The following is a 72,089-nucleotide window of genomic DNA, read 5'->3' as shown; positions in this document are numbered from 1 at the left end:
CAGAATAATAAAAAAAAACATTTAAATCATATGGATCATGGAATGCATCACATCACATCTAATCACATCAAGGATGAATTTGTCACCAATAGCCCTCTACATGGTCCAACTGTGCCAGAACGTAGAATGGGTCCTGGTCTTTCCCTTACATATCATAACATAACAGTGTCCAACTGTGCCAGAACGTAGAATGGGTCCTGGTCTTTCCCTTACATAGTGCCAGCGAACGTAGAATGGGTCCCACTGGTCTTACATTCCATACCGTACATATCACATCGTCATATCATAGATCGAGGGCTATGGATCATCCAACATTCATCCACATCAACATTTAACATATGCAATGCAATATATTCGTGAATTCTAATGCAAGCAACCTAATTCATCACATGGCATTCATGATGCATGAAACATGCTAAAAAGTACATTATTTGCTTTAAAACATAATAGGTTATTCCACTCACCTCTGGATAGCTCTGACCAAACACTGGGGCAACAGACTCACTGCGGGGGTCCTCGGTTCCTCTGGTCCGAACCTACACAGGTGGACTCAAATGAGGGACCAAACATACACGAACATAACTCTAAACTATTCCCTGAAAACCCCCTAAAACATCATGGAATAATCATAGAAAAACATGCAAGAAAGGGCTGGACAGGGCACTTTCGGCGGCAGGTTCGGCGGCCGAAAGTCCCTCCAGAGCCAAAAGTCAGGCAGGTTCGGCGGCACCTTCGGCGGCCGAAACTCCCAGACAGAGATGAAACTCATGCATGTTCGGCGGCCGAAAGTCCCAGACAGAGACGAAAGTCTCTTTTCGGGGGCGACTTCGGTAGCCGAAGGCTGCCTCCACAAGCACGTTAGGCGGCCGAAAGTTCCTTCGGCTGCCGAACCTGGTTTCTCCCAGAATGGCAGAAACTCAGCTCCCTTATGCATTTGTGCCTCCAAATTCATCCAAACATGCATAAACCTATTCTACAACATTCCCAAACATACACAAGCAAACATACAAGTTCCTAGGGGCATCAAACCATCAAAAACCCCAACTACAACACACAAGCAACTCACATTGTTCAAAAATCACACCAAAAACCCATAAACATAACTATGACCTAAACATGCATTCTACCCCCATGAACTTCATAAAACTTACTTAAAACATAACATAAGCTAGAGATCGACTCTTACCTCTTGAAGATCGAGAGTAGAGGCGACCAAACTTGGAGTTGGAAGAGATTCGAGTTCTTGAACCTCAAAGCTCCAAAACTTTGCTCAAAAGCTCAAATCTTCAAAACAAAGTTAAAACAAGTGAAAAACTTGAAAGATCTAGAGGAAAAACATCAAAGATCGGTGAGGGGCGGCGAAAAGCTCACCTTGGCCAAAAATGGGGAAAAGCTCGCCCGTTTTCGGCTAAGGGACCCTTTTATAGTGGCTGGCCAGGCCACGTTCGGGGGCCGAATGTGCCTCCGCATGCATGCCATGTTCGGCGGCCGAACTTGAGGTTCGGCGGCCGAACCTGGACTTCCCTCACTTGTGCTTTCGGGGGCCTAAAGGTGCTCCCGAAGGCATGCATGTTCGGCGGCCGAACTTGAGGTTCGGCGGCCGAACCTGAGTTTTCCTCCAAGGTTGTTTTAATGCAAAAACTCATTTCCATTTTACTTAAAACCATGAAATACCTTAAAATATTTTATGAAAACATGTTTCTACCCTACTAGAGGCTTCCGACATCCGAGATTCCACCAGACGGTAGGAATTCCGATACCGGAGTCTAGCCGGGTATTACATTCTCCCCCCCTTAAGAACATTCGTCCCCGAATGTACCTCAACTAGCACACAGCAAGGCATAAAACATAACATACATACATAGCACATAAACACATAGAGATCTAACCTCAAAAGAGATGAGGGTACTGCTGGAGCATAGACTCCCGTGTTTCCCAAGTGCATTCCTCCAAATTGTGGTGGTTCCATAGGACTTTCACCATCGGGATTTCCTTGTTTCTTAGCTTTCTGATCTGGGTGTCTATGATCCGTACTGGCTGTTCAACATAGGTGAGATCCTCTTGGACCTCCACATCAGGTTCACTAAGAACCTTGCTCGAATCTGACACAAATTTCCTCAACATTGAAACATGGAAAACCAGATGGATCCTTTCCATTGAAGCAGGTAAATCCAGCTTGTACGACACATTCCCAATCTTTTGTAAGATTTCAAAGGGTCCGATGTATCGTGGGGCTAGTTTACCTTTCTTCCCGAAGCGAACCACTCCCTTCATAGGAGACAACTTGAGCAATACCAGATCCCCCTCCTGAAACTCTAACTGTCTTCTGCGGACGTCTGCATAACTCTTCTGCCTGCTTGCAGCAGTCTTGATTCTTTCTCTGATTATGGGTACTACCCTGCTGGTAATCTCTACAAGCTCAGGCCCTACCAAGGCCTTTTCTCCAACCTCTTCCCAGCAAACAGGTGATCTGCACTTCCTTCCATATAAAGCTTCATATGGAGCCATCCCGATGCTAGCATGATGGCTGTTATTGTAGGCAAACTCCACCAAAGGTAGATGCTGCCTCCAAGAACCGCCAAAGTCCAGCACACACATTCTGAGCATATCCTCTATGGTCTGGATGGTCCTTTCTGACTGTCCGTCCGTCTGTGGATGGAAAGCAGTGCTAAAATCCAACCTGGTACCCATGGCGTTCTGCAGACTCCGCCAAAATCTGGAGGTGAACTGGGGCCCTCTATCTGACACTATCGAAACAGGAACCCCATGCAGCCTGACGATCTCATCTACATACACCTGCGCTAACTTGTCCACAGAATAGCCACTACTGACAGGAATGAAGTGAGCAGATTTGGTGAGTCTGTCCACAATCACCCATATGGAGTCCACTCTGTTGGACACCGCCGGTAACCCCACTACGAAGTCCATAGCTATATTTTCCCATTTCCATTCTGGAATAGGTAGCGGGTTAAGCATTCCAGCCGGCTTCTGATGTTCCAGCTTCACCCTCTGACACACTTCGCAGGCTGACACGAACTGTGCCACTTCTTTCTTCATAGCTGGCCACCAATAAACCTTCTTTAGATCTTGATACATCTTGGTGGCTCCGGGGTGAATGTTGTATCTTGCATTATGAGCCTCCCTCATAATGTCTCCTTTTAGCCCTATGTCATCTGGTACACATAGTCTGCTCCCATAGCGGAGGATCCCCTTGCTGTCGAATCTGAACTCACTATCATTGCCAAACTGAACAGTCCTGGCAATCTTCACTAACTCCAGGTCCTCATGCTGTTTCTAAGCCACCTGCTCTAGAAACACGGGTGCCACTCTCATCTGGGCTACCAAAGCACCTGTACCAGACAACTCCAGCTGTAGACTTTCCTCAATGAGCTTGTAAAACTCCTTCACCACTGGCCTCCTCTCTGCCGATATGTGGGATAAACTGCCGAGTGATTTCCGGCTTAAGGCGTCCGCCACAACATTCGCCTTACCCGGATGGTACTGAATCTTGCAATCATAGTCACTCAGCAGCTCCACCCATCTTCTCTGTCTCAAGTTCAAATCTCTTTGACTCAGGATGTACTGCAGGCTTTTATGATCTGTAAAGATCTCACATTTAACCCCATAGAGGTAGTGCCTCCACATCTTGAGTGCAAAGATTACTGCTGCCATCTTCAGGTCATGTGTGGGGTAATTCAACTCATGTTTCTTCAGCTGCCTAGAAGCATAAGCGATCACCCTCTCATTCTGCATTAGTACACAACCCAGTCCCACACGGGACACATCACAAAAGACTGTAAAGTCCTCATCACTAGATGGCAGAGCTAAAACTGGTGCTGAAGTCAACCTCTTCTTAAGCTCTTCAAAACTCTCCTCGCACTGGTCGGTCCATAGAAACTTCTGATTCTTCCTAGTTAGTCTGGTCAGAGGAGCTGCTATCTTTGAGAAGTCCTGAACGAACCTCCTGTAGTAACCTGCCAAACCCAAGAAACTCTTGATCTCCGTCACTGAAGTGGGTCTAGGCCAGTTAGCCACAGTTTCTGTCTTCTTGGGGTCTACCTCTATACCATTCTCTGACACTACATGCCCCAAGAACGAAATGCTCCTCAGCCAGAATTCACACTTAGAGAACTTGGCATACAAGCCATGTTCCCTCAAAGTCTGCAGAACCAACCTCAGATGATGGGCATGCTCCTCTGCGTTCCTAGAATACACTAAGATATCATCTATGAAGACAATAACAAACTGATCCAGGTATTGGCTAAATACTCTGTTCATGAGATCCATGAATGCTGCAGGGGCGTTGGTTAACCCGAACGGCATCACAAGGAACTCAAAATGCCCATATCTGGTCCTGAAAGCTGTCTTCGGCACATCTTCATCCCTTATCCTTAGCTGATGGTACCCCGATCTTAGATCTATTTTGGAGAAACAACCCGCTCCTGCTAGCTGGTCGAATAGATCATCGATCCTTGGCAGAGGGTACCTATTTTTGGTAGTGACTTTGTTCAACTGCCTGTAGTCGATACAAAGTCTAAGGGATCCATCCTTCTTCCTCACAAACAAGACCGGAGCACCTCAAGGTGAGGTACTCTGTCGGATGAAGCCCTTCTCTACCAGCTCTTGCAACTGTTCTTTCAACTCCTTCAACTCGGCTGGGGCCATCCTGTAGGGAGGGATAGAGATCGGTCTAGTTCCAGGCACCAACTCTATCTCGAACTCTATCTCCCTAGCAGGTGGTAAACCTGGAAGCTCATCAGGAAAGACATCCTGAAACTCTCTTACAACTAGCACTGAGGCTGGCTCCCTGACCTGACTGACTAGTTCTCTCACATGAGCCAAATACCCCTGACATCCCTTCCTAAGCAACCTACGAGCCTGAAGGGCTGATATCAGACCTCTAGGTGTACCCCTCTTGTCTCCTCTGAAGACGATCTCTGACCCGTTCTGATCTCTGAACTTGACTACCTTGTCTCTGCAGTCCAAGGTAGCACCATGGGTAGATAGCCAATCCATCCCTAGAATAACGTCAAAGTCTGTCAAATCTAGAACCACAAGGTCGGCGGAGAGGCATCTTCCCTCAACAAAAACTGGACTGAACTGGCAGACTGACACTGCCACTGACGGGTCACACTTGGGTCCACTGACCCATAGGGGACACCCTAACCCAGAGACTATCAGACCCAACCTCTCAACGGCTCTCGAAGCAATAAATGAATGAGATGCACCCGGGTCCATTAAAGCATACACATCAGAACACCCAATGACGAGATTACCTGACACCACGGTGTTGGATGTGTTAGCCTCCTGCTGAGTCATGGTGAAGATCCTGGCTGGAGCTGATGGACCTTCACCTCGGGAACCAGAAGAAGAGGCTGCCCCTCTCCCTCTACCTCTGCCACTGCCCTGAGTTGTGGCTGGAGCTGCTGGCTGTGCCACACTACCAGAAGCTGTCTGCTGGGGCTGACCCATAAAAGGTGCTCTAGGACACTCCCGAGCTATGTGTCCCTCCTATCCACATCTGAAACATGTATTAGTCCCAGCTCGACACACTCCCCTGTGCGGCCTTCCACATCTCTGACATTCTGTACCATCTGAGCCTGAGCTCGAGTCACCGCCAAATCTCAGACCGGATTTCAACTTGTTCCAAAACTTATTCTTCTTCGGCTTCTTGATGGTGTTATCCCACCTCTTCTTACTTGAGCTCTGAGAAGAGAAACCTGGTCCTCCTCTGCCTGGGGTCTTAACCCCTGATGACTGGGTCATTGACTGCTTCACTGACCCCTCAACTATAGCACTCGCCTCCATCCTTCGAGCCATATCCACCACAGTGTGGAAACTTTCTCTCTCAGCTGACTGAATCAACGAGGAGTACCTAGAATGCAGCTTCATAACATATCTCTTGGCTTTCTTCGTATCTGTATCTAGAGCTTGCCCTGAAAAAGGCAATAGCTCCAAGAATTTATCCGTGAACTCCTCTACACCCATGTGCTCTGACTGCCTCAGTTGCTCAAACTCAATCATTTTCAGTTCTCTGGAACTGTCTGGAAAAGCCCATCCCGCGAACTCATTCGCGAATTCCTCCCATGTCATGCCGTCTAGTCTCGGGTCCACATAACACTTGAACCACTCTCGTGCCTTCTTGCACTTTAAGGTGAACCCTGCCATCTGAATGGCCCTGCTATCATTCGCCCCTAGCTCATCAGTTATTGTCTTTACCACTCTCAGGTACTCAAAGGGGTCATCCCCTGACTTGTATTTGGGAGCATCCAGCTTAAGGTAATCTGTCATCTTTACTTTGCTCCCACCGGCTGAGCTAGGTCTGGGAGGTTGAGTAACTGGGGCTGCTGGTTCTATAGGTGGTGGAGGTGGGGGTGCAGCATTCCCCGAGGTGGGGTTCGCCGGGTTAGGATAGAAAGGTGAGGGTGGATAAGTTGGGTACTGTGTGTAAGGTGGATAGAAAGGTGGATAAGGCATGTAGGTAGGGTAGGGGTTAAAGCTGGAATAATCCGACGTGCCTCCCATCGAATACCCTGAACCCTGTGGGAAGGGTGGATAGTGGGGTGGAAAACCATACCCCGAGGCCTGAACGCCTCCCTGAGACTCCCCTGTCCCTTCTTCCTCTATGCTCACATCCAGGTTCCCATCCCTCCTCTGATCCTCTTCCATAACCTCCCTCACATCTGAAGAACTTCCTCCTCTATCAGTCCCCCTTCTGCTAGCATCAAAAGACCTTCTAGGGTCCCTTGACACTCTTTCTCTGTTGGCTCTACAAGACATTGCCCTAGGCAATGTAGGAGGACGGGCGCTCGTGCCCTCATCCTCAGGTGGTACTCCGGTCAATCTTGCCGATCGACGAGTTCCTCTCATCCTGTTTTCTGAAAAACAGTACACATCATACAAACATTAGCATCATATGGTTCATGTGGGCACACATGAACCCTCATCACATATACATCATTCATCTCATAACATCAATGCACATGTATATAATCATGGCATTACACATCATCATACAAGACAGGACTCCACATCCTATCCTAGTGGACATGATCTTTCCTATTGTGCTTGACCTTCTAGAACATCTATGAGCCCGACACTCTAGGTCCGATCCTATGAACCTAGGGCTCTGATACCATTCTGTAACGACCCAAAAATCGGACCGCTACCGGCGCTAGGATCCAGATCGGCTTAAGGCCACCGGGAACCGTAGCAAGCCTGACATATAACTTGTAAACCTGTATAATCCCATACATGATCAACAACATGCATAAAAATTTAAAACTTTTCCTTCAAACATCCAACTCAACCTGAACATACATGTACATAGTCATAATCATAATCGTAATCCCTCTGTGGGATCTCATCAATGCCCCAACGGGCGATACAACATGAGATGAGTTGGCTTTCATGAACATTATAAAACTTTTTTTTTTTGATCATGTAATAAAAGGGATACCTCATACACAATGTCAAGCACAATATCTAATCCTCAATATCATTACATGACTGAAACTGTACTTTTACATAACGTTAATACATTTATCATGTCCACACTATCTATTACATAAATCAGACTTCATTACTCTTGTAAACCTCCTGGTCTACCCTGTACCTGTAATCTTGGGGAAATGGGAGAGGGGTGAGCTACTAGAGCCCAGTGAGCAGAATAATAAAAAAAAAACATTTAAATCATATGGATCATGGAATGCATCACATCACATCTAATCACATCAAGGATGAATTTGTCACCAATAGCCCTCTACATGGTCCAACTGTGCCAGAACGTAGAATGGGTCCTGGTCTTTCCCTTACATATCATAACATAATAGTGTCCAACTGTGCCAGAACGTAGAATGGGTCCTGGTCTTTCCCTTACATAGTGCCAGCGAACGTAGAATGGGTCCCACTGGTCTTACATTCCATACCGTACATATCACATCGTCATATCATAGATCGAGGGCTATGGATCATCCAACATTCATCCACATCAACATTTAACATATGCAATGCAACATATTCGTGAATTCTAATGCAAGCAACCTAATTCATCACATGGCATTCATGATGCATGAAGCATGCTAAAAAGTACATTATTTGCTTTAAAACATAATAGGTTATTCCACTCACCTCTGGATAGCTCTGACCAAACACTGGGGCAACAGACTCACTGCAGGGGTCCTCGGTTCCTCTGGTCCGAACCTACACAGGTGGACTCAAATGAGGGACCAAACATACACGAACATAACTCTAAACTATTCCCCAAAAACCCCCTAAAACATCATGGAATAATCATAGAAAAACATGCAAGAAAGGGCTGGACAGGGCACTTTCGGCGGCAGGTTCGGTGGCCGAAAGTCCCTCCAGAGCCGAAAGTCAGGCAGGTTCGGCGGCACCTTCGGCGGCCGAAACTCCCAGACAGAGACGAAACTCATGCATGTTCGGCGGCACCTTCGGCGGCTGAAAGTCCCAGACAGAGACGAAAGTCTCTTTTCGGGGGCGACTTCGGCAGTCGAAGGCTGCCTCCACAAGCACGTTCGGCGGCCGAAAGTTCCTTCGGCTGCCGAATCTGGTTTCTCCCAGAATGCCAGAAACTCAGCTCCCTTATGCATTTGTGCCTCCAAATTCATCCAAACATGCATAAACCTATTCTATAACATTCCCAAACATACACAAGCAAACATACAAGTTCCTAGGGGCATCAAACCATCAAAAACCCCAACTACAACACACAAGCAACTCACATTGTTCAAAAATCACACCAAAAACCCATAAACATAACTATGACCTAAACATGCATTCTACCCCCATGAACTTCATAAAACTTACTTAAAACATAACATAAGCTAGAGATCGACTCTTACCTCTTGAAGATCGAGAGTAGAGGCGACCAAACTTGGAGTTGGAAGAGATTCGAGTTCTTGAACCTCAAAGCTCCAAAACTTTGCTCAAAAGCTCAAATCTTCAAAACGAAGTTAAAACAAGTGAAAAACTTGAAAGATCTAGAGGAAAAACATCAAAGATCGGTGAGGGGCGGCGGAAAGCTCACCTTGGCCAAAAATGGGGAAAAGCTCGCCCGTTTTCAGCTAAGGGACCCTTTTATAGTGGCTGGCCAGGCCACGTTCGGGGGCCGAATGTGCCTCCGCATGCATGCCATGTTCGGTGGCCGAACTTGAGGTTCGGCGGCCGAACCTGAACTTCCCTCACTTGTGCTTTCGGGGGCCTAAAGGTGCTCCCGAAGGCATGCATGTTCGGCGGCCGAACTTGAGGTTCGGCGGCCGAACCTGAGTTTTCCTCCAAGGTTGTTTTAATGCAAAAACTCATTTCCATTTTACTTAAAACCATGAAATACCTTAAAACATTTTATGAAAACATGTTTCTACCCTACTAGAGGCTTCCGACATCCGAGATTCCACCGGACGGTAGGAATTTCGATACCGGAGTCTAGCCGGGTATTACAACCAGGACCCCATGCTACGGCCTAGCACAGAGTTAGCTTCGACTAATTGGTGACAAGTTCACCCAACCCTTATGTGAATTGTCTGTGTTATGATGCATTTCATAGGAGCATGTTTGATAATACGTTTTATAGTTCTACTCACTGGGCTTTTAGCTCACCCCTCTCCCTTTACCCCCAGGCTTGCAGGTACAGAATAGAGCAGGAGTCCGGATAGAGTAATGAAGTTTTATTTATGTAATAGCTAGCAATGGACATGATCAAATTGTAATGTAATGTCTTAATCAGTATAGTTATGTAATGAGATAATGTTTATGGATGTTAGAAGTGTGCTTGACCATAGATTGTTGCTATCCCTTTAATACATGATCTTAGAGATTTTTATGATGTTTATGTAAACCAACTCAACATATGTTATATCACCCTTGGGGGCATTGATGAGATCCCACAGAGGGATCAATGTTATGTTAATGTTTATGCTCAGGTTGAGTTTGGTTGATGTATATGGAAAGAAGAGTTTTAAATTTTTATGTATGTTGTTGATCATGTATGGGATTATACAGGTTTACAGGTTATATGTCAGGCTTGCTACGGTTCTCGGCGGCCTTAAGCCGACCTGGATCCTAGCGCCGGTAGCGGTCCGATTTCCGGGTCGTTACATCTAGAACCACAAGGTCAGCTGGAAGGCATCTACCCTCTATGAACACTGGACTGAAACGACAGACTGACGCTGCCACTGATGGGTCACACTTAGGTCCACTGACCCAGAGAGGATACTCTAACTCAGAACTGATCAAACCCAATCTCTATATGGCTCTTGAAGCAATAAAGGAATGAGAAGCACCGGGGTCCATCAAAGCATACACATCTGAACACCCAATGATGAGATTACCTGACACCACTGTGTTCGACGTGGTCGCCTCCTCCTGTGTCACAGTGAAAATCCGTGCTGGGGCTACCGGATTTCCACCTCGAGAACCTGCTGCTAAAGTAGAGGCTGCCCCTCTCCCTCTACCTCTGCCACTACTCTGAGGCATGACTGGAGCTGCTGGTTGTACAACTGGCTGTACCACACTGCCTGAACTCATCTGCTGGGATGGTGCAAAAGTCACCTGAGGACAATCCCGAGCAATATGCCCTTCCTGTCCACATCTAAAACAAGCTGTAGATCCCAACCGACAAGCTCCTCCATGTGGTCTTCCGCATCTTCTGCATACTGGAGCTGTGCCAGAGCTTGAGCCACTACCTATTCCCAGACCAGACTTGACTTTACTCCAGAACTTACTCTTTGTTCCTTTTGCTCTATCCCATCTCTTACTGCCTAAAGTGCCTGAACTGGGGGCCTTAGAACCCGAAGCCTGTGCCCTTGCCTGTCTCTGACTATTGGCACTTGCTTCCATTTTCCTAGCTGCATCTACAATAGCGTGGAAACTTTCCTTTTCTGCTGGAAGAATCAAGGAAGAATACCTGGGATGCAGTCTCATAGTATATCTCTTTGCCTTCTTCTGATCATTATCATAGGCTTGACCCACATACTTAAGCAAATCCAGGAACTTATCTGTAAACTCATCAACACTCATCTCGTCTGTCTGTCTCAACTGCTCAAATTCTATGACTTTCATCTCCCTGGAGCTATCAGGAAAAGCCCACCCTGCAAACTCATTAGCGAACTCTCCCCATGACATGTTGTCGCTCCTGGATTCCACATAATTCTTGAACCATTCTCTAGCTTTCTTGCATTTAAGTGTAAACCCTGCCATCTCAATGGCTCTACTATCATCAGCTCCCAATTCACTGGTTATCATCCTAACTGATCTGAGGTATTCAAATGGATCGTCTCCCGTGTTGTATTTAAGAGCATCCAATTTCAAGTACTCCGTCATTTGCACTTTACCTTTAGATGAGCTAGGTTGATGTCTGTCAACAACAGGGGCTACTGGTTCTGGTGGTGGTGGTACTGGGTCATTTAGCTCTGGGTGTGCTGCACTTGGATGGGTAGGGGAGGGTGGATACATCGGATATGGTGGGTAATAAGGAGGATAAGGCATATATGGCATGTAAGGAGGATATGGGACAAAACTAGAGTACTCCGACATACCTCCCATCGGATACTCTGGGTCCTGCGGAAAGGCTGGATAGCCAAAATCTGAGGCCTGAACGCCTCCCTGCGACTCTCCCATACCTTCCTCAAATCTGCCTATACCCATGCTGTCATCTCTAGACTGATCACTCTCCATAGTCTCCCTCCTTTCTTCTGATCTTCCTCCCCTAGCTGTTCCCCTTCTGCTCTCGTCGACAGACCTTCTAGGGTCTATTGACGTACCTTCCCTGCTAGATCTCTGAGACCTTGCCCTTGATAATGCAGAAGGACGAGTAGTTGGTCTCTCACTATCTAGTGGGACTCCAGTCAATCGAGCTGATCGACGAGTTTCTCTCATCTTTACTCTCTGGAAAACAACACATAACACAACACTTTAGCACATAAACATCACATAGAAATAATGCACATGCATAACTCATGGCATTTCACAACATTAAACAGATAGGACTCAACACCCTATCCTAGTGGACATGATTTCCTATTGTGCTTGACCACCTCTAGCCTCTATGAGCCCGACACTCTCTCTATAGGTCCGACCATGTGAACCTAGGGCTCTGATACCAATCTGTAACGACCCCAAAATGGACCGTCACCGGCGCTAGGATTCAGGTCGGCTTAAGGCCGCCAGAACCCGTAGCGAGCCTACTATACTCTTTGTGTACCTGTAAATCTCATACATGATCATACATTTTCTGTGAAAATAAAAACTCTTTTCTGAACCAAGGCTTAACCTGTGCATGCACTATCTCTGTACTCTGTACTCTGTACTCTGTACTCTGTACTCTGTACTCTGTACTCTGTACCCCTGACTAGAGCTTGCTCTAGATGGGTTAACTCATACCTGTTAAGCCTGGTTTTTCACATACAGTAAAACATATATACATATACAGATCATGTACAGAACAAACATCACTAAGTCAAACACATTTCTATACTCTTTCTGTACTCTGTGGATCTCCTCTGTATACTGTACATTGAACCTGCAAAACTGGGGTTAAGGGAGTGGGATGAGCTCTATAGCCCAGTGAGTAGAACAGTAAAACATCTCATTAAAATATGATCTCATGGAATGCACCATATCACAGACAAACCACATCAAGGGTAAACCTGTCACCACATAGTCCCGGTAACTCTACCATGCCAGGGCGTAGAATCGAGCACCTGGTCTTCCTGTCATATATATATATGTGTATATAACACCTCTGTACTTACCATTGCCAGGGCGTAGTCAAAGGCTCCTGGACTTTACTATATACCTGCCAGGGCATAGTCAAAGGCTCATGGACTTCTCTATACCTGCCAGGGCGTAGTCAAAGGCTCCTGGACTTCTCTCAGAGACTATTGGATCATTCAGCATTCACCCACATCAACAAATACCTATGCAATGCAACATATTCGTGGATTCTAATGTAATCAACCTACTGGATAACCATGATGCATGATAAATGCTAAAAACATTCCATTTTTCAATTAAAAGAGTTAAGTTTAGTTCCACTCACCTCTGGCTATCTGGACTAACTCTGCAGGCTCTGAAAACTCTGGAGCAGTACTCACTGCTGCTCTCTCTAGTTTCTCTGGTCTGTGTAAGCACAGATAAACTCAAATGAGGGACCAAACTAGCTTATGAACAACTCTATGAAACTCCCCAAGAATCCCCTTCAACTCACTCTAACATCCATGCAAAGGAAAGCTGGACAGGACACTTTCAGCGGCAGGTTCGGCGGCCGAAAGTCCTCTCCAGAGACGAAACTCAAGCACCTTCGGCGGCCGAACTTCCACTTTCGGCTGCCGAACCCTTTCGGGGGCAAGTTTCGGAGGCCAAAAGGCACTCTAGAGACGAAAGTCTCAAACCTTCGGCGGCCGAACTTCCCTCTAGAGCCGAAAGTCCAAAAGCTCGAGGGCAAGCTTGGGCAGCCGAAGCTACCTCCTCATGGGTTCGGCGGCCGAGTGTACCTTCGACGGCCGAACCTGAGTTCATCCGCAAGGCAGAAACTTGCTCTGCCTCTCGCCAAAAGCACCAAAACTCTCTCAATCTCAACCACCTCAAGTCCTCAACTTGCATATACCCAAGTATATGCTCAAAGGGGTCAAAACCTACCTAACAACCCCAAACACACAACACAAACAACACAGAAACAAGCTCTACGCACAAAATCATCAAAACCTCACAAAGAACCCTATTCATGCAACTCTCCCCCAAAACCACATAAAACCTTCAGAAAACATAAAAACAAGCTCAGGATCTTCACTTACCTCTTGAAACCAAGAAGATGAATGATCCTAACGTGGAGTTTTGGAGCAACTCTCCTTCAAACTCTCCAAACTTCACAACTTTGAGTTTTTAGCTTAAAACCTTCAAAATAACATAAAAACTAATCAAATCTTTGCAAGATTGGATGAAAACATGAAAGAATACTCAAAAAGGACAGAGTCTCACCTCAGCAAGTGAAAGAAACGGCGAAGCTTATCCTTTCAACCGACTGAGGGCCGTTTTATAGGTGGCTGGCCAGACCACCTTCGGCGGCCACACGTGAAACCGATAGCCATGCATGTTCGGCGGCTGAACCTCAACTTCGGCGGCCGAACTTGGCTTTTCTGCCTTGGTTCATTTCACTCAAAAACTCATTTTCTTATGCTTTAAACCTATGAAACATACCAAAACATTTTAGGAAAACATAAATCTAACCCTTCTAGAGATTTCCGACATCCCGGACTCCACCAGAAGGTAGAATTCCGATGCCGGACTCCAGCCGGGTATTACAGTTGAAGTAAAATAAAAATAAAAAACAGCTAAATAACGGACGACTAAGATTCACCACAACAATCCTAGCTAAGAGAGAAAATAGAAGAGGAGTTGTTGTTAATCGCTTCTATCCTCCTTCATTGTGGCCATTACTCAGGCGAAATATATATCCAACTCCTGAATCCAACAAATACAAAATCCATTTAAGAGCATCAGGAAAGCAGAAAAGGAGACAAGCAAAAATAACACTCAACCCATCTCCTCCTTTGAAAATGCACCAAGTTTCAAAAACCAAATATGACGGTCTCACTAAAAAATCCCTTGCAGAGTGCATTTAAGCAAAAAAAGCTCAAACAATAAGGAAAATTACTTTTGAAAATATATATATATATATATATCCAAATATACAAAGTGAAATGACACAATAATTGCTCAATGTAGGCCATGAGCCGGCACTCGAACACAAACACAAGGCTACGTAGCAATAGTCTAATCAGATGATACTCGATCCCACCGGCAAAAAAGAAATCCCGTATGCTGTAGGTCTTAGCTCTTCGTCAAGACTCGCCCTCTTAACTACAGGGCGAGTGACAGGAGCGGTTGTCGAAGCCGGTCAAAAATAACCTTCTTGGTTACCTACAAATACAACTGTAGACAGTGGTGAAGGATCGTATCCACAGAGAATTGATTACCTATTTATTTATCTTAATCAAGACCAATCAAACCAATTGAAAGCACAAGTGAAAGCAAGTGATTGCAAATAGAACAAAAGTAAAGTGCAAGGAAAGTAAAAAGGGGGGTTTTGAGATGAATTTATTAACAACTAATGAAAGTAATTAAAACAGCAAGTAATAAAAATAAAAGAGGAAATTAATAAGAGAAAGGTCTAGTTGAAGATATGGATCCACTTTGGTTGTTTGGGTTGATCATTGAAACATGGTTACCTTGATTGATTCAATAGGTTGGTTATGGGGGTGGAAGACGCTTCTCACCACCATGTCTTTCCTTATGAACAAATTGATTAGGGAACGTCCTCTAACCAATTACTAATCAACAAATTGCCAAGGAATGTCCTTGGGCCATAGGCATCAAAACAATTGCCAATTGCATGAAGAACAATAAAGATCCAAACCCTAACTACTCAAATGTATGAGATGATGTTAGATCATGCAATTTCTTGGTTTTTACACCAAGTGTTCTTAGCTCAGAATATTTCCAGCAATTACGGACTAACAAATATCCTAATCAACAATCAATTAACTTTGCAATCAAGAATCAAGTGGCCAATTTGATCAAAACAACAAAGCAATCTTTATAATTAAGCACAATTGCATGAATATTGAATAAATCAAAAGCAAACACTTTATGTTCAGATCTCACAACCTTTTAAACAACCTTAGTTTCAACCAAACTTCAACTAGAATGAGGGTTTCAGCCACTCATGGCTGAACCAAAACAGAAAATAAAAGAAAAGAAGAAGAAAAGATGAAGAACTAAGGTGGAGGAGCCTTTGGAGAGCCTTGATCAATCCCTTGATGGAAGATGTTTATTCTTGGTCTTCTTGAGGCCTTTAAATAGATCTTGAGAGGCTGCCTTTTTCCTTTTTAGTATCCATGTATCTTTGAGTGATTGCCCCATAGTGCCCTTGAGTTTTCTTTGTGCATGTGTGGAGTTGCAAGCCCTTTTTGGTCTTTTGATTGATGTCCAAGGTGTGTCCAAGAAGAGTCATGCACTAAAGAGGAAGGTGGAGCCTTGATTTGAATTTTGAATGAGCATGGCACTATGTAGGAAACATGTGATCTTCAAGATTTGGCTCATTAAATAGGGAAGAGCATGTTCGGGGGCAAGTTCGGCCGCCTAAGTTAAGTTTCGGGGGCAGGACTTTCGTCTCTGGAGCCAAGGTTCGACGGCCGAAGGTGCCCCCGAAGGTGGGTGACTTTCGCCTCTAGACTGGACTTTAGGCCGCCGAAAGTGCCCCCGAAAGTGGGTGACTTTCGGCTTCCGAAAGTGCTTCCGAATGTGCCCCCGAAAGTGGTTGAGTTTTGGCTTCCGAAAGTACTTCCGAAGGTGCTTCCGAAAGTGGCTGTTTTTGGGCATTCTTTGGCACTTTTAAGAGCATTTTCTTCAAATTGTTTCTTCACACCTAATATTTGCAAAACATGATTAAAACCACAAAATTAGGTAGAATAGGTGCAAATAAACATCAATAAGATCATGAAAATATGGGCTAAAATATGCTCTATCAAATACCCCCACACTTAAGCTTTTGCTTGTTCTCAAGCAAACAAACATAGTCAAATAAGTTTTCTTTGCTCTAGATCCTTATTTCCACTTAAGCTCATACTCTAGACACTTATTTTGAAGCATTGCAGTGAAGAATATATGCATGAAGATTACTTACCTCTTTTCCTTGTTTCCCTTTGCTTACCATGGCTAGGATTTGTTTTCCTCAAGAGAGACATGCACATTAATTTGTTAAGACTTTTTCTAGCTTTTGGATTGACTTGCCCTTACCTTGAAGTACTTTATTCAGGCTTTTTGCACTTTGAGTTTGCTTGGAAAGATCACCAACCTATTTTTGATTTGGAGGTTTATATTTTTCAGTTGGTCACCTATCCAAGTGGCTACTTGCCTTGTTCATAGTCTTTTGACCATTGAGACAATTTTTAATTTGTGCTTTTGAGGTCTTTGCCTTTGCTGAATTTTCTTTCTCTCAATGATTTGGGCAAATCAACACCAATTGCTAAATCAAGTCATGTTAAGTTCATTCACACAATTTTGATTTTTCTCAATCGATTGAGGGTCATCAATATATTCTTCACCGTGGCAAACTCAAAGATTCAATTCAAAAGGCAATTCTCAAACATGAATATAACTCACTGCAATTGATTCAACATAAGTTTAAAGAGTTATCACATTAATGGGGTCATGGAAAGAAAAACTCATCCAACATAGTTCATTAGTTTGAGTAGAGCAAAACAAAAAGGAAGAAGAAGGTTGTGGTTGTGTGTGTTTTATTGAAAGCATAAAAATAATAAAAATGAAAAATTTTTGCCTAATGCAAGCAAACTAAAGATTAAAAAAATAAATAAATAAACTTAAAAGTAAAAATTCAGATATATGCACCCCCACACTTAAATCATGCATTGTCCTCAATGTATAAGAAACATAAAAGAACAAAGGAAACTGAGTACTCCCCTGGGTGTGGTGTGCATGGCGCGATCCTCTTGATCAAGTCTCAAGTAATTAGGGAAGGGAAAAGAGTCCCAATTGCATTGAGCAAAAAGTGTAGCGCTCCTTTTGATTTGGTCATGAACCATCCTACTTTCTCCATGTACTCATGAAGTAACATGATGAGCTTCTTTCCTTTCAGATGAGGTGTGCCTCTAGCCTTTATGTTTGCATTTTTGAGATGATTGGGAAGAACTTTGAACTCCAATTCATGTTTCTCTATGGCTAGCTGCAATTTAGTACTGAATTCAGGCAAAACAAACTCTACCTTATCCGGTGGTTTGGGAAGACATTGATCTGCATGCTCCTTTGGTTTTGGCTCTTGGAACGCCATTTGTTCCTTGTGAGCATGGGCTGTTTGCATTGGATGAATTGTGTAATTGGGTTCAGTATCCTCCTTTTGCATAGGACCTAACTGAAGTGGAAGACTGATCTGCGTTGGAAGCTGAAAGGACGCGCCTGAGAGGATTTCAGGTACTCCTTCTTGCGCAAGATTGATCTGCAATGGAAGAATGAAAGGAGTTTCATGCGATGGAAGCTGAAGAGGTGCAACTAGAAGAGTTGCAGGACTGTCCTGCGGTCCAAGCTAAGGTGGTTCAGTTGGAATTCCTTCTGACTGCGCAAGATTGATCTGAAGAGGTGTGATTGGCTCTCCTTTGTTCTGTGCGTGTTCGCAGTCTACCTGATGGATACAATAGTCAGTTTCTTTCAGTTCTGGCTCTTTTTGGCTTTCATCATCTTCTTGGCTAGCTTCCCTGCATGAATCATTGGTTAGAATATCATCTTTTATGTCAAGAATATCTTTGCTCAAACACTCAATGATATTTGAATTATCAACAGGCTCTGTTTGATCTGTTTGTTGGGACAAACAGTATTCTGGTTGAGTTTCTTCAGCAACTTGTTCTTGCACTTGCCAACTTTCATCATCATCCCATACATCTTGAAGCTCTTCCTCTCTTCTTAACATGGTTTCATTCAATGATTTGTTCAATTGATCCTGTTGCTGTTGGATACTCTGCAAAGTCTTCATAATCTCATCAAGATTGGAACTTTGAGGTTCTGGTTGGGCTTGATATCCTTGATAATCCTGGTAGTTGTTAGCCTCTGCATAACTGAAGTCTGGATAGTCTCTCCAACCTAGATTGTATGTGTTATAGTATGGATCATGTCTTGGCTGTTTATAGAATCCTTCAAATGCAAGTGCTTGTTGGGCTATTTGATCCACTTCGTGTTGGATATGTTGCAGAGCCTTTAATTTCTCATAAAGATCAGTCTTGAAACCTTGAGGTCTTGGTTGGGCTTGTTCAGCTTGGCCTATAACAAGAATTCTCACAGCAGAGATTAGTTTAGAAAGTTGAGAACAGCGAACATATGTACTTACCTCAGCCATAATTCAGATCTGCGATGGTGACTGTGCCTTTGGTGAATTTCTTTTTTTTTTTTTGTTCAGATCTGATCTTGAAAGAAAAACAAATGAGTTAAATCAATTCTCCGACAACGGCGCCAATTCTTGACAGGAGCGGTTGTCGAAGCCGGTCAAAAATAACCTTCTTGGTTACCTACAAATACAACTGTAGACAGTGGTGAAGGATCGTATCCACAGAGAATTGATTACCTATTTATTTATCTTAATCAAGACCAATCAAACCAATTGAAAGCACAAGTGAAAGCAAGTGATTGCAAATAGAACAAAAGTAAAGTGCAAGGAAAGTAAAAAGGGGGGTTTTGAGATGAATTGATTAATAACTAATGAAAGTAATTAAAACAGCAAGTAATAAAAATAAAAGAGGAAATTAATAAGAGAAAGGTCTAGTTGAAGATATGGATCCACTTTGGTTGTTTGGGTTGATCATTGAAACATGGTTACCTTGATTGATTCAATAGGTTGGTTATGGGGGTGGAAGACGCTTCTCACCACCATGTCTTTTCTTATGAACAAATTGATTAGGGAACGTCCTCTAACCAATTACTAATCAACAAATTGCCAAGGAACGTCCTTGGGCCATAGGCATCAAAACAATTGCCAATTGCATGAAGAACAAGAAAGATCCAAACCCTAACTACTCAAACGTATGAGATGATGTTAGATCATGCAATTTCTTGGTTTTTACACCAAGTGTTCTTAGATCAGAATATTTCCAGCAATTACAGACTAACAAATATCCTAATCAACAATCAATTAACTTTGCAATCAAGAATCAAGTGGCCAATTTGATCAAAACAACAAAGCAATCTTTATAATTAAGCACAATTGCATGAATATTGAATAAATCAAAAGCAAACACTTTATGTTCAGATTTCACAACCTTTTAAACAACCTTAGTTTCAACCAAACTTCAACTAGAATGAGGGTTTCAGCCACTCATGGCTGAACCAAAACAGAAAATAAAAGAAAAGAAGAAGAAAAGATGAAGAACTAAGGTGGAGGAGCCTTTGGAGAGCCTTGATCAATCCCTTGATGGAAGATGTTTATTCTTGGTCTTCTTGAGGCCTTTAAATAGATCTTGAGAGGCTGCCTTTTTCCTTTTTAGTATCCATGTATCTTTGAGTGATTGCCCCATAGTGCCCTTGAGTTTTCTTTGTGCATGTGTGGAGTTGCAAGCCCTTTTTGGTCTTTTGATTGATGTCCAAGGTGTGTCCAAGAAGATTCATGCACTAAAGAGGAAGGTGGAGCCTTGATTTGAATTTTGAATGAGCATGGCACTATGTAGGAAACATGTGATCTTCAAGATTTGGCTCATTAAATAGGGAAGAGCATGTTCGGGGGCAAGTTCGGCCGCCTAAGTTAAGTTTCGGGGGCAGGACTTTCGTCTCTGGAGCCAAGGTTCGGCGGCCGAAGGTGCCCCCGAAGGTGGGTGACTTTCGCCTCTGGACTGGACTTTAGGCCGCCGAAAGTGCCCCCGAAAGTGGGTGACTTTCGGCTTCCGAAAGTGCTTCCGAATGTGCCCCCGAAAGTGGTTGAGTTTTGCCTTCCGAAAGTGCTTCCGAAGGTGCTTCCGAAAGTGGCTGTTTTTGGGCATTCTTTGGCACTTTTAAGAGCATTTTCTTCAAATTGTTTCTTCACACCTAATATTTGCAAAACATGATTAAAACCACAAAATTAGGTAGAATAGGTGCAAATAAACACCAATAAGATCATGAAAATATGGGCTAAAATATGCTCTATCAGCGAGACTCCATGGGAAGTTACTGTTAGAGAACACAATCCATCAGATCTCCATTACACCCATAATTGTAGGATCCCTTATCTACTAGCCTGTGCTAGTCGAATTTCCAGTACATTTGACAATTAACTCCACCTTCTTACAATATAAAAGTTGATGAACACATAGATCAAGGTACACATTCTTACACAACTACTCTTCAGTTCAAAGTATCTCATTATATTTTCCCTTTTCTTCAATTGATTTGAGCGTCAGAGCGGCTACTATAGGCGCTAATCACCTTACTTTCTTTTTCTTGCAGATTGACTAATCGCAACACAGCCTCATTTTAGCCACATCATTTGGTTTCATTGTCAGGAATTTTCATTGGATTTGCTTTGTCCAATTAGAGAAGAAACCAGTCTTTCATTTATTTTCTCCTAAAAAGAAAATTTTTTCCTTTTCTATTCTCCAAAATAGTTGACAATTTACGAGCTGCTACTAAGATGCTACGAATAAGGGTATAATCATTTTCTTCACTCTTGGTAATGGACAAAACACACCATCAATGGTCAATGAAGCTGATCTGAGCAATCTAAATAATGAGCAGATGCTCCAGTACATAAAAAGGCTACAGGTCACTCTCGAGCAGTATAAAACTCGGGAGAAGGCCTCATTTATGGCTCCCAGGATAAGGGAGGAAGCTTCCATTGACACCCTAAGGAATTAGACAAAGGCAACCCAAACATAGTCCAATGGGAAGTCCAAGCTAGAGGAAGAGGCATCATCAGACGAGGCTCTAAAGGACATTGACTAAAAGTTGATATGATCGTACAAAAGTACCAAAAGGAGCAGGAGGAAGACTATAGGCTGGACGATGTCTCACCCTTGTCAGAAGAGATCTTAGTAGAGACTTTTCCTGCCAAGTTCAAACTCTCAAGTTTGGACAAATATGATGGAACAGTAGATCCCAAGAGTCACCTGGCGATCTTTAGAACAACAATGTAACTCTTACCAAGTATTTCTGTCAACACTCACAGGTTTGGCTCAGAAATGGTACCAACATCTGAGCCCATATTTAATTTAGAACTTTATACAATTCATTATATTATTTAAATCCAGATTTATTACTTATTTCTTCCTAAAAAACTCTTCTCTAACTTGCAGAAGATCCGCCAAGGAGAGGGCGAGACTTTAAGGAGCTTTATCTCATGGTTTAATGTAGAAACAATATAAGTGGAAGGATTAAATCATGAGATAGTATGTGAAGCGTTGAAAAAAGAAACACGCAATAATACGTTCATGGATTCTCTAATCAAGAATCCAGCCGCTACGTACCAACAGCTAATGCACAAAGCCCAGAAATACATCAGGCTGGATGATAAAGTCCAAGTGTTGAGAGAGGACAAAAGGATGAGTTAAAAGCAAAACCAAAAGCCAAAGAGCCGAGAATATGAAGGAGATCACAGAAGTTACCCAGTCTCCCAAAAAAAGGATGACTAAGGTAAGTATAAGAATTATACTCCACTGGACGTATACTTTAATGTGTCAAGAAAAATAATAAAGAGGTCAAATGGCCTCCTAAGCTCAACCCTGAGACAGCTGGAAGGCGATATAAGACCAAGTATTGTCACTTTCACGAAGACCGCAAATATACAATGGAGGAGTGCCAACAGCAAAAACGAGATCGAGAGGTTAATAAGGGACGATATACTTTGAAAGTTCGCCAGAAAGAGTAGAGAAGAGAGGAGGCCTGATTCCAAGGTAACAACTCTTGAAACTACCCCTGAAACTGAACCTGTAGGGGTTATGCATGTAATTACAGGAGGACCCAACGATGGTAAGGGAAAAAATAAGCGCGCATAAGACGTCCTGTCAGTTGAGTAGGAACTATGGGCCAAATAGAAAGTAAGGTTCGGACTAGTAGACAAGACAATAGATTTCTTTCAAAATGACCTGCTGGTTATTAGCATACATTTGAACAAGTATGAGGTGGGGTGAGTCTTGGTACATACAGGTAGTTCTGTTAACCTCCTCACCTTAGATGTCTTTAATAAGGTAGGCTTAGATAAAAATAATCTTGTTAAAGTCTCCTATCCGTTAGTGGGATTAGGAGACAAGACCATAGCAGTATTAGGCACCATCAACCTTCCGCTTGTGCTGGGTGATGAGAAGCATAAACGGGAGCTGTATGCAGAGTTAGCGGTGGTAGATATCCTGCTCGCATATAATGTGATATTATGTCACCCAGTCTTAAACTATCACGGTATAATTATTAACATGAGTGCTATGTGTTTTAAGCTACTAGGTCTAGGAGGATTGACAGCCGTTCGAGGCAACCAAGAGTCAGCCTAGGAATACTATAGACACTCCACAAAAAGCCTCAGGAAAGTGACAATGCCCATCGAATTGCTGGAGAAATCTTATTCTCACATAAAACTAGAACCAACGTACCCAATGGAAGAGGCCTAATTAAGTATAAACAAAAAGGTATGATTCGGGACTGCATTAAATGGTGAAATAAAAAATCATTTAATAGAATTACTAAAATCCAGAATGACCACTTTTGCTTGGTCTCTAGAAAATGTAATAGGTGTGGACTCGCCTCTTATCACCCATAAGTTGTCTATTGACAAAACAATAAAACTGATATAAAAGAAGAAAAGAAAATTTACACCGGAGAGACAACAAGTTAATAAATTGTTAAGTGCAGTTTAATAAAAGAGGTTGAGTATCTTACATGACTCGCCAATGTAGTATTGGTGAAGAAGGCAAACGGAAAATAGAGGATGTGTGGGACTTCACTGACCTGAAAAAGCGTGCCCAAAGGATCATTATCTACTCCTGTCTATTGAAAAGTTAGTAACTCTACCTCGAGTCATGTAGTAGTTTCTTTTCTGGATGCAATTTCAGGTTACTACCAGATTATAATGGACACAAAATATGCAGAGAAGACTGCATTTATCACTGATGTTAGAGTCTTCTATTATAAGGTAATGTTGTTTAGGCTAAAAAATACAGGGGCGACTTACCAAAGGCTAGTTTCAAACATCTTTAAAGATATGGTGGGGTCAACAGTTGAGGTATATGTGGATGATATGGTGATAAAGAGCCGGTCCTTAAAGGATCATACAGAGAACATCCAGAAGGTTTTTGACATACTGGATAATCAGTGCCATCTAGAAGTTGAATAAGCGGGTCATAGCTCTTGGTCGGTTTATATCATGCTCGGTCAGGAGGTGCCTCCAGTTTTTTAAAGCCTTAAAAGGCAAAAATAAGTTTGTTTAAGAGGAAGAGTACATAGAGACATTTGAAAATTTAAAAACCTTTTTATCATCTCCCCTTTTACTAAGCTCACGCGTCGAAGGTGATGTTTTGTTTCTGTACTTGTTTGTGACGTAGGAAAATGTAAGTTTGGTGCTCGTTCATGAGGAAGAAAGGGAACAAAGCCCAATCTATTATGCCAGTCAAGTCTTGAAGGTGGCAGAGTTGAACTATCCTCCTCTCGAGAAGTTAGCGTTGGTAGTCCTGATGTTTGCCACAAATTTGCATTCATACTTAAAGTCACACATTATAGAAGTTAGAATAGATTATTCTTTACGAAATTTTTTACATAGGTCGGAGCTTTCAGAGCGGCTATCCACCTAGACAATAATATTGTCAGCCTCTGATATCAGGCATGTCCTAAGAAAGGCAAAGAAAGCCCAAGCAGTAGTCGATTTTATTGCAGAGATGAATCTACCATTAGAGACCTTGAATTTCCTAAATCGCCTATTGAGGAATGGAAGGTTTGGGTGGATGGTGCTTGCGGAGCTAGGGGTTCCGGAATTGAAATCCTCCTGCAGAGTTAAATCGGGATATAGCTTCGCTATGCGGTAAAACTAGCTTTCAATACTACCAATATTGTATCTAAGTACGAGGCTTTGATTATGGCCCTAAAAATCATCTCAAAAATAGGTATATAGAAATCCATTATTTTTAATGACTCACAATTGGATATTAATTAATGTCAGGGACAGTTTAAAATTTGAGAACCGAATCTTATCAAGTACGAAGAGAAGGTTCGTGCTTTAATGGCGAGGATTAAAGGTAGGCAGGGCAATTGTAAGCTCCACTAGGTGGCTAGAGGTTACAATGAAGATGCCGACTTTCTAGCCAAAATGGTGACGGAAGGTGAACAACACTTGATCCAACCATTTCAATATGAAGAATTACACACTCTTCCAACCAATGAGGATGAGTCTTTTCCCATAAAGGAAGGAGAATCATGAATGAAACCCGTGTACAAGTTTCTGACATAGGATGATCTACTGGCCGATGAATTTTTAGCTAAACAGGTAATAAGAAAATCCTCTAAATATGCACTAATTGATGGTTGGTTGTACAGGAGGTCCCCAACTCAACTATAGCTGCATTGTGTAATGGAAGAGGAGGGCCAAGAAATCCTAAAGGATATTTATGAAGGTGATTGCAGGAGTCATGAAGGAGCCCGGACGATCTGTTGGAAAGCATTCAGATAAGGATACTACTGGCTAAGATAATGAAAGATGCAAAGTAGCTTGTCCAAAAGTGTCAAAGATGTCAAGTACATGCAAGCTTTCCAAGGACCTTTGGGGAGATACAAGTGGCAATTGGAAGCCTCTAGTCTTTCTTTCAGTAGGGGCTGGACATCCTTAGCTCATTCCTAAAAGTAACCAGGTTAAGAAAGTTTGTGATAGTAGCAGCGGATCATTTTAGTATGTGGGCAGAGGCTGAGATAGTTCAACCTATCACCACCCAATAGGTGATGTCCTTTGTTAGCAAGAACATCTTTACTCGATTCGGAATTTCATAGTTAATAATCACTGACAATGGGACTCAGTTTGCGAGTTCTAAATTCAAAGATTTCTGCAGAAAATGGGAGATTGAATTAAGATTCAACTCGGCCTATCACCCACAGACCAATAGAATGATCGAGGTCACAAACAGGAATATCCTACAAGGACTAAAGAAAAGACTTGATAAAGCCAAAGGTGTAATACCCGGCTAGACTCCGGCATCGGAATTTCCACTTTTCGGCGAAATCTCGGATGTCGGAACCCTCTAGAAGGGTAAAACATGGTTTTCTAAACTGTTTTCATGTGTTTTTATAGTTTTAATAAAGGAAGAAATTGGGTTTTGAAAGAAATAAACCAAGGAATAAAACCCAGGTTCGGCCGCCGAACATGGAAAGTTTGCGGAAGCACCTTTGGCCCCCGAAAGTGGTTTGGCCAGCCATCTATAAAAGGCCCCTTATCCGAAAATGGGTGAGTTTTCACTCTCTATTTTCGGGCATAGGTGAGATTTTGCCCTTCCATGGTCGATTTGTTGTTTTCCTTCAACCTCTTCAAGTTTTTGATGAGTTTTACGTTGTTTTGAAGATTTTTGAGCTAAGATTAAAGTTTTGAGGCTTGGAGACCCCCGGAGCTCGATTTCTCCCAACCTCCAAGTTTGGATCACCTCTCCTCTCGATCTTCAAGAGGTAAGTGTAGATCCTATCTTCTTTTATTTTTTTAAGTAAGTTTTATGAAGGGTTAAGGGGTTTTGATGCATGTTTAGGCTAGCTATATTTTTGTTAGGGTGTATGTACCCTTTATATTAAATGTGATGTTTGTTGGGGTATAGGTTAGTTTTATGCCCCTATATGCTTGGAAATGTGTTTATGCATGTTTTAGTATAATTTTGATGCATGTTGGGTTGTTGTGGGTGGCTGATTTTGCAAGGCAAAATCGGGTTCTGCCCTTTGGGAGAGCCCAGGTTCGGCCGCCGAACCTGCCTGTGGAGGCAGATTGGCCGCCTAAACTCGCCCCCGAAAGTTTGGACTTTCGGCTCTGGAGGGGAGTTTCGGCCACCGAACCTGCCCCCGAAAGTGGGTGACTTTTGGTTCTAGAAGGACTTTCGACCGCCGAACCCTGCCCCCGAAAGTGCCTGACTTTCGGCTCTAGAGGGACTTTCGGCCGCCGAACCTGCCGCCGAAAGTGCTCTGTCCAGCCTTCCTTTGCATGTTTTCTATGAATGTTTTATGATGTTTTAGGGGTTTTTGGGGAGTTTCTTAGAGTCATGTTAGAGTTTGTTTGGTCCCTCATTTGAGTCCACGTGTGTAGGATCGGACCAGAGGAACCAAAGAGGCCAGCAGTGTTAGCTGCTTCAGAGTTAGTCCAGAGTCAGCCAGAGGTGAGTAGAACATAACTTCTTTTATTTTCAAAGCAATTAAACTTTTAAGCATGTTCATGCATTATGAATGCCATATATGTAATAGGTTGTTTTGCATTAGAATTCACGAATATGATGCATTGCATAATATGATGTTGATGTGGATGGATGTTGGATGACCCATTGGCCCTTGATATAATATGATATGATATGGTATGGAAGTCCAGGTCGAGACCCATTCTACGCCCCTGACACATTAGATATGTTATGTTATGATATGTTAAGCGAAAGTCCTGAGGAGCTCCCGTTGTGGGCCGGGCACATTGGATTATGTAGAGGGTCATTGGTGACAAGTCCATCCTTGATATGATTTGTTTGTGATGTGATGCATTTCATGATGGCATATGTTTAATGAACTGTTTTTATTGTTCTACTCACTGGACTCTTGTAGCTCACCCCTTTTCCCTAACCCCCAGGTTTGCAGGTTTAGGATAGACCGGGAAGTCGTCAAGGGTAAAAGCTGTGTTGTTGTAATAGATTAATAGTGGACATGATATGTAAAATGATGTAATGTAATGTAAGATATTGTCCAGTGATGTATTGAGGATTAGTATTGTGCTTGGCCCTAATGTATGGTAAATTCCCTTTTTGTACATGATCTTATGAAATATTTTAATGATGAGATTGTGTTGAACTAGGCTTGACATATGATATGTTACCCCGCTAGAGCATTTGATGAGGGCTCTAGTATGGAGTTTTATGTTTACAGTTATGGTGCATGCACAGGTCAAGCTTGGTGTAGAAAAAGTTTAAAGTTTTTATGAAAATGTATGATCATGTATGGGACTTTATCTGTTGTACAGGATGTATAGTAGGCTTGCTACGGGTCCCGGCGACCTTATGTCGATCTGGATTCTAGCGCCGGTAGCGGTCCGGTTCCCGGGTCGTTATAAAAGGCAACTGGCCTGACGAATTGCTCCATATACTCTAGGCCTACAGAACAACCCCGAGAACAAGCACAGTAGAAACCCCTTTCTTTCTAGTGTATGGAGCCGAGGCAGTAATCCCCGTGGAGGTACAAGTAAGTTGTTTCAGGATGCGGCACCTTGAAATCTCAAGAAACCCTGAAAAAATGCAGTTCAACCTGGATCAACCTGAGTCTTTATGTGAATAGGATGCAATCAGAATGGCGGTTTACAAAAATAAGATGTTTAGATTGTTCAACGGTAGAGTTAGATCATGTGTCTTTAATATAGAGGACTTCGTCCTTAAAAGAACAGATGTAACAAGCGGTAGTGTCGAGTATGGTAAGTTGAGCAAAAACTAGAAAGGGACATTTAGGATCTCGAAGGTTATTCACCTAGAGTCTTATAAGCTGGCCAAGTTAGGTGGCCGAGTCATTCCCCACTCCTGGAATATTTATAACCTAAGAAAATTTTATCAATAATAATTAATGAGGCATTTTTTCATATGTTGTATTTCTCAGTGATAAGGAACAATGGATTTGCCTTCTTCAAAAAAAAAGATTAAAGAGATAGGACATAATTTCAACACACATACTACTCTATCTTTAGCACTGATTTGAGTGTTTTTTTATTAATCTTGTGCTTGTTGATGTACTTTCATAGAAAAGTATAGGAATGACTGATTTAATGAAAATAATAGAGAAAATTATTGAATAAGACTTGACCAATGATTTGGGCAAACTTGCCAGCTGATCCTGCTTCAAGAGCTAGAATTTGCCTAGAATCTCTAACAGAAGTTGTTGATAGTCCAGTCAATATTGGAGCAGAGATTTGCCCAAGTCGCTTGGCAAACCAACACTCCACATCTCGACAGAAAGCGTGATTGACTTAAGATTTCAAGAAAGATTAGATCTCCTTATTTAAAGCTATTGAATCTCACGCGATATCTTCCCTTTAAGTGCTGTATGATTTCTCCTTCAAATAAAAGAATCTCTTCTCAAGAAAATAAATCAAAAGGAGATCCCTCATTAAAGTAATTCAAATAAAAATGTTTAGGAAAGTTTGGCAAGAGTTCTTCTAGGGTTCAGGTGCTATAAATACCTTGATTAGGTGACAACTGCAAACATCTCTCTCTTTCAGCTGAGTCCTCTTCTTCCTTTTTGTGTTTTCTTGTAGCCATGTATGGCTAATTTCTTTATTTCTAATTGGAGATAGGTTGAAGTTTCAATTTTTTCATGGATTGTGAGATCTAAACATTATTGTTCATCTTTTAGTATTTTAATATTTATACAATTTCAGTTCTTATTATTAATATTGCTTTGTTAATTGAATAATATGACCCGTTCATATTTTTAAGGTACTATATTATTAGTTTGGATGCTTGAATTTTGTAATTGCTTGAGTTATTTAATGAGAAGTAACAACTAATATAATCCACTAAGGAATTGCATGATCTATCTTAAATTCACCATGCGGTTTGCTTTGTTAGTTAGAATTGGATTAAATTCACCACGCGATTTGGTTTATTAGTTAGAATTTGATCTATCTAATTTTTAAGGCGGTTGATAAATTAAATCTGATAGACGTTTTTTGATTATTTATTGACTAGGGTTAATTAGCGAATATTTTCTAATTAATTTATACCTAAAGAGAGAATGATTATGTGGAACATCTTCCATAACTAAAACTAATTTATTGGAATGAATAAAGATATTTTCTTTTATTTCTATGATTAATTCTGACAACTGAAATGGATTCTAATCTTCAACTAGATTTTATTTGCATTGATTTGATTTTCACTTGATTATTACTTTTTTTAATTATTTTGATTTTTATTTTGGTTTCACTTTTCATCAAAATTTCCCTTTTTATTTTTATTGTTTATTTTTCAAGTTATTGATTGGAGATTCTTAGTATCAATTCATTATAAATTCGATCCTATTCACCCTATATGCAATTTATATTTATTGCATTTAGATAGGTTATTTTTTATGGTTTTAACACCCATAAAAAATTGGCGTCATTGTCAGAAAATTGATTTAAACTAATTTATTTATTTTTATGACCATGTTGGGACGTGAAGAAGATTTTCTTTACAATTCAGAAATCAAAAGAATTGCCACGAACTTGCGAAAACAAGTACATTCGAGGAAACAAGTCTCATTGGCATCTACATCTGCAATTGGTAAGAAAACAACCACAGAACTGGAGTTTGCTACATAACAAGCTGTAGAGAACACAACTTCTACTATAGCAGTTGAAGCAGCTACTGCATTAGAAATTCCCTAAAGAACAGTTGCAGTTGCTGGACCAGAAACTGTTGTCATTGAACTTGAAGCTGAAAATATTAAAGGAAAAGCTCCAATAGCACAAGAAAGAATTCTACGTGAAATAGCAGCTCTTGTAGGTGATCACACACCATTGTGCATTATATTCTTGCCTCTGGTAGTCCTATTTGAACTAAAAATTGGACTAATCCATTTGCTTCCCAAGTTCAGAGGGATGGAGAATGAAGATCCACACAAACACCTCAAGGAATTCCATATTGTTTGCTCAAGTATGAGACCTCAAGGGATAATCGAATAGTACATTAAATTGAGAGCCTTCCCTTTTTCACTGAATGATTTCGTAAAAGACTGGTTGTTTTACTTACCACCCGAATTTATCACTATATAGGCTGGAATGGTGAGAGTATTCTTGAGCAAATATTTTCCAACCTCAAAGGCTATTGGCATTAGAAGAGAAATCAGTGGTATTAAACAGAAAGATATTGAAGAATTGTATGAATATTGGGAGAGGTTCAAAAGGTTATGTACAAGTTGCCCACAACATGATATCTGACCAATCCCTCATTTAATACTTTTATTAAGGACTTCTATCTTCAGAAAGAAGGCTTATTAGTGCAGCATGTAGAGGATCCATTAACGATAAAACCCCTCAATCCATAAGATAATTAATCTCCACCATAAAAGCAACATCAAAGTAATATGGAGACCAAAAAGAGCAACCTAGAAGGATGAACGAGGTGACCACATCTTCCATTGCCTCACAAATTTCAGATCTAACATCTGCAATAAGAAATTTGGTTGTAGGGCAAGGTCAGCAAATCAAATCCTATGGATCTGTCCCACAGTGGGACACCCAACAGACATGTGTTAGGATTCATGGGCCGAGGAAAATATAACACATGCTCCAATACGTACAATCCTAGATGGAGAGATCACCCAAAATTTAGCTATGCAAAGCCCAATAATTTTCAAAATTATCAGCAAAGAAATACTCCTCAGGCTGCCCCTAAAAAACTAGGTGTTCCCCTTGAAGAGATTGTAAAATCTCTCGCTAACACAATTCAAAATTTGGAACAGCAGATCAGTCAAATTGCCACATCAGTAAGCAAGCTGGAGATACAAGGAAAATTTCCTTCATAAACAGTAGTCAACCCTAAATAGAATGCCAGTGCTATAACTTTGAGAAGTGCAAAAGTGTTGCAGAATGACAGATTTGAGCAAACACTTGGGCAAACCATTGAGAAAGAACTGCAGATTGAAGAAGGGGCTCGTGAATAGCAAAAAGAGGACAAAGCAAATAAGAATAAACAGCAAGATCAGTTTGAAGTTCCCCCAACATTTCCAAAAAGGTTAGCCAAAATCGAAAAGGAAAAAGAAGAAATGAAAATTCTTGAAACTGTCCACAAGGTTAAGGTAAATATTCCCTTACTTCATACTATTAAGCAAATACCTCGTTATGCTAAATTTTTGAAGGAATTATGCACTAACTGGAGAAAAATAGATGAGCATGAAAAGGTGAGTGTAGGGGAGAGTGTCTTCGCTGTTATCCAAAGAAAACTTCCTACCAAATGCAGAGATCGAGGAATGTTTGTTGTTTCTTGTAAAATCGGTAATGTTGGCATAAAGAAAGCTATGTGTGATCCTGGACATCAATTAATATTATGCCTCTTTCCATTTATGACTCTTTGAATGCTGGAACATTAAGGAAAACCAACATTGTCATTTAGCTTACTGACAGATCTATTGTTTACCCAAAAGGTGTCCTTGAAGACATGTTGGTCTAAGTTGATGGGCTGGTTTTCCCTGTAGATTTTTATGTGATCGACATGGAGGAAGATAAGACCAATGCAACATCTGACATCCTTAGGGAAGGCTTTTTCTCAGCACAACAAGGACAAAAATTGATGTATATGATGACACATTAACCATAGAGTTTGAAGAGGAATTGATTAAATTTAATGTTTATAATGCAATGAAATACCCTAATGATATTTCTCCTGTTTATGGGTTGGATGCTATTGATTCTTTAAGTCAAGAACCCTTCCAAATAAGTCATGATGACAAACTAAACAATGTTTTATGTAGGAAGATTAACTCTGAAAGTGAAAAAGTCAAAGGGGCGATGATAGATGCAAAAATTTAGGAAATAGTGTGCAATCTCGAATATGCACAAGACCTAACCCATGTAGGTTTGACTCGTGATTTGCTCAAATCCAATTCCAAAATGTCATCATCTGTCTTGAACACACCCAAGCTGGAATTGAAGCCTCTACCAAGTCACTTGAAATATATTTATTTCGGGACAGAGAAAACACTATCTATTCTCGTGTCCAACAAGCTGAATCACCATGAAGAAGAGAGCCTGATACAAGTACTAAAGAAATACAAGAAAGCTATATGATGGACCACACCTGACATAAAAGGTATATCCCCATCAACTTATATGCATTGAGTTCTCATGGAAAAAAATTGCAGGCCTGTTCGTGAAGCTCAAAGAAGGCTTAATCCACCCATGATGGAGGTCATTAAGAAGGAAATAGTCAAGCTCCTAGATGCCAGGATAATCTACCCAATATCAGACAGTCAATGGGTGAGTCCAGTCTATGTGGTACCTAAGAAAAAAGGAATTACTATTTTTCAAAATGCTAATGGTGAGTTTGTCCCTACTCGGATTCATAATGGTTGGAGAGTATGCATGGACTACAGAAAATTGAATGCACCCATAAGAAATGACCATTTTTCTATGCCCTTTGCAGTTTGAAATAAAAACAGAGTTGGAAAGAGAAATACCCTATTCACTAGCCAGGGAGGTACTTTCTCCAAGGCAGGGAAGGCTGGGCGGGTGAGGAGCCCGTGCTTAGCTTGCCTGGAGATGGCTCTGCTAGGATAAACTGCATTCCTCACCACCACAGTAATGTCTATTTTTTAAGACGTGGCCATTATCTAGAGGAATTCTAGAGTCTCTTCCTCTCTCCTCCATGGCTGGACCCCATTCTTTCTCAGTTCTACATACACGTTCCAACTGGTACAGATGGGATCAAAACCCCCGGACATCTTATGACAGAGGGTGAAAAACTTGTTCTACCATCGCTTTAGGGATGAGGGTATCCGGTCAAATAATGTTGGCATTTTCTCCCACTGAAAAATCTATGTTTCTTCGAGTGTCTAGCTGGTACAGTTGTGAGAGAGGGCTACACTCGGCTCAATATTGTTATTAAAACAAATGAACCAAAAGGCCACTAAGATCCTCCAACTATTAGGGTGGAGCTAGACGACTGACAGCTTATTGAATCGAAGGACCTTAGTAAAAAATGAGTCTATAGGAAATTAAAGGCTCGCCTTCAGTTGCTCTTAGTAAACCATGATGGTATCCTCCGCAGGGATCTCGTCATCTAGGCAAACGCTCAGAGATAAAGCGAAGACACGAAATATTTCTTGAGAGATGTGGTATTATTCGGAAAGGCGTTCTATGTCCTTCTCAGTTAGTACAGAAGGGATGCCATTGATCAGGATGCTTTCACTTTCATAAACTGTCCTCAGTAGAACGATGGGAGTTGGAGCACGAATGGGGCCTTCGGAGGAGGAGCTTGAGGCAAAACTTCCACTGAAGGAAGAAGAAGAAGAAGAAGAGAAAGTATTCCTATTCATTTTTATAAAAGGGAAAGTAAGTAGGAATTACCTTGAAGTAAGGAATTGTGAAAAAGAGGAGTGGCCAAGTCTTTTCTAAAGCACAAATGTTAATTGTGAGCAAAAGTAGTATTTGGAGGAGGAGAAGGGTTTTTATACAAGGGTTTCACCGGTAAGTTTTGAATGTGCCTCGAGAAACAAGGCTGTAACATCCTCAAACCCATAGTTAGAGTAGTGACATCACTATGTATGGGTTAGGGGGAGGTGCTACCTTACTCCGAGCTACTTAGGGGAGGTGCTAGCATAACTCTAAGCTGCTAATAACTGAATCATAGAAAACTCAAATAAAAAAATGGACGTATCCAGAAATAAAGTAGACAATGTGATTAGCAAGTCGGGAACGAGTCACTTTTGGGAGGTGCTTAGGGTTTCCCGACGTACTTGTTTGAGGTGCTTGTTTAAATCCATCATGCTTGCTTAAGTGAAAAGGACTTCTAAACGCTAAAAGCATAATTTAGTAGGTCAATTTATGATTATTGAAAGTTTGAAAACTAAATTGAAACATGGTAAAGAGTTTAGTAGGTTAAAGTGTGAATATGGAAAGTTAAAAGACAAAATTCAGACCCTCCATGTATCACCTAGCTATGCATGAATGAAATGATAAAGCAAAGTGAAAAAAGTGGGTTGTCTTCTCCACCATCTCATTGCCGTAGGTCACTCCATTTTCAAGGAAGAAACTTTGCTTTTCTTCCTCCCACCAAAGCCAAGCCAAAACCTCACCAAATCAACTTCTTCCTTTAACCAAAATTCACCCTAAGATCAAGAGCTAAAGGAAGAGCCATATATTGAAAGAATTGAAGAAGAAAAGTTTAGGGTTCCATATTCATCAAGCTTAAAAATCAAAGGTGAGCTTAGAAATGTGTAGGAAATAGTATCTTCTCATTTCTTCATGCATGAATTTGAATTATAAAGTTTTAATTTATAATTTATTCAATCCTTCTCTAAGATATAAATTGACCTAGGTGAAGGAACATCAAAGGGAAAGGAGATAGCTAGAGAGTAGAAGTGGAAAAGGAAGAGAAATTCAAGAAAGGTTTGGTATTTGTATGATTTTCTGTTTTCCTTTGATTCTGCCATGAATAAGTGAAATTAGGGGTTGATTTTACTTACTGAAAATATTTCTTTGATTGTATAAATATGTTATATGAATGTTAAAATGATGTTTGAAAGGCTTAGAGTAAAGAAATTTAACATGAGAGCTAAAAGTGCAAACCTGGCAGAATAGGTTATAATAGGACAGTTTGTATTAATAACTTTATAACTTATTGTGTATTTATTGAAATTAGGCCTAAGATATACCAAATGAAAGCTGAGACAAATATCTAAAACTTTCATGAATTAATTAAATTCTGAATCTGTAGGTAAGATGATGAAAATTATAAGTGAACCTAAACTGGATACAGTGATAGTTCATCCGGAACAGAGTGTATTTATTATACTATAACTAATTATATACTCAGTGAAATTTATTAAAACTAGTTCCAAATGAATTCTAAACAGTATACCTAAAACCTTTTAGAAGATACTTAAGCTTGAATTTGTATGGAAATGCTTGAATCTGATATGTTTTGTGATACTAATACTGGACTGATTAAGACCTTATTAAGCAGCTTGTAAAGAAAAATTCATAACTTAAGGTAGAATGATCAGATTTTTATGAATTATACCTTATTGGAAAGATAAGACATAAATGTATATTTTTTATGAAGAAACTAAAGTCAAATTGTAACTCGAATCTGCTTCAAATATTTATGCAATACATGGCAGAATGCAGTTTTCTCAAATTGGAATGTTATGTTGACAAAGTTTTGCACTATTTGCCATAAGTTTCTCATCTTGATAACTTTGACATATGATTTATGTATTTTGAAAATGAATTCAAATAGTTTCAAATGATATGCATTTACATTGAATTAATGATACTTGGCCCTAGTAAACGTAATAGGAGTCGAGGTTAGCTTAAGGGTATGGCATACCATATAAACATACAGAGTTCGCAGTACTGCTACCTATACATGATATATATATTTGATGTTACATATCAGGTACCTCATAAGCACGGCCATAGAGCCCTGCTATCACAGTTTCAGCCTCTGAGCCTACCGTTCGGCACCTTGTGCCTACCGTTATAACTCCTTATCTACCTAGTCGATCCTACTATGTGTTTATAAGGGCTGAAAACTTAATTAAGATTGATACTCAATTTTGAGAACTTATCAGTGAATGTTAATATGTCTGCATCTGTTTCATGCACTAAGCTATGATAATTTGCTATAAATAGAAAATGTGCAATAAAGGCAAAAGAATATGTTTTTATCGAATATGAAGAAAATTCTTGTCGTGCACAAGGATACATATGACACTCATACTTTATACTAAGAAGTTGACAAGTATGTTTTGTATCATGTTAACAACATTTGACTAGCTTGTAATTGTTTACTTGATTATCTATATACGTGAACTTGTTTGCTCTATTTTGTTATTTGTTTGCTATCACCCACTGAGCATTAGCTCAGCGTGTTGGTTTTTACCTCACACAGGTTGTAGATAAAGTAGGCACGCGGAGTTTATCAGAGGTCTACATCAGATATCAAGGCCATTATCATAGCTGGTTGTTTTGAGTCTTTGAGTCATAGTACAGTTATATTTTGGCATGTACATATTAAATAGAGTGAGTTATGAAGGTTATGTAAATCAAAGAATAGTAAAATATCAAATAATAGTTGATAATTTTGCATGTGTTTTTCATATGTGCTACATGTTGAAATATTGATGAAACAGAGGAGACTCTGCTAAAATTTTGGTTTAAAATCTCACAGTTACTTTAATCGATTTATAAAATTTACTTGGACTATCTAAAACTTCGTATTTACAGATAAAGGAAATTGTTTAGTCTTGATATGTCTAAAAAGGTATAGTTTGTGACAGTCCTTACTCTGCCTACACTTTGATAGGGTAAGGGGTGTTACAAAGGCAATCATCATTTATGGCTAGGAGTAGCCACAGTGACGTGAGGATGGAAGGCCAATCGAAACATGCCACATGCCACAAATCGTGAAAACAATTGTCGCCTTCGAATATAAAGAATGAAAGACTGGCAGGGGGAATTTTGATATAATACAACAATTGCCAAAAGTAGGCCATGAGGTAGCATTCGAAGACAGGGCCATATGGTAAGGGTCTAATCAAATGATACTCAATTCCACCAGCGGAAAAGAAGATTCAGACGCTGTAGGTCTTAGTTCTGCATCAAGACTCGCCCTCTCAACTACAGGGTGAGGCTCCATAGGAAGTTATTGTTAAGAACACAATCCAAGAGATCCTCATTACACCCATAATTGCAGGATCCTTATCTACTAGCCGGTGCTAGTCGAATTTCTAAGAGATTTGACAATCAACTCCACCTTCTTACAATATAAAAGCTGATAAACACAGAGATCAAGGTACACATTCTTACACAACTATTCTTGAGTTCAAAATATCTCATTACACTCCCCCTTTTCTTAAATTTACTGATTTAAGCGTTGGATTGGCTTCCATAGGTATCAATCACCTCACTTTCTTTTTCTTGCAGATTGGCCAATCACAACACGATCTCGTTTTAGCCACATCATAAAGAATAAGACAAATGAAAGGTATAACACCCATCAACTTAGTTTGGAAATGCTTCCCGCATTAAAAGTGAAAATAATTGAGGGAGAATATATATTAATTAATTTGAAACTATTAAATAACTTGGGTTAGCTATTTTGAGTTAAATAAAAAATAAATCCAAAGTTATTTTACTAAGCCCATATGTAAAAAGATAACAATATAAACAATATGTAGCATCTTTAGCTGTGCTATATTCTAATCAACTCTCAAATTCATCAAACCAAGACATAATAAATCTTTTATCTCTATTTCCATCTACTTTTTGAGAAAATTTATGACTGCGTGGTTGATACAGACTTTTTAGTAGGTAAGCTTTGCGTACCTAATTTCTAACATCAGGCGAATATCTCATTATGTTATGCCAAAGTCCTAGATCAGATGGAATGTTTTCAATATCAACTTCATAATCCTCAACAGTTGCTTATGTGAAGTTGATTGAACAGGTTAATTCACGACGATAATGACAATGCATTTATTGACATTCTTTTAAATAATCGCTTCATCCCTATAATAATACACACAATTTAAATATATTAATAATTTAATTCAATGTCTATCATTAAAATTTATTTTTTAAAAAATAATATTTTATTAATTCACCATAAAATTATATTTGAACAAAATTTAACTATTACCATTAAAAAAATATTTAATTTTTATTTAATTTTTTTCAATCTTAGTTAGATATAAACTATTATCCATAGAAAATATATTTAATATTTATATAATTTTTCTAATTTTAATTAGATATAAACTATTATCCATAAAAATTATATTTAATATTTACATAATTTTTTAAATTTTTATTACACTAAATTATTATCCATAAAAATAATATTTAATATTTACAAAAAAATTTTAATTTTGATTAGATTAAATTATTACCCATAAAAATAATATTTAAAATTTACACAATCTTTTTAATTTTAAGTAGACTAAATTACTATCCATAATTTAAGTGAAATAAATAATAACAAATTAATAATATAATAAAATAAATAAAAAATATAAATTAATTTTTAATGTAAAAAAATAAAATGAGAAAATAACTCACCTTGAAAAAAAAATAGATAATAGAAAGAAGATGGATAACTTACGTTGGATTTGAAGAAATAAAATTTATGAATTAAGATAAAATTTATTGAATAGAAATTGAGAGATGGAAGAAAATAGGAGGTTGAAGGTTGTCGGAGAAGTGAGAAAAAACAAAATAAAGGAGAAAGGGAAGAATTTAGGCTTTTTGGTATTAGTGTGAAATTACATTAATACCCTTAGAAAAGTTTAAAAATTTTAGAGGGGTCTGTGACCCCTTGGCCCCATGTTAGACTTTTCCCTGTCAAGAGATTTTCTTTCTACCTTTAATCACAGGATTTTTGACCAATTAGCCTATGAAGATTCGTTACCATTAGGCCAACCACAACACCGTCGAATTACCAAAAAATACTATATTCATCTCTACTTTCTATCAATATAAAAAAAACAATCACAAAAATAAAGGTATGTTATTTTTAAATACTAAAACTCTAAGTATTTAATTATACTTTTTCTCATCCAATTTTAGCTGACTTGAGTATTGGATTAATTGTCGTATGCATCCACTGTTGGAAATATTGGGTAAAATAATGAAACCTGAGTCGTGTTGAATACTGTCCTTAAGGATTTATTTTGTGATCCCCCAGGATTAAACAGGTTCTTCTGGGATTTAATTTTCAATATCAGGACAATAAGAATTTATCTCTGATTTATAACCCAGCAGATAACACAGAGAAAAGAAAGAATAAAGAAGAAAATTGGGAATAAATATCTTTGTAAATACGAAAGCTATTTATTGTGGAAAACTTGACCGCTATATATGGTTATAAGAATTTTGAAATAAAATCATAACGGTCATATTTAATATTATATTTAAATCTCATAAATAAAATATTTAATGACCATAAAATCTTTAATTACAATAAAATTTTCAACGACCATAAAATCTCTAATTACCATGAAATCTCCAACGACCATAAAATCTTTAATGACCATAAAATCTTTTTGAAATCCAAACTAATTTTACAACAATCCCCCACAGATTTCAAAAGATTTTCATTGCTGGATTTAGAAATTTAGTGTGTATGTTTCGAATCTGATGTCTTTTAGACTATGAACCATACCTAGATTAATAAGACTTAACATACAGAATAATTGGTGAAACTTTTGTTTCTATGAACCAAAACTCTTTTTTGTATGTTAATTTCTCATCAATCTCATAACACTCCACAGATCTTGTTGTCAACGCCATTTTGCACTAATAGGCCATGCGCGCGCCTGGTGGTTCATAAGTGCTCTAGAGATTATGCCACAATCTCATAGAAGCGGCCCCACTCCACACTTATATAGGTGATATCATCAAGTGTATACTGCAATTTATACACCACCCATAAGGGATATGAATATCATTAAGAGTTTTCATCTCATCCTCTCATTAATGCAGTCTAGCACTTCTCACACCATGGAAAGAGACAATAATAAATAGTGCTATCAGAACTAACAGGTGACTTGTTATTACCCATATGAACCTTTTTCATGGGATCTCCAATCACAAAGGTTGGATTACCATCACTGTTAATTTCAAACTGGCTTAAGTCCCATTCCTCTCAATGTTTCATCTATTAGTTTTCTCTCTAAAGATTTAGTCAGAAAATTGGCCAAATTCACTTCTGACTTCACATAATCAATAGAAATAGTTTCATCTTTCAGCAGCTGCTTAACAACATTATGTCTCAGACGAATATGTTTATTCTTACCATTGAAAGTTTTATTCTTTGCAATGGCTATTGCTGCTTTACAATCACAACACATTGATATAGATGGTGTTGATAAAAAATTCACTAAATGCAACAGACTCCCAATGATCTATGCATATTCAGACTCTAATTTTCTTTAATTGACAATTAGGATTATAAGGGGTACTTACTGGTTTAACATTGAAATGTCCAAAATTCCTTAGAAGCTTCTCAACATAATGCTCTTATGATTCTAACTCCCAAAATCACGTTTGCCTCTCCCACATCTTTCATATCAAATTTGGAGGCAATGAAGGTTTTTTTTTTTATATAGTAACTTGTACCAAAAGTAAGCATATCATCCACATATAACAAATAATCACAGATTCATCATTTATACGTTTTGTATATACACACTTATCAATCATTTCTACATTTTATATATACACACTTATCAACTTCAACCGAGATAAAACCATCATTCAACAAAACTTGATCAAATTTCTCATGCCACTGTTTGGGAGCTTGTTTTAAACCATATAATGATCTAAGAAGTTTGCAGATTTTATTTTCTTGACCAGAAACAATACAATCATTAGGTTGAACCATATAAATTTCTTCTTCTAAGTCTCCATTTAAAACTGTTTTAACATCCATTTGATAAATAACAAGTTTATGCTTAAAACCTAAAGCAATTAATACTTTAATAGAAGAAATTCTGTCTTAGGAAGCTAAAACAAGTTTATGTATAGAAGCTAAAGCAAACTTATAAACTTGAGTTTATAGGTTTCAGTATAACTTATAAACATGTAATCAAAAGTTTTTGAACCCATTTTTCATTTCTTAGGATCAGGAAGAATTGCTTTAGCAAGACACCCCCATACTTTTAAATATTTTAAGTTAGGTGTATAACCTTTCCAAAGTTCATAGGGTATTTTATCAGTTTTCTTATAGGGTATCATATTTTGTAGATAACGAGCAGATAATAAAACTTCCCCCAAAAGTTATTAGGTGAGGAATAACTTATTAATAAAGCACTCATCATTTATTTTAATGTTCTATTTTTTCTTTCCACTACTCCATTGGATTTAAGTGAATAAGGTAAAGTAAATCTTTTTTCACAAAAGTCATTAAATAAGATATATTCTCCACCTCTTTTTTTTATTATTATTATTATTAATATAAGAAGCACTAATATGTCCTAATCTAGCATGCCATAAATCAAAGAATCAAGCAAGTAAGCAGAAGAAGATACATCTCCATTTGTTATTGCAGAAATATTGAGAACAAAGAGTCCCTAATTACAATAACCTTTTCCAATAAACACGTCATTTTTAGTCAGTACAATTTTGTCTGACTCAAAAGACACCTTAATCCCAGCCTTTTCCAATAGAGCTACAGAAATTAAATTAGCTCTCATATTAGGTACATGAAGTGCCTCATTAAGTGCCAAGGTCTTGCCAGATGTGAGTTTGAGAAGAACTTTCTATTTACTAAGGACACTTGCAGTCCTAAAATCACCAAAATACACATGTCTTCTCCTTCCCCTACTGTAAGATAGGAAGTAAACGCATTTTTGTTTGTACAGATATGCCTAGTAGTACCAAAATTTACTACCCATTCTAGCACATTAACTACAAGAAAAGTTTAAGAAATGACCACAGCAATAATATCATCTCCTTCAACTAAATTCACTTTTGGTTTAGGAGGATTGTCATTTATCACTCTTTTCCTGAACTGGGGTGCATCATGACCCGGCTTACCACATGCAAGATAATATCCTTTCTTTTTAAAGATGAGATTATTAAATTTAAGTTTGTAATCAGATTTCTTATTTTCGTACCTGTTATTTGATTTTGTGCACTTTTTCTTTGTACAAGATTTACTCTTGTAGCCAACATCCTCAGCAGTATACTTCAGATTCATTGAATCTCATATTTCATTGAGTCTCATATTTCATTGAATCTCATATTTTCTTGGCTTCCTTGTAAGAACAGTATTTATCAAAGCGATCGTTAGAAAGAGTACTGATAATTGTATGCCTACATACCTTATTAGAATAGGCCCAGATTTCATGCAACTTTGGATCAACAGTAGGTACAGGTATTGATTCTCAAACTTCGGGATGTTAGGACCGCAGACAGAAGAGACCCACCATTTGTAGAAGCAGAGACAGTGATAATGTCATTGGAAGCGGGTAGTGCAAAAGTAGAGACGGTGATAACATTTGATTCCATTTGTGTAAAGATAAATCCTTAAGATTGTTGGAAATATTGGGTAAAATAATGAAACTTGAGTCGTGTTGAACACTGTCCTTAATGATTTATTTTGTGATCCCCCAGGATTAAACAGGTTCTTCTGGGATTTAATTTCCAGGATCAGGACAACAAGAATTTATCTCTGATTTATAACCCAGCAGATAACACAGAGAAAAGAAAGAATAAAGAAGAAAATTAAGAGTAAATATTTTTGTAAAGACGAAGGCTATTTATTGTGGAAAACTTGAACGCTATATATGGTTATAAGAATTTTGAAATAAAATCATAACGGTCATATTTAATATTACATTTAAATCTCATAAATAAAATATTTAATGACCATAAAATCTTTAATTACCATAAAATCTTCAACGACCATAAAATCTATAATTACCATTAAAACTCCAACGACCATAAAATCTTTAATAACCATAAAATCTTTTTGAAATTTAAATTAATTTTACGACATCCACCACCTCAAATTATCTCTTATAGGTTCCAGTCAATTACGGTACAATTTTATTTCAATCACGTTTATTAATTTTATTTTCACAATATTAATAAACCTATTTAATGGAAACAATTATAGCATGAATTTAAAATGTTAGAAACGTGAAATAAAGTTAAAAACATTAAATTTTATTTTATAATTAAATTTATTTTAAATAAATAAATTTAAATAAAATTAAATCAATTGAAGAGTGTAGTTTACCCTTGACAAATGATGACCTTAAAATCAAATTTATTATTTTGTCCCTGACAAATTTAACTTTAAAATCAAGTTCGGAATTTGAGCTTTTTGTACAAGTAAATATGATATGAAAATATCTCAATAAATTCCGCATATCGGAAACTGAATCTAGTAAACTAAACTAAGGGCGTATTAGCTTTTGTTGTATTTTTTTTTATATAAAAAAAAAAAAAAAAAAAAAAAAAAAAAAAAAAACTTATTCCTTTGTTACTTATTAGAAAACATTTTTGAATTAAAAAATTAAAAACTGAAATTTATATATTCTATTAAACTATTATTTTTCTTTATTAATTATATTAATAATTTTAAATTTTCATTTTTATCAATTAATTTTTTAAAATATATTTTCATTTAATTAATCCTTAAAATATATTTTTATTTTATTATTATAAAAAATTTACTATTCAGTTTATATAATATGAAAAATTTATTAATTAATTTTTAATTTTAAAAAATATATTAACACAACCTTAAAGATTTTAAAAAATTTATTAATTAATAATTTTATTTATTTTAATTATTAAATATTTTATTATTTAATTTTTATAATATAAAAAATTTATTAGTTGATTTTTTTTAAAAAAAAATTTACTATTTAATTTTTATAATTTAAAAAAATTTATTAGTTAATTCATCAATTTTTTAAAACCTCTGAAATATTTTAATTTATTTTTTAAAATTAATAAATTGATTAGTGAATTTTTCTATATAATAAAAATTAAAAATTAATTTTTTTATTTTTATAATATTTAACTATTAAAATTAACTGAAAAATTAATTAATAGACTATTTAAACTTTGAAAAATATTTTAATACATTTTTTAAAATTAAAAAATTAACTAACTAATAAATTTTTTTATAACATAACGAGCAAATAAAAATATTATTTCTGATTATAATATCCTAATTTTGTCAAAATAATTTATTCATTTTTATATGCAATTATTTATAAAATTACTTATATTTTTATTTTATTACTACACATCATATTTTAAAAAATATTTTATTATTTATTTTTATTTGAAAATTTATAAACTGTTTTTTTTATATAATCAGTTTTTAAAAATAATTTTATATTTTTAATTTTGAAAAAATAAAATATCCTGCAACGTTTCGGAACACACCCTAAGATTAGTCTTTTTGTGATGATTTGTATTTCTCCGGTAGCTGCTACTATTACGTACATAACTTGCATATTTAGGTCTCCCATTTGTGATTTTCTTAAATAAAATTGGAGACATATGCCACATGGCATTTCCATATGTACAAAATATTAATTTTAAATTTAGACAATAATTAAATCCAATTATTTAAGAAAAAAAATATTTAAATAAGAGGAGCAAAACCTCAAAGCCATCCTCATCAACGGCTGCTGTCCAAACAGCACCTGCTGAAGTTGCTGCTGTTCAAGAGATAGCACATACTGAAATTGCCACAACCGAACCAGAAATTGCTGAATCAACTAAACCAGCAACACATATCATAGAAACAAAACAGCACCCTGCTGAAACAGAACACAACTCTGCTGAGTTTGTCCAAACCGCTGCTGAGATGGCTGAGTTTAATGTGCAACCTGCTGCACCAGTCCAAAGATCAGCTGAACCTGTTGTCTTTGCTAATATTGAACCAGAAAATCATGCAACAAGGGCACCAATTCCAAGAGAAAGAATGCTAAGAGAGTTGGCAGCCCCTATAGGTGACCAAATAATCAACCCACTTATCCCGTAAGTAAAAGTAAGGATGGAGTGTTCAATCTTCATGTATAAAGACAACACATCACAGAAACTTAAAAGTATTTTCTTTTTTAATTAATTAATTCAATGCGAATAGAATTATCTCTTATTTATCAAAAGTTAACTCAAAGAAACAAAATTTTTAAGATTTTATTCTACACTAATATAAAATTCAATACACTCTCTCGTATCCAAAAATTATATTAAATACTTTATTTCTATTCCCAAACCATCTCACACAGATTACTGATGTAGATTCAACACATCCCTCATATTCGAGACTACATCGGACATATTATCTTTATTTAAAATTATTCATGCTCAAAATTACACCGAAACCTTTAAAACTCGGTGTAAATAGAATTCTCTTGTTTGTCAAAAGTTAATTCAAAGAGAAAGAATTCTTAAAACTCTATTCCACACATATACGAGATTCAACACACCTCATGCCCTTCACGTTCACTGAAACCCTTTACGCTCAAGATTATATTGAAAGTGTGCCCTTCACGCTCAGATTACACTGAAACTCTTCACGCTTAGGATTACACCGAAACTTGACGTATTTATAAGAGATTTAATATGAGTGGAAAAACTTTGATACCATATTAAATTTGAATTAGACTTAACTCACTCCAAATGAGAGGAGTGTCTAAAAACCGTATAAGAACACATTATCCCTATTCCAAAAGTTAATTAAAGAGAGGAGAGCTTACCCCTATTCCAATAATAAAGGATTCAACGACTACAATTAGATTTAGAAAAAAATACAGATTCAAATTTAATTTTTATTTTTATTTAATTAAACTAATAAAAAAATCAAGCTCTTAAATTTTTTTAAATGTGAGAAGTTAAACGCAGCAGTATATTTAAAAACAAACGTTTATTTAATAAATTTTCATTTAAAAAATAAAATTTTATGGGCATGACCCTTACGTCTATCACGTCCGGTGGGTTTAGGATTGGGTTATTTTATCCAAATTGACGTTTGTGTTATGTCGTGATGTTGCATAAAAATAGAAGAACCTCCCTAACACGTTTCCGAGATAATAATACTTTTTCTTCAATAAGATGCATTTCTGATTGTTTCAGTTACACCAATAGTCTTCCAAGTCCTTTTTCCCCATTTTTATATTAAACCCCTAAAATATAATATCTTATATAAAATTTTTAAAATTACTTGTATTAGACAATAAAAAATTATAATTTAATTTAAGTCGCCAATTAATTCATCGATTTTTAAACAACACATCAGATACCGGAAAATTAATTATTAAATATTTTTATAAAATTAGAGATTAAATAATAAGGTTATTAAAATGGATTAAATGATAAATTTTTCTGAGTAAATATTAAATATTTAGGAGATTTATAATTTATTTTCTAGATATTACTATTATTAACAAATCAGTCCCTACATTCTCAGAAATCTATTAAAATATCCTTATTTTTTGTATCCGTCAACAAAATAGTCATTCTGTCTATTTTTGCTGTTAAAAATATAGCAAAAGACCCAATTATCCCCATTCTTTTTCTCCTCCTCCTCTTTTTTCTTCTTCTTCCTCCCCCTCTTTTTCTTCTTTGGTCCTTCTTTTTCTTTTTCTTTTTTGATTCTTTTTTTATTTTTCTTTTTATTCTCTTCTTTAAGGAGGAGGAGATTCTTTTTCTTTTTCTTTTTAATCATCATCATCTTCTTCTCCTCCTTTTTTTTCTTTTTTTTCTTCTTTTTCTTCTTCTCTTTCATCGTCATCATCTTCTTCTTCTTCTTCTTCTTCTTTCTTCTTTTTAAGGAGGAGGAGGAGGAGGAGGAGGGACGATTTTGTTGATAAAAAAAAAATAATAAGGACATTTTAATAGATATAAAAAAATATAAGGACATTTTAATAGATATGAGCAAATATAAGAATGTTTTAATAAATTTCTGAAAATATAGGGACTGACTTGTTAATAATAGTAATATTCAAGGACTAAATAAAGAGTTTTATTTGAGGGTAAAATTGAATTTTAAAAATTTTCTATTTCATTCTTTATCTATTTTTAATAGAAAAGAGGACGGAAGGACTATTCCGTAGACGAAAAGAAAAGATAAGAACGTTTTAATAGATTTTAAAAAAATGCCAGAGACTGACTTGTTAATAATAATAATATCCGGAGATTAAATTATAAATTTTTCTAAATTTTTTAAGCCAAATATATATATATATATATATATAATTGAAAAGAAATCATAAAAATCCACTTCTGTTAAAGGCAGTGCTCCATAACTAGTAAATGGAATGGATGGTGGTTGAGAATTGAGAGATATCTGTTTTGCAAGTGAGGTTTGGTTTGAATATGGTTACTCATCCCTTTACTCAGTTGGGTGAGTTTGGTAAAGAAAACAAATGAGTGACAAACAAGAAAAAATTCTCAGGATCTCCTCTAGCTTTATATAAATTCACAATCATCATGATTCTCTCTAGCATGACAAGCTCTTGAAAATGGCTGACCTCACTGAAATTGATCATCTTGCTTCTGCTAGGATGTTCCTGAAAACCAGCTTAGAAAATTCAAGAGCTATTTCCTCTGCTCTAGATAAAACTGGGCAAAGATTGGAGAAGATAAACCAGACATTGCCTTCCTTGATGGGTTCCGCTGCTCCACTGTCCACATTTTCTGCAATTAAAGACCAGATTGATCATGGGATTGGCCCTGCCATGGCAGTTATAAAGGTATACAATGCCATTCAGGAGCTTGAACGGTCAATCTTATTGTACAATCCAGGCTCTGATCTTTCTGCTTATCTCTTGCTCGTTAAAAAGCTTGAACAAGGATTAAAATTTCTGGCTAGTAATTGTGGGCTGGCAATTCAATGGTTAGAGGGTATTCTTCAGTTTCTTGAAGATAATATGGTTTCCAATGATTTTTATGCCTTGAAAGTTAGTATGTGTTTAAATCTTCTGCAAAAGTTGCAAGGAAGTGAAGAACAAGCTAAGCTCAGTGGAGGAATTCTCTGTGCTGCATTTTGCAAACTTGAAATTGAATTCAAGCAGCTTCTTGCAGAAAATTCCAGTCCTGCTGCTTTCCCTTTTTTCGTTGGAAAACAAGCCTGTATTGCTTCATCACCTTTGCCTGTTGCTGTTTTGAAGAAGCTTCAGGCCATTATTGGTACACTAAATGCCAGTAACAGGCTTGAGAAATGCGTATCAGTTTTCGTGCAAGTTCGGAGTATGAATGCAAGAAAAAGTTTAGAAGCTCTTGATTTGAATTATCTTGAAAAGTCAGTGACAGAACTTGATGATGTGCAAGAGATAGAAAGCTTCATAAATCAATGGTGCAATCATTTGGAGTCTGCTGTGAAGAATATTTATGAAGTTGAGTACAAGCTCTGCAATGAAGTTTTCCAAGAGATTGAATCAGATATTTGGATGGGTTGTTTTTCCAAGATTGCTAAACAATCTGGGATTCTTTCTTTCCTCCGATTTGGAGCAAGAGTAGCAGAATGCAAGAAAGATCCTGTCAAGCTCTTGAAGCTATTAGACATGTTTGAGTGTCTTGAAAACTTGAGAGCAGACTTCAACAGGCTTTTCAAAGGTGAAGACTCTGCTGAAATCCAAAACCTGACAAGGGACCTCATCAGGAAAATTGTCTGTGGTGCTAGTGAGATTTTCTGGGAATTTCCATTTCAAGTGAAGCATGAAAGAGGAAGTTCTTCTCCTTCAGATGGAGGTGTTCCCAGGCTAGTAAGCTTTGTAACAGACTACTGTAATCTTCTTCTCGGCGAGGATTACAAGCCATTACTGATCAAGATTCTAACAATTCATCAAAGCTGGAAAAATGAGGAGTACAAGGAGACACTTATTACAAACCAGATACATTGCATAATAAAGGAAATTGGTTTAAACTTAGACACATGGTCGAAAGGCTACGACGATCTGTCGCTCTCCTATCTTTTCATGATGAATAACCATTTCCATTTCTGCAATTTGAGAGGAACAGAAGTTGGAGAATTGATGGGTGAATCATGGGTCAGAGGTCATGAGCAGTACAAGGACTATTTCATGACACTTTACTTGGGAGAAACATGGGGGAAGATTGTTTCTCTTCTTAGCCAAGACCAGGAAGATTCAGACTCACCTGCAAGTGTTTCTGTGAAGAAGAGGCGGCTCAAAGAGTTCAATGAAGCACTGGATGAAATGTATGAGAAGCAATCTAAATGGGTTGTCCCCAGTGAGAAGTTGAGGTTAAAGATTTGCAGAGTGGCTGTGCAGGCTTTTGTGCCTGTTTATAAGAGTTTCTTGCAGAGTTTAAGCATTACAGAACAGCAAGAGGTGAAATATACAGCACAAGGCTTGGAGAGTATGCTTAGCTCTCTGTTTCAGCCAAAGCTTAGAATGTATAGTACCAACAACAAACAAACTCATTGGATTGATGAAGTGAAAAATATTGAGAAAAATCACTTTCATCAATTTACTCTTATGGCTGTGTAGCTCTTTCTGTTTCTTGTTTTAGTTTTATATATTCAAATTAATTGCAAAGCTTACCAGATGAGTAGAATAGCAATTAGAATAAAATGAAAAAGATTTAGAAATTTAATTTTACCAATTTTGCAAATTAATGATTGATGCTTCTCCTTTGTTTACTTAATATAGTTATTTCTTAAATCCTTTTATGCTACAAGGAGAAACCAAAATTATAAAATAAAAATAATAAAAAAATAACTTTTTTTTGGTATAATCAAAACACATCGAGTCTCATTTAAAAAATAAAAAAAATATCCAACTATTTATCTCAATACTTTTATTAGTAAAAAATAATCATTTTTTTATTTAATTCAAATTTAAAGTATTAGTAAAAAATAATCATTTTTTATTTAATTCAAATTCAATGAATTGAAAGGATAATTATACGATTTACCGTAAAATAATAAATTTTTTTTAATTTTTATTTGACATAATTTATTTTATAAGAAAAAAATTAAATTAACTCTTACAAAATTATAAGAGGATTCGATTTATTTTAAAATAAAAAATTTTTAAATTAAAAAAAATTGAATTTTTTATTTTAAATAAAAAATTATTAAAAAATTAATTGAATTAAATTTTTATAAAATTATTAATTTCAAAATAAGGAGAAAAAAATTAAGGGACTTTTTTCATTCCTTCCACCTTAAATATAGTTAAATATAGAAAAAAAATTAACTAAAATACCCTTAATTGATATTTTTTTTTCCTTTTTCTTGGATTAATTTCACTTGTTTTATCTTGCATAACTGAGTGTCTAACTTTTTTAATTTTAATTTATTAAAGTCGAGTAAGAGTGAATAAAGCCTTGAAAGAAATAGTGGGTCATTGATAATTCCGCATTTGCCCCCCTTTATTTCTCATTTTTCCCTTGCTAAGGTAAAGTTGGGTGAGAAAGTTGTATCCAGTGAAAAATATTCCTTACTAAATTTTATTATACTATTCTATTTAAGTTATTAACCCTTTGTTTAGAACTGAATCAATTCAATACAAATCAATTAAATTTTAATAAAATCGATAAATCAAATAATTTAATTTTTAGATTAAACTGTTATCAATTAATTTAAAAATAAAAATACTTACTCTTTATAACAGGGCACTATTTATTAAATTACATTAATATAAAAATAATTATCAACTAAATTAAAAAATTATAATTTAAAAAATTAATATTATTAATAATTTAGTTTATTAGTTAAATTAAATTATTAGTTTACAAACCTTAAAATTTTAAGTATAGTTTTTTACTAATTATTTATAAAAACATTATTATTAATTTTATTATTATTTATTTAATAATACATCTATTAAATCTCAATTTCCAATTTAACCTTAAACTCACCTTTAACTCTTTCTTTAGTAATACATACAAATCAATTTTTTTTATAAAGAAAAAGGAAACACTGAACTAAATGAAATTGAAATTAACAGAATTCTCAAAAAATGTTTACAATCCCCTATAAGTTATACGCTTCAATTGTGTGACCTTGTTAAAATCAGGGAGACGATAATTTCTCTCGACCTCCCAAGCAAGCTGCGACATGCCGTTGAATGATGACTTGGCCCCTTTTTCATCCGTCACTTCTCTTGGGAACGGAATTCTAACATCAAAAACCCCTCTCTCCGGACTGTACACACGTATGTCCAACCCAAGCCTATCAACCCATATCATCTTTGCTTCCGTCACCTGATCAACCCAATCAATATTTCAACTTTCATTGTTCTTATTATATGGAAATGAAAAAGGAAAAATCCAAGAAATAACAACTAGGGCAATATAAATCAATTAGGAACATTAATTAAAGCAAACAATGTAAAACAGACAATAAGGCATCGGGTCAAAGACACTCTTTAACCTTTATAATTTTTAAAAACTTATTATTTAACTCCTCAATTTCTATAGCATTAGATGCTTGGGGGACATGTGTCACGCATGCATGGTTCCTCCGACTATGGGGATGCACGTTTCACGCCTTTAAAGTCAAGTATTGCTTCTGCAAAGTTGGTGGATCTTCCACCTGGAGAGGTGGCGTTGGGGAAGGGAATGGGTTATTACTTACTCCTCTGAACAAGGGAAGGCCTAACTTAAAAGAACTATAAAAGTTAAGTAGGGGCAGCAAGGTAGATATTGAGAATCACCAGAAAAAAGGGAACCCACCACCTTAATTGCCTTACTTGTAGATATAAAGAATTATGACAGAGATAAGTATAGGTACCTAATATGAAAGGGACGTGGGAAAAAATACGAGAAACAAATGACCTATAACTACTCTTCAAATTTGAATCAAATGCCAACATGCCAATGAATCAAGCAAAGATGGAGGGCCTAGAGACCTTGCTACCAAAAATAAGGGAAAACTCCAGCATACTCGTAGTACAGTTAAAATATATCCCAGAGATAATACAGGCACTTATAAATAAAGAAGAATTACTATAAATAGAAAAATTTATTAACTAATCTTTCGATTTTAAAACAGACATTAAAATTTAAAAAAATTTATTAATTAATCCCTCCATTAATTTTAACCGTTAAATATTTTACTATCTAATCTCTATGATTTGAAAAAATTTATAAATTACTCACTCAATTTTGTAAAAAGTTTACAAATTAATCCCTCTATATTAATAGTATTTTAAATTTTTTTTTATAATATTTAACAGCTAAAATTATCAAAGAGACTAATTAATAGATTTTTTAAAATGTCAATTTTTCAAAATCAGTTTTCTATAAATTGAGATTAAATAGTAAATTTTCCTAAAATTATTGATAAAGGGATCACAAGCATATTGTTACTGCAAATTCCAGGCACAAAGAAAGCAAACATGAAAATATTGACATATGCATAGAGCATAAAGAAGAACGTGAAGCACCAAGGCTATATCTTCTAAATTTACCATGCGCAGCCATTCTTTCAGTTCCGAAACCCCACAATTACAGATATCACCAATCCCGTGACACCACCACACAAAATTTTAATGACAAGTAGAGAACAATTCAGAATAAGAAACAAGGTATGAGAATCCTACAAAATCAATCCAAACATTCAAACAGAATCATCCTCCTGACAGTGAATTTTCTTAAACAAGTAGCAAAATGGCTAAAATTAACGATAAACGAAGTATTGAAATAAGTATGCAAGGTATCAAATCAAGACACCTAAAATAAAATTTATTAAACACTAAGGTGCGACTTATATATAAGAGTTGGCACTAGTTCTATCAAGAATCTTGGTACTTTTGCCCATGATTATTATTATTATTTTGATTTTGATTGTTCATTCCTAAGCATAGTCATCCTCTAGATGGAAATATGTCAAAAAGATGAGCGCAATCCAAAAATTAATCAACTTGAGAGCGCTTAAAATCACCTCATTTATTGTTCATAAAATAGGTTAATGAGAGAATCCAACACGTCTCCTTAACCACGGAAGTGTGCCAAGATAGACTGCCACAAGTCCTCTCCTTTACCATGGCCTATAGGGGTGTACATGGGTTGGTTCGGATATGTTACACATTGATTGCCACACCAAAGCAACCTCATCAGTTGTTAGAAATATCAAACTGCAACCATCCATAAAAAACAGGAACTTTTTTTTTTCTCTGGGTGCAAATTAGAAAAACCATAGTGGGGCTTTTACGTCAAACACTTTATATATTGGTAATAAATTGCTACTCCCTCCACCCTATAATTTTTGTCCATCTTTCCTTTTTTAGTTGTTCCAAAATTATTGTTCACTTTTACAGTAACATATAAATTTACTATTATAACCCTATTTTGTTTTATTTTATTTCCAATAAACCTCTCAAAACATTTTTTTGAATTTAATAGAATTTAATGTCTTAGTGGTCCAAAATTATGGAACGGAGGGAGTACTATGTAATAAAATATTCAGGTTGGATTGATTTCCACGGATCATTATTTTAAAACCCAAACCAAACCAAAAGGATTATTGGATTTGCCTTTCTAAACCCACAGCCAATCCACTTTAATCACAACAAACTACTTCCAGTTTAAACTAATACAGTTTCATCAGGCCCATTGCTTTCCCCTAAGACTGTGCCACTATAGAACAAAACTTATTATTATTATTATTATCACTGAACAATATGTAACCTTTTATCTTCTCAATACTTAAAAAGTTTTAAATAAAATTAACATACATTTATGTTTATGAATTAAAATTAACAAAAACTCGTAAATTTGGAAAAGATACTATAAAAAATACAATCAAATAACTAAGTGATTGCCCATGGGTCTTATTTTTATCTGTATTAGCTATATATATGGTGACTTCTATGGTTACCTTGTTCAAAACAAAGTAACCATTACTTTGCCATGTAATCCAATCATACTTTATGGAAATTTTATATTTTACTTCAAGATTTTTGTGAAGTAAATTGATTTTTTGTAATCAATCATATTACAGAAAATATTTGATATTAATGGAAAATGAAAATAATTATAAAGAATATATAAACACAACATTTTAATTTTTTTTAAAAAAGTTTAAAGATTGAAATTTATGATATTTGCATTACAGATTTTATAAATTTATTTGCAATGATATATATTTTTATAAACTAATTATTTTATGAAAATTATTAAATTAATAAAAAATAACATATCAAAAATATAAAAAATATTAACATTTTAAAATATTAAGATAATAATATTTTATAAATAATAGAACAAAAATTATTTTTAATTAATAATAATTTCATTAATTTAATATAACTTTTATGTTATTAATTTGCATAAAATATATTTATATATTTGAAACAATACATTTTAGTTAATTTAATATATTTTCCGTAAAATGATTACTTTATAGAAAGAAGAATCATTTTACGTAAATTTACTATACAAAATATACAATTTTCATGAAGTTTATGTTGACCATTGCAAATCTTGCTAATTAGGATAGCTACTAAATGAGCAGATCCTTTAGATTCTAATTAGGCTTGATTGTAAGTTTATGTTAACCAATGCAAATCTTGCTAATTAGGAAAATTCAGCTACTAAATGAGCAGATCTTTTGGATTCTAATTAGGCTTGATTGTAGGGATTGTATTCACTATCATATTGTAAATATTTCTACACAAAATTTGTAAAGCTTAATACAATGGAAATTTAGATAGAAAATTTGTCCTAAAATTCTTCATGGTATAAGAGCATAAACCTAATTTAGGATTCTAATTCAATTTTGAATTTTCAAACCCTAGACAATCAAATTTGGTACTCACCTACCTAAAGCTATTTTCTTTCACCACCGCCACTGCCAGAAGGATCACAGCCCCCTCGTCCGTTGTCCGCTGGTCTCCAGTGAGTCATCTGCCGGCGTGACCCTGTTTCCAGCAAGGGTCTTCACGTTTGTCCGCCACCGTTGACCTTGGGCTTTTGTTTCCGGCATTCTGCTACGGTTCCTTACTCTGTTGAGTGTTGGTTAGGTATTTATTTGGTGTGGGCAGCCTTCTTTTACCTTTTTTTTTGAGCATTTTTTGGACATCAAAGTTATTCGGTATAAGAAAGGCATTTCCTTATCTCAAAGAAAATATATTCTCGATTTGTTGGCAGAAACAGGAAAATTGGGTGCTAAACCTTGCAGTGCACCAATGACCCCTAATTTTCAACTTACCACAGAAGACAGTGAGCCATTTGCAGATCCTGAAATGTATAAAAGATCAGTCGGTACGCTGAATTATTTGACGGTAACTCGTCCTGATATTGCATATTCAATGAGTGAAGTAAGTCAATTTATGTCTTCTACTGCTGCACAGTGGGATGCTCTGAGACAGATTTTTTGCTACTTGAAAGAGACTCCAGGACGCAGACTCTTCTACGATAACAATGGACACTCAAATATTGAATGCTTTTTCGATACTGATTGGGCAAGCTCGAAGGTTGATAGGAGTACAACCACTGGATATTGTGTTTTTGTGGGAGGTAACCTGGTTTCATGGAAAATTAAGAAATAAAATGTGGTCTCTCGTTCTAGTGCTGAATCTGAATATCGAGCCATAGTACAAGTCGTATGTGAAGTCTTGTGAGTACGTCAATTGTTGGAAGAGGTTGGATTCACAAATTTGATGCCTGCTAAATTGTAATGTGATAATCAAGCAACTATCCACATTGCTTCTAATTCAATATTTCATGAGAAGACTAAACACATCGAGATTGACTGTCACTCTGTTCGTGAGAAGATCCAACAAAAGATAATCTCAACAGGACATATCCGAACGGGAGAACAATTGGGTGTGGAAAACAAAACAGGTATTATTTACAATAACATTGTAAACCAATTGAAAGGGATGTAGCGCAGCTTGGTAGTGCGTTTGTTTTGGGTACAAAATGTCTCAGGTTCAAATCTTGTCATCCCTACCTATTACTTCGTCTCTGAACAATAACAATAACAATAACAAGAGATCAATTGAGATCAATTAAAATTAGACATGCCTAATCTTTGCTCCAACTTAAGGGGGACTGTTATAGGTTATAGGAAGTAAATATTGATAAATGTGTTAGTTACTTAATCTTAGGAATTGCATGATTATAGGCTTGATTTCCTTTCCTTTCTAGATACAGTCTTCCATGTATAAACATGTTGTAATCTCTATTGTAATAGATAACATATATTACCTTTCTATAATTACTAATTAGTACAACTTTCTGATTTCCTTATACTTAACATCTATAATAAATCTATATTTATATAGATATTATAGCATTAAGTTATGAAATATGAACACACCATGAATCTAAGACCTTAAAATAAAGCTCAATTTTGAATAAATAGGAAGACGAATAGGCCTGGTGACAAGTAAAATGAGAAAGAATTTGCAAACATAACGGTAATATATAAAAAGCCATGGTTACAAATATATAAATGAGTACTAACTACTAAGCTAAATTACTATGATAAACTAACTCTATTGAACTACAATTGCAAAGAAAAAGCTTATACATAAATCTAAAACTATTACAAACTTCTCCCCTTACATTCTAAAATAAGAGTAAAAAAGTTATTTGGAGATGAATAAGATTTTTCACAAATATCTACAAGGCATGTTCTTACTAATTCGCTCATATTTTCCACATTTTTTATATTTTGTTTCAATTTTTCATTTATTGTTATTGTTTTATTAATAATTTAAAAAAATTAAAAATACTCATGCAATGTGAGAGTAAATATCTAATGCTAGGATAAAGCATAAGGGGGCTATCCTAACCATAAAAACATCAAATGCGAAACGATAACTAATTGGGAAAAAAAAGAGAAAGAAAAAAGTTAATCCATGTAACATAAATAAGGGGATTGGCCATGAGTCATCAAGGACAATATGACCATGTGGGACATCAAGGCAGCATACGGCACAACTCCATAAGATGAGGTGTCCTATAACCTTGAATCTTAAATTTGTCAATCTTCTGTAAGAATGGCTTTTGCTAGGAAGTTTCTTATAACATGAACTATCCTTTTACAATGTAAAGGGACATGCTAAGTGCTTGAGAAGTTTGGACACTAGTTGAAGATTAGACAGTTAAAGATCATTTACTTAAGAGAAATCTGAGGAGGCTCAACATGACACTAGCGCCAGGCTTATCCTTTATGTGACACAAACCCCTTTCACATAAGAAACTAGAGCCAGGCTTATGGAAACAGAAGGTTAATCCATTCAAATAGAAACAGAAAGGGAATGACGACACAGGACCTCACACAGAGAAGAAATAATTAAGATCCAAGAAACTAACGGCACTTTCTTACAGAAGAGTGACAAATAAATTTAGGAAAAAACACAAAGCACATTCACATCCATGGTTTTAAATTACTGGTCATTTTTTACATGTTCTTCAAAGCCTGGCTACCCTCTTATTTATAGACATTTTTTGAGTTATGTGAATAACAGCCATTACAACAGTTATTTAACGATAATGGCCAGGCCATTATTGCAGTTAAGTAACATAATGACTGTTATCCTCAATAATGCAGCTGCTACAAATCACATGCAAACAGTATTTTCTTCATTTCCTTTCATTCTTTGTACATTCTAGCATTCCACACCTACTATTTCTATCATATTCTGTCAAAGTTCACCCAAATGCCTCCTTCTTTCTACAAATCTCTCCCTTTAAGCTTAGATCATCATAAATACCTCTATTTGCCACAGCTAATTCTCACAAAAGTTAAGTTTTACTTTCTTTTTTTAAATTGTTTTTTTTTTTTGGTATTTCTTTTTATTGTTTGATGTATCTTAGTTGTGTATGGTTATTAATATACCACCTTACATACATAATGTCTTTATTCAATGTATTTATGCTTATTATCTAGTTGTGTATCTTCGTCTTACTTGTGCCTATCAATATCTACTCATTTTATTAACTTTGCAAATTTTTCAAAAGAATTTGCATAGCACCTAGCCATAACCACTATGTTATGACCATTACAAGCCTATTTCTATTACTACAACTGTGATTTAAAACCATGTTCACATCTCTATCTAATAAGAATATGGGACTAAACAACTTTGTATTTTATTATGTTTTAGTTAAGCACGCTGCATTCCCCACATAAAGAGTTGATATTGGCTGTAATGTCTACTTATCCAGCAGAAATTAGGATGGATTGGCGATTGTGTTAGAAGAAAATCAATATAAATACTGTCTCAAGCAAGTCAGAGAAAGGTTCAAGAATATGAATATTTTAGCATGCAAGAGAAACCCCGGATTAGTGGCAAACCTGGAAATCCAAATCAACGTATATGTTGCAAAAGCGGTGAACATCTTCAATGTTCTTGTCATTTATCTCATTAACAATTGCTTCTGCAGACCCTCTGAGTGGATCAGGGATTGCATTCTTATAATCTGATGAAGAGACCCATACACCATCCTGAAATAGTTCAGACATAGATTACTGATAGGAAAAGTGACTCTCAACTAATTACCTATCCTGGGACAGGGTAATGTAATTAGTATTCAGCATAGAGAACACAAATTCATAAAGGCATTACGCAAATGAAGAAAAAAAAAAAAGAAACCGAATACCTCCATAAAATCTTCCATTTGAAGTACCCGTTCCACAGCAATAACATATATGAGCTCATCATCCACTTCTTCTCCAAATCTCTTTTTCCACAGTGATTGTTGCCACTAATAAAACAGCACATTCACAGCAACACCAGATTCTTGAGCTAAGAAACCATATCATAGCAATATATATTGAGAACAAGCATTCAGTTGCATCAATAGTACATCATGCTGGTTAAGGAACATCAAAACATGCTAGCTTATATGTGTGTGCAAGTGTAAGCATGCCTACTGCATAACAAAAGGCCCCACATGGATTTAACAATATTTAAGCTTAGACATTATTTAACCTTGTCATTGCTTCTGTATGAGCTTTCACTCGTCTTTTATTGCACACTGCAAAGTTTAAAGCAACATATTCAACAATGAAGTTCATAAAGGGGAAGACTCTGTAGAGAAGAAATTTTAAGGTCATGGACGCTGCATTTGGCTTATGATCAGCCTATTTGCTTACATGTTCCTAACTATACAGCAATTTCTTCTTTTATGGAGATTAGTACTAGCAAAATTACAGTGGTTGTTTGACCAAGAGATAAATCTTGGTTTCCATGAAATTATTGGAGAAGTAGTTAAACTTGCTTCTTCAAAAGACGATGTAACTGATTAATGGGAAGAATTCAATTGAAATATGGTAAAACTAGTACATGGTCAAGAATGAAAATATTATAGGTGAAATTCATCATGATTATTATGATTGGTCCTCCAAGTTCTAATGCATGTTCACACAATCAGAAGCAAAGGAATCTAGAAGCTCGAGGATGTATAAGTCTTAGGACTGATCCAGCCTTATCACTCACATCTCCATGAACATTACATTGATGTGTTAAGTCTTTTTGACTTGATATTCTTTTGTACACAAAATCCAGATCAAAGTTGACACAACAGCAATTTTTTTTTTTAATTGCTAATGGCAAAACTACCAAAACTAGATCCCATAATAGAAAGGAAGATCACACAAAGAATCAGATAATAGGCATCAAGCTTTTTTTTTTTCTAAAGTATCCTAAATTGCCAATTACTAGTTTAATGGATGCCTATGCCAGCAACATTGGGATTCACTTGCATAATTAGCAGGAACAAAATACTTTTACTTAATTTTGCATGCCTATGTCCTTCAGCATTGAGTAGAAACTAGAAAGTGATATTCAAACAAGAGAGTCATAGCAATTGACACTAAGCATTCATGGAATTGTTATGCATGCCTTAGAAGAATTCAACTATAAAATATGGATTTAAATAACAACCACTATTTTGACAACTTCCGGGGGCAATGTTACCCGCTAAATATGACAGGCTTTTTTTTTTTTAAAGGGATTAGGATGTAATTGGGAGTCACTGTAATGTTACCAGTAAAATAACAGTCGTTACATGTATAAAATGAAGAATGGCTTCCTTTCTTTTTCTGCTAAAAGATGAGAATCCGTGACTCCTCCAATCCTTCCAGAAACTGTACAGCCTCTATGTTGGTTTTCCTTCTACTTAAATCCAACAAAAAATCTTACCACTTGTATATGGATATGCTTTATCTTACTTAGTCACAAAGCAAAACTGGAATAAAGGAGAGTATTCTTCAATCTCCATGAAATAGATTTTCTAGTTATCACTTAAGCTATTGAATTTATAATTTTGATGTATTTATAAAATTTAATTTGCTGTCTTTCTTTAACTTTAGTTAGCTCCGTCGCTGCATAATAAATTACTACGTTTTCACATCCATAGGCAAATTACTGTATACCACAGCTGCAACAGCTCCACTTCCATTACAAAAACCACAGTAGTGATTCAATCTATGCTCTAAAAGCTGGCCATTAGGGGAAGAGTACTTGATACCTTATCTACCCACGTTAAGTTCTTATATAACCTACACATTGGGGTCGCATAAATTTATTTCAAATTCTGCAGAACTTTGAGTTCTATAGAAAATGGTAACAAGAACTTCAACTGTTAAAAAACAAAAGCATAATAAAAAACCTTAGGGTGTGTTTAGCTACAGAAAACAATTTTCCGTTTTGTTTTGTTGTGTTCTCTACCGAAAATTGAAAAAACGTGTTCATTTTATGTAATATTGAAAATTATTTTCTACGGAAAAAACTAAAACATATATTCAAAATTATCATTGTTTTTTGTAAAAAAATATGTTTTTTTTATAATATTTCCCATCTTAATTTTTATATTAATTTAAAATACGGAGAAAAATTCATACATTTTATATTAACTTAAAATAAAAAGAAAAATTTATGCACACTTGAATATATAAATATAATTACTAAAATTCATGTTTCGTTGTACATGGAGTTTCATATTTTTCACTTTGAAAGATGTATTTTTCAATTTTCCAATACAATGAAGAAAACATGGAAAACAATCATTTCAATATTTTCTATTTCCTTTAAAAAATCTAGAAAACATAAAATTTATTTTCTGTTTTCCAAGTATAGTAAAAAAGTTAAAATGAACAAGTTTCTAATTTTCTAAAAAACAAGAAAAAATATTTTAGAAAACAGGCATATTTTCTGTAACTAAACACAATCCTTAGTATTTCTGATGCAACAATTATCAACCACTATAATTTGCAACTGAAAAGGTGAGACAACCATATATATATATATATATCAGAGACTATTAAAAAATTTATAAATTAGATTTAATAAGTTTTAGTAACAAGAATATTAAAATAATACCGCACCTAAAATGATGCTTTTTCATGGCCCTCAAGCCACAATGCCAAACCGGCACTAAGTTACCTTCAAAACCTTCCCGTCGTCTGGCTTCTGCAGGCTGCCTTGAATTGTGCACTGCTGAGTCCGCATTCCACACTGTTCCAACTGCTCCATATCAAATCTCCATTAGGTCTCATGAACTAATTTACATCATTGTTTAACACATTGCAATTAAAGCTTTACCAAAAAAATTGCAGCTAAAGCTTCACTAGGACAAAAAAGTTTCAAACCTGAACATGAAGGCTGGACCTCTTGTCCACGGAGAACTGACTGTGGCGATCACTCAAACACAAAACAGGCGTCCCATCATCGTCCACGGCAAACCGAACACCAACTCCTAGGGGCCAACTCTCGCTGGTCAAAGTAGAGAGAGTGCCAACTGAAGACAACTCCATGATTGTTCTCGAAACTTCAGCAGGAAACGGCTTGTCGATGGAGGATTCCAGATGGGCAGGCTCTGAAACTGTGGAAAGTGAGCATTTTAACGATAATTGTCGAAATGGGTTTTGCTTAGGAGGAGCAAATTGGAGTTTGGTTATGGGTTTGGGGATAGTGAATTGAGAAAGAGGAAAGCAAGCGGTTAGAGATTGAGTATGGAGATGCATTGAGACACGCAGAGGAAGATTTTGGAGTCTAATTTGGGACTTTGAATTGATTGAAATGATTTGGAATATTTGAAGATGTTGATATTGATAACGGAGTATCCGACGGTAACTGGAGTACCACTACATGTGGCCTCTTCAACCGTTGGATTGAGTAAAACGCAATCTTAGGCCTTCGTACAGCATACGGTTACCGGCATAACCGGTTGACAAAAAAATTGCCGGCTCTTTTCTCTCTTCACCACTTCCGCTCCACTTTTCTCCGATCGCCATGGCCATTGGCTCTTCACCATTCTTTTTCTTTTTTACCATGTAATGATAAACCAATAAAGAGTAAATGATCCAACATAATTCAGAGCAGAATGAAGTCCATAATTTCCAAGCCCAACAGTCCACCAACTCAGCAAACCCACGATCAATCAGCCCATTCCCATTAACTCACATCCAAACAGACTGTTTTGGAGAAAAGAGCACCACAAAACGCCCGACAGCATATAACACTGCCGGCATGAAAGAAGTTCCTGAAAAGCAACCTCAACGCCATCCAACGTGCATGGCTTTTTGCAAAATAAAATTTAAAAAATATATATATATTTCTCAAACTCTGTTCTGGTGAAAAAAAAAATTTTTCAGAACATAATAAATTAGCATTCTATTGCGTTTATAGAACGGTAGATAACATGATAAATTAATATTCTATCGCGTTTATAAAACGATAGATATGATAATTTTTTTTATTATGTTTTAATAAACGTGAGATAGTTTATCGCACTTATAAAATGCAGTAAATAGCGCTGTAGATCCGGCACTTTTAAAGTGACATAAAACAAATAATTTATTTTAAGATAAAAATTTCCGAATTTTCTGATTCCAAAAAGTTTTTCTGATTTGGTCATACCGCAAATTGAGATTGCGGCAAATCCCAAATTGAGATGAGACTACTGTAATCAATTTCCGCAGGTTTCATATTAACACACTACTAGGATTTGTTTATTAAATATACATTATATTAATTTAATTTATTTAATTTTATATTAAATATATATATAAATTATATTAATATTAATTATTTTAATATAATTAAAAATTAACATATAATGATCATATGTAAATTTATTTTAATAATTAAAATTATATATAAATATAACATTATAATTATTTTTATTTTAAAAATAACATCATATATTTTATATTTATCCATAAAATTTATTATTCTTATTAGAATCATATTTATAAATAAATAAATAAAATATTTATGAATCATAAAAATTATAAAAAATTACATATAAATAATTAAAAATTATGGAATGTAATAAAAATAAAGCAATATAATTATAAATGATAAATTTAAAAAATAATATTAATAATGTTTTAAATGTCCTCTCATGCCACATGGGCGTCCCCTTCTTTCATGTGGACATCGAGTTATATATGGCCAGCGATCACCGCTTGTACTCTCACCTTCAACAACAATAGGATTAATATTAAGATCAGGAGCCACCGAGCTCGGATCTTGTATTGCAGTGTAATACAATGGTAAATAGATATTATCATATGCAAAAGTGGATTATTGCTGCTGATGTGTACCGTATAAAATTACCAGAGAATGGTTGTGCTCCTAGACTAGATGAAGAAACATTCATAGAATATCTAGCTGAAAATGCATTAACGGAGCTGGCATGTCATGCAAAAGTATCAAAAGTACTACCTATCGGAGTCTGTATCTGAAATAGATTATCTTGAATACCAACCTGCCGGAAGGACCACTTTGTCGAGGTTATTTGAGGTGGTGGCATATAACTACAATGTGTCCATGTAGTATATTGTGATCCACCTTCTTGTGGAACACTAGGTCCTGTTGAAGGCTGGCCAACCTCACCAAATGTTCGATGAGTGTGGAATGAAACGAGTGTCGAAATAATGACATTTACTGGAACAGTGGTATGTACATCAGTATCAGCTTCTTGGCGAGAGTTACGTCTACGCCTAGGCCTCCTCGACGGGTCAACAGGCTCATCAAGATCATCTGGTATAGGTTGCGCCCAAGGTACCAGCTGTGGTGGAGGTACCTGTATTATTCATTTTTCTTCTTTCATGGCATAGAACATTGTCTTTCAATAACATTTGTGCTTGGATTAGGAAACCGTCGATTAATCAAATGTATATTCTTGATATCATCCTCCTGTTGTCATTAAAATAATTAAATATTTATGTTTAAAAAATAAATATATAAAAATATAATGAATAATAAAATATTACCACAATGCCAATAGTTGCACCACGATGCGATATCCATCAACAAAAAACTCATCTATACCATTCTAGGTACTCTGAACGATAATGTAGTGGCCCATCTAACGGTGCTGCTTCAGCCAACCTCTGCCATCTATCTTCACAAATGACAATCCAACGGGCATGAATTGTAATCCAATTACTGTCGGATGATAATAGAGATGTGTTGTAAAGATCAGCTGGCTGGCGTGATTGATTTAGTATTGATTGTTGCATATCAAATAGGTGCAACACTCTATCAGGCATGTTGACACCATTCTACCACATGGAAGCAGATCAAGAGAACCACTTCTCTCCAAATATCACGTCCTTGCATGCAATACAATAGTAATAATGCAAGGAGTTACCATCTGAAATAAATAAAAAAATTATATTTATTAGAAATTTTTAAGAAATATCATAGTAATCCAAGTAAATTTCATAATTTATATAATACATTTGGATCACCCATTCTGTCAAATTTATAGCCTAACTCTGTCAAGATATGTGTCACAACTTGAGTGATAAGTCGTGTATTGCTCTACCTGAAATTATTATAAAAACCACAAGAATTTAATATAATTACGTAACATGCAAATTATAATAATGTCATAACAAGCATAAAATACTAACCAATTTTCCAGTGGAGCATCATTATGTGGGCCTCGTATATTTATATATAGATGATGATATTGAAATAAATCGATCTCATACCCATATCTGCAGGATGTGTAGGACTCCACCTAATTGAAATACTTTTGGATCAATTGCCCAACAAAGTTTCCGATATAACCAAGCAAGACAAGCTGAACCCCAACTATACATGCATGCTCTATGTAAATTAGCAATTAAAGACAGAAACATTAGGTTCACCTACTAGGATTCCTATTAGTGAATAGAGAACCCCCAATGATGTGTAGAGCTCCACATTACTATAAATCAGAAAAAAAATTTTACAGTTCATTATATTACTTTTTATAATTTTAAATAAATACAATCATACATTTTTTACTACTAATTTACATACAAACTGTAATTTTTTTGAACAACATAAATATTTTACTAATTAATTATAAAAAATAATAAAATATATCATACTTTTATAAATAATATCTAAAGACTTACTTGTATGAAAGACGACTACAAATTTCATGCGTCCACTAATACCATATCGAAAATAGAGAAAACTACAAAATACAAATTTTTTTTAATAATAAATTTTCATTTATCTAAATTTCATTAAAAAAAAATAATATAAAACATAACTTTTTAGTTGAAAATTTCAACTCCACCAATAATAAATTCTTCGATGATATGAAATAAATATAGCAGATTAATTTGAGAGGGTTTGAGAGAAAAATTTTAAGGTGAGAAGATTTAGTTGATAGGGCTGGGAAGGGAGAAAATGTAGATTAATTTGAAAGAGTTTAAGAATAGAGAGAAAATTTGGAGGACATAAAATTTAGATGAGAAATATTAAGTTGAGAAATTTTTGTTGAGATGGGTTGGGAAGAGAGGAGGAATATTAAGGAGAGAAAATTTTGTTGAGATGGGTTGAGAAGAGAAAAAATGTAGATTAATTTGAAAGAGTTTGAGAGTGACAGAAAATTTTGAAGAGAGAAAAATTTAGAGGAGAAATATTAAGTTGAGAAATTTTGTTGAGATGGGTTGGGAAGAGAGGAAAAATATTAAAGAGAGAAAATTTTGATGAGATGGGTTGGGAAGAGAGTAAAATATTGAGAGAAAATTTTGTTCAGATGAGTTGGGAAGAGAAGAGAAATATTGAGAGAAAATCTAAACGAAAGAGAAAAAAGGGAAGGGGTTGAGGATTTTATAGTGGGCAATGGTTAATACCGCGCTTTTGAAGTACGGTATTAGAGTCCGTGTGAGGTCGCGGTAGAGGAGCGATTCTGCCAGGTGTAGAGATTCTTGCACCTGGCAGAGACTCTAAATTTGAATTTTTATCGCACTTCAAAAGTGCGGTAGAGTGGGGCAGAGACGGGTCTTGTCTCTGCCCTCTCTGCTGATGGGGTATAGATTCTACCGCACTTTTGAAGTGCGGTAGAATTTTTTTATTTAAAAAAAAAATTCTTCCTTTAGCGTGCTCTTGGTGCACGGTAAAGGAAGGCAGCGGCTCTCTATCGTACTTATAAAGTGCGGTAGACTTATGAGAGCTGATTCACCAGGGTTTTAGAATTATATATTTTTTTAACATATAACCGCAAAAAGCCCTATGCATGCGAGGAATGAAAAATCACTCAATAACAAGAACAAATACAAAAACAAAAAAGACCAAAATCGCACAATCCAAAACTTGAAGGACCACCAATGCAGATTCTAAGAGCCACCGCCAAATAGTCCATGACAATTTCAGTCTCATCTAATTATGGGGCAGCCAACAAACTCTAACGCCAAGTTAATCATCAACCAATACACATCCTCTCCAACGACAAAAGAATGATTGCGCAACTTATCCCTAAAACCAACAACGAAAAAAACTAGAAAAAGACTCAACGAAAACCAAATAAAAGTTGTATAGGCCCAATAGCAAGCTCCTCTCTGCAAAATAGCGGAGCCAACTATCGAGACACTCACCGATCAAAAGTTGAAACTTTCTCTCTTCTTCGCTACAACAAAGAAACTTCTTGCTCTTCACCATTCAAGCGCCATAGCAAATGATAGTGGCAATGCGGCGGCAATCGTATGCAAATTCAGAAAATCATAAGAGACGCAAGGCCCAAGAGGTACTGATGTAAAAATTGTACTTCACATATCGAATTCCTTCGAAAGTAAGGATCAAAAGCCTATACCTTTATTGCTACTCTTCCATCAGGGATCATTTGTATTTATATATTTCTCATTAATTAACTTTGTTTTATGCATGTTAATGCTTAGTTCTAGTTATGGCAAAACCCAAGTACACTCAATTCTCGGAGCGCTGCTTGTTTAAAACTCTCTAAATTATTTGTAGCTATAAATCTCATGTTCGGCCTGTATGAGTTGCTCAATATAAAAGACAGGAAATAACCATCTGAAGTAGTCCAAGTGAGTTCAGGTTGGCCTTCACATCACACAAAGCGCAATTTCAAAGGCACTCATGATAACAAATTTACTACACACGCCAAGTCTAGTTTGCCAATTTATCAAGTTTGTTGGGGGATATTATTTTATAATCTGGGAGCACCAAGTTAGGCCATTTTTTGGATGATATCTTTTCATGCTTGTGTGATATATTATTCTAGAGATAATCATATTTGAAAAGATTATATTGTATATTATATGATTTTTTAAGATTGAAATTACTATTTTTATTTTATAGTTATTGTGGTCCCATTACAGATACATGCTTGTTATTTATTGATACTGAAAGCAAGTGCATTAGTTGTATATGATACTTGTCTGGTATTTGTCTGATTTTGCATTTTTTTACATGAGTTTGAGAAGGATGAGTATATAGTAGTACGTAATTAAAGAGTTGGACGAGAAAGAATTAGAGATTAACTAATGAATCATTTACTTCATATGAATTTTGTTGTAATATTGTAAGAATGAATTTATTGGGTTATATGATTTGTTACTTGGAGAAAGTGGCTTTAAACTAATGATTCGAGTAATTATTCAAGAATTAATAGCTAAATTATTTTATTTTTACCACATAATATAATAAGCCGTGAATTATCTTTTATTTTTCATTGGTCTAATCAGTCAATAAGTTGTCATGTTCACATTGTGCTACAAGCTATATTGGAATTGGAGGAGAAATTTATTAAACAACCTGATGATTTGAGATTCTTTTTGAAATTGCCAACGGTCTTATATTATATTCATATTTTAGTGTGAAACTGATAAATGACTGATTAGACTCCGTCAGGAGTTTTAATCAATATCGTTTAACAAAAATGATATAAGAGAAAATATAGGTTATAAGACGAAAGTCTTACTAAAAGTCTTCAAATATTGAAAAGTGTTGTAACGACCCGGAAACCGGACCGCTACCTGCACTAGGATCCAGATCGATTTAAGGTCGCCGGGACCTATAGCAAGCCTACTATGCATCCTGTATACCTGATAAAATCTCATACATGATCATACATTTTCATAAAAACTTTAAACTTTTCATATACCAAGCTTGACCTGAACATTCTCCATATACTGTAAACATAAAACCCACACTAGAGCCCTCATCAAATGCTCTAGTGTGGTCAACATCATAAACATCAAGTTTGGATTAACATAACTCATCATAAAACATTTACATAAAGATCATGTATAAAAGGGATTACAACTGACATTAGGGTCAATCACAATACTAATCCACAATACATTACATGTCCACTACTAATCTATTACATTACGCTTGAACCATAACCTTGCTGACTTTCCCGTAGCTACCTGTGCTCCTGCAAACCTGGGGGTTAGGGGAAAGGGGTGAGCTACTAAAGCCCAGTGAGCAGAACAGTAAAAACAATTTAATAAACATATGCTTTTATGAAATGCATTACAACACAAATAATTCACATCACAGATGGACTTGTCACCAGTAACCCTCTACATAATCCAACTGTGTCAGGGGCGTAGTGCAGGCCACACCTGATCTTTCTCTTACATATAACATATCATAAATATCCAACTGTGCCAGGGGCGTAGTGCAGGCCACACTTGGACTTCCATATCATATCATACCATATCGAGGGCTAGTGGGTCATCCAATATCCATCCACATCAACAGCAAAATATGCAATGCATCATATTCGTGAATTCTAATGCAACAACCTATAAACATGGCAATTGTGATGCATGAACATGCTCAAAAGTTTAGTTACTTTAAAAATAATAAGCAGTTCTGTTCTACTCACCTCTGACTGACTCTGGAACAGCTAACTCACTGCTGATCACCTTGGTTCCTCAGGTCCGATCCTACACAGGTGGACTCAAATGAGGGACCAAATATACTCTATAAAGACTCTAAACATCTCCCCAAAAATCCCCTAAAACATCATAAAACATGCATAGAAAACAGGCAAAGGAAGGCTGGGAAGGGGACTTTCGGTGGCAGGTTCGGCGGCCGAAAGTCCCTACAGATCCGAAAGTCAGGCACTTTCGGGGGCAGGTTCGGCGGCCGAAACTCCCTCACAGATTCGAAAGTCCAAGCTTTCGGGAGCAGGTTAGGTGGCCAAAGGGCTACCTCCCCTGCAGGTTCGGCGGCCAAACCTGGTCCCTCCCGAATGGCAGACCCGAATCTGCCTCAAACGTTCAGCCTCCAAAACTTTCCAAAAACCTCACATGCTCTCCCCCATACATGCATACTCACTCCCACATGCATAAGGAGCCTGAAAACTAGCCTAAACCCCAACACCAACAACAAGAGAGCATGCATTTATCATCAAGCACAACATAACCCTAACATTTTAGTTCTAACCAAAACATGCATCAATACCCCTTAACCCTTCATAAAACTTAATTAGAACATAAGAAAAGCCAAGGATCTACACTTAACTCTTGAAGATCAAGGGTAGATGCGACCCAAACTTGGAGATGAGGAGTGACGCGGAACCCTATGGCACTTAATCCTCAAACCCCGTCGCACCTCTGATATAGATTCCAAGAACGTGGATAAACCACCCTCTATAGCACCCTAAGCTTAGCGAAGCTAGAACACTAATAACGGAAGGATTTTGTAGAACGGATCAGAAGAACGCCACAATCGAAATTGATAAGTTGGTCTGATTCGTGATGCAATCAATGAAAGAAGCAAACTCTCACTCTCTCAAAGAAGGCCGAAATTTGCATAAAGCAAATCTGAATTAAATTTGTCAAAAAAACAAAAAAAGTGTCTGATATAAGAATTTAAGGCCTTATTTATAGTGTAAGGCAAAAACCTAAACCTAGTTGGAAAAGGAAAACAAATACTAAGTCAGAATTCCTATCCCAACAGGGAAACAAGCTAAAATAACAAAAATAACTGCCAAGTCTTTAAAAACCAACCACATTCTCGTATGCCTCAATAGTTCCAGCAGAAACCACAACCTCAGGGACGAAACCACAACCTGCTTATGGTTCGGGCTGATTCTCCACTATCTTCCTCCATGATGTGCTCCAAAATTAACTTCCACAAAACACAAAAGTATCTTCGGCTAACTGAATGTCGCGAGCGCGACTTTGATAATGGTAGCGAGCGCTACAAATCTTCAATTTGCTTCTGCTTCATCCATGCATACACCCAGCAACGTAATCAGCTTCGAATGACCTTCAAGTTCCTTCTCGCACTTATCCCTAGCAATTTCAGTCATCTCTATTGTAATAAATTCTTGAATATGCAATCCAAGAGTAACGCCGTACTTCCTTGCTTTATTCCTTGTCAATGGTCCTTGTTGTAGCTCCAAGGGATCCTTGCCTTGCTTCCCATGCTGGTTCACATCATTCTCCCCTTCTTTAAAAAGATTTGTCCTCAAATCTGCATCGTCATAAGGAGACAAATCAGAAACATTAAAAGTGGCACTAACACCATACTCACCAGGCAAGTCAATCTTATAAGCATTGTCATTGATCTTCTCCAAGACTTGAAATGGACCATCACCACGCGCATCCAGCTTATTCTTCCTTTGATGTGGGAACCTCTCCTTGCGAAAATGCACCCAAACCCACTCTCCAGGAGCAAACACCATTTTCTTGCGACCCCTATTCGCAATATCAGCATACGTCTTGTTTTTTTTCTCCATGTTAGCTCGTGCTTTCTCATGCAAAGCTTTCACCAAGTCAGCTTTCTTCTCTCCATCTAAACTTACAAGTTCATTAGAAGGTAATGGCAAAAGATCAAGAACAGTTAGTGGATTAAAGCCATAAACTAGCTCAAATGGCGAATAACCTGTAGAAGAATGAATAGAACGATTATAAGCAAATTCAATAAAAGGTAAACAATCTTCCCAAGTAGCCAAATTCTTACCCACTATAGATCGCAATAACGTACCAAGAGTACGATTCACAACTTCAGTTTGCCCATCTGTTTGTGGATGACAAGTAGTAGAGAATAAAAGCTTAGTTCCTAGTCTACTCCACAAAACACGCCAAAAATGGGACAAGAACTTTGTATCCCTATCAGAAACAATAGTCCGAGGTACTCCATGTAAGCGCACAACATTGCGAAAGAACAAATCAGCAACAACTTTCGCATCATCAGCTTTATGACATGCAATGAAATGTGCCATCTTACTAAACCTATCAACCACCACAAAAATACTATCTCTACCTCTCTTAGTTCTAGGCAAACCAAGCACAAAATCCATGCTAATATCAATCCAAGGAGAACTAGGTACAGGCAATGGCATATAAAGACCATGAGGCATAGACTTAGATTTCGCCTGTCTACATGCAATACAAGCAGAACATAACTTCTCAACATCCTTACGCATAGATGGCCAATAAAAATGCTCAAACAGAATATCATAAGTCTTAGACACACCAAAATGCCCCATTAAACCACCACAATGAGATTCCAAAACAAGCAATTCACGCATGGAACATCTGGGCACACATAATTTATTTCCCTTAAATAAATATCCCTCATGCCTATAAAATGAATTAAAAGCTCCTTGTTCACATGCAACATAAACATTGCCAAAATCAACATCACCAACATACAAGTTCTTAATATACTCAAATCCAAGCAACTTAGAACTCAAAACAGAAAGTAATGTATATCTCCTAGACAACGCATCAGCAACAACGTTATCTTTACCTTGCTTGTACTTAATCACATATGGAAATCTCTCAATTCGTTCGATCCACTTACCATGCCGTTTGTTCAACTTACCTTGGCCCTTCAAATGCTTGAGGGATTCATGGTCAGTATAAATCACGAACTCCTTTGGTAGCAAGTAATGCTCCCACACGTCCAACGCCCTCACCAAAGCATGTAACTCCTTGTCATATGTAGAATAACTCAGTTGTGCACCATTGAGTTTTTCA

The 72,089-nt window shown here is 36.5% G+C and overlaps 2 protein-coding genes and 1 non-coding gene across 4 annotated transcripts; 1 reads left to right on the top strand and 2 right to left on the bottom strand.

Moving 5' to 3' along the window:
- Nucleotides 1-30,541: 30,541 nt before the first annotated feature.
- Nucleotides 30,542-30,648, bottom strand: LOC122722151. Its single transcript, XR_006349075.1, has one exon. It is a non-coding gene; the product is annotated as a small nucleolar RNA R71 (small nucleolar RNA).
- A 16,589-nt stretch (nucleotides 30,649-47,237) lies between these two features.
- Nucleotides 47,238-49,532, top strand: LOC110604195 (exocyst complex component EXO70I). The gene has a single exon (XM_021742329.2). The coding sequence runs from the start codon at nucleotides 47,428-47,430 to the stop codon at nucleotides 49,414-49,416; it is 1,989 nt and encodes a 662-aa protein (XP_021598021.1). The 5' UTR covers nucleotides 47,238-47,427; the 3' UTR covers nucleotides 49,417-49,532.
- A 1,235-nt stretch (nucleotides 49,533-50,767) lies between these two features.
- On the bottom strand, nucleotides 50,768-62,095 carry LOC110603912 (glutamyl-tRNA reductase-binding protein, chloroplastic). 2 transcript variants are annotated; one of them, XM_021741918.2, is made up of 6 exons: nucleotides 61,482-62,095; nucleotides 61,276-61,356; nucleotides 58,490-58,594; nucleotides 58,185-58,334; nucleotides 52,818-52,923; nucleotides 51,002-51,136 (listed from the first exon to the last, which is right to left on the bottom strand). In XM_021741918.2, the coding sequence occupies exons 1-5, from the start codon at nucleotides 61,854-61,856 to the stop codon at nucleotides 52,819-52,821; spliced, it is 816 nt and encodes a 271-aa protein (XP_021597610.1). In that variant the 5' UTR covers nucleotides 61,857-62,095; the 3' UTR covers nucleotides 51,002-51,136; nucleotide 52,818. The 2 variants fall into 2 exon arrangements, with proteins under 2 accessions (XP_021597609.1, XP_021597610.1); XM_021741917.2 differs by lacking the exon at nucleotides 52,818-52,923 and having other exon boundaries at nucleotides 50,768-51,136; nucleotides 61,482-62,039.
- Between the last annotated feature and the right edge of the window lie 9,994 nt (nucleotides 62,096-72,089).

Source organism: Manihot esculenta, chromosome 16, assembly GCF_001659605.2.
Source record: "Manihot esculenta cultivar AM560-2 chromosome 16, M.esculenta_v8, whole genome shotgun sequence".
NCBI classification, from domain to species: Eukaryota; Viridiplantae; Streptophyta; class Magnoliopsida; order Malpighiales; family Euphorbiaceae; genus Manihot; species Manihot esculenta.
The sequence above is the reverse complement of the archived record's forward strand: the minus strand, read 5'-3'. Positions and strand labels throughout refer to the sequence as shown.

Excerpts from the sequence above, each read along its gene's own strand:
- LOC110604195 (XM_021742329.2), top strand. The coding sequence starts at position 47,428 with ATGGCTGACCTCACTGAAATTGATCATCTTGCTTCTGCTAGGATGTTC.
- LOC110603912 (XM_021741917.2), bottom strand. The coding sequence starts at position 61,856 with ATGCATCTCCATACTCAATCTCTAACCGCTTGCTTTCCTCTTTCTCAA. Across the intron at positions 58,595-61,275 it reads ACGACGGGAAGGTTTTGAAG|TGGCAACAATCACTGTGGAA; the intron begins GTAACTTAGTGC and ends CTGTTTTATTAG. Across the intron at positions 58,335-58,489 it reads AAATGGAAGATTTTATGGAG|GATGGTGTATGGGTCTCTTC; the intron begins GTATTCGGTTTC and ends GAACTATTTCAG.